This window comes from Schistocerca cancellata, chromosome 1 (assembly GCF_023864275.1).
Source record: "Schistocerca cancellata isolate TAMUIC-IGC-003103 chromosome 1, iqSchCanc2.1, whole genome shotgun sequence".
Lineage (NCBI taxonomy): Eukaryota > Metazoa > Arthropoda > Insecta > Orthoptera > Acrididae > Schistocerca > Schistocerca cancellata.
In genome coordinates this window covers 59708978-59781066 of record NC_064626.1, presented here as the reverse complement: position 1 = coordinate 59781066, position 72089 = coordinate 59708978, and positions in this window count along the sequence as shown.

Below are 72089 nucleotides of genomic sequence, written 5' to 3'. Positions count from 1 at the left end.
AGCGAATGTACCTCTGCCACACGCTGCCCGTAATTCATACAACAAATATTATACTGAATGCAGCCAACGCATACTACACCACTGACCATTAAAATAGCTACACCACGAATATGACGTGCTACAAACGCGAAATTTAACGAACAGGAAGAAGATGCTGTGATATGCAAATGATTAGCTTCTCAGAGCATTCACACAACGTTGGGGCCGGTGGCGACACCTACAACGTGCTGACATGAGGAAAGTTTCCAACCGATTTCTCATTCACAAGCAGCAGTTTACCGGCATTGCCTGGTGAAACGTTGTTGTGATGCCTCGTGTAAGGAGGAGAAATGCGTACCATCACGTTTCCGACTTTGATAAAGGTCGGATTGTAGCTGCTCGCGTTGGTCGAGATCCTATGACTGTTAGCAGAATATGGAATCGGTGGGTCCAGCAGGGTAATACGGGACGCCGTGCTGGAACCCAAATGGCCTCGTATCACTAGCAGTCGAGATGACAGGATTCTTATCCGCATGGCTGTAACGGATCGTGCAGCCACGTCTCGTTCCCTGAGTCAACAGATGGGGACGTTTGCAAGACAACAACCATCTGCACCAACAGTTTTACGACGTTTGCAGCAGCATGGACTATCAGCTCGGAGACCATGGCTGCGGTTACCCTTGACGCTGCATCACAGACAGGAGCACCTGCGGTGGAGCCGGCCGCGGTGGTCTAGCGGTTCTGGCGCTGCAGTCCGGAACCGCGGGACTGCTACGGTCGCAGGTTCGAATCCTGCTTCGGGCATGGGTGTGTGTGATGTCCTAAGGTTAGTTAGGTTTAGGTAGTTCTAAGTTCTAGGGGACTTATGACCTAAGATGTTGAGTCCCATAGTGCTCAGAGCCATTTGAACCATTTTTGAACCTGCGGTGGTGTACTCAACGACGAACCTGGGAGCACGAATGGAAAAACGTCATTTTTTCGGATGAATCCAGGTTCTGTTTACAGCTTCATGATGGTCACATCCGTGTTTGGCGACATCCCGGTGAACGCACATTGGAAGCGTGTATTCGTCATCGCCATACTGGCGTATCACACGGTGTGATATAATGGGGTGCCATTAGTTACACTAGATTAGCTCTCGTTCGCATTGACGGCAATTTGAACAGTGGAGGTTAGATTTTAGATGTGTAACGACCCGTGGGTCTACCCGTCGTTCGAACCCTGCGAAACCCTACATTTCAGCAGGATACTGCACGACCCCATGTTGTAGGTACTGGACGAGCCTTTCTGGACACAGAAAATGTTAGACCGCTGCCCTGGCCATCACATTCTCCAGATCTCTCTCCAATTGAAAACGTCTGGTTAATGGTGGCCGAGCAACTGGCTCGTGGCAATACGCCAGCCACTACTCTTGATGAACTGTGGTATCGCGTTGAATCTGCATGGGCAGCTGTACCTTTGCACGCCACCCATGCTATGTTTGACTCAATGCCCAGACGTATCAAGACCCTTACTACTGCCAGAGATGGTTGTTCTGGGTACGGATTTCTCAGGATCTATGTACCCACACTGCGTGAAAATGTAATCACATATCAGTTTCAGTATAATATATTTGTCCAATGAATACCCGTTTATCATCTGCATTTGTTCTCGGTGTAGCAATTTTAATGGCAAGTGGTGTATGTACGTATACATATACAGCGTGATACCGTCATAATTTGACGAATTTTTAGAGAACATGGAGAAGGATAAATACATTTATTTGAATAGCGCCGGACTGTGTAGCCGTGCGGTTCTAGGCGCTTCAGTCTGGAACCGCGCGACCGCTACGGTCGCAGGTTCGATTCCTGCCTTGGGCATGGATGTGTGTGGTGTCCTTAGGTTGGTTAGGTTTAAGTAGTTCTAAGTTCTAGGGGACTGATGACCACAGATGTTAAGTCCCATAGTGCTCAGAGCAATTTGAACCATTTAATTAGCTATGAGCACTTGTTCAGCTTCCACACTGTAAAACACATGTTCCGTAACGAACAAGTGCCCATAGCTCTTAAGACATGCATGTCAGAGCCTATGTTTAAGAGATATTTTTATCTTGTTTTGGTCCATACTATCATCTCTCAATATTGCCTATCCTACAGTCTTAGCAACGACAGTACCGCCGCACGTACTCCACTGCCGGAACTATAACAACGCTTTTACTTTATAGCTTTCGACTCCTTGGTTTCTGGAACAGTGTCTCGCACCTCAAACTGATGCATTTATCTTCGTTCATTATCTCTGAACGTCCGCAACGTCATTACCGAATCAACCTATATATATATATATATATATATATATATATATATATATATATATATATATATATATATATATACCTCCTCTGACGTCATAGTAAACGGAAGCACCGAGGAATCGAATGAAATGTGGTATATATATATATATATGCCCCGGCGCCTGTTATTACGACGGTCCGTTGCGGCGTTGGATGTCATAATTCCGTATCCTCATTTTGTTTTTCAAGACACCTTCTAACGCCCCTCGAAGTTTGTCGGTGTAATTGTGAAACAACCAGTGTGTCAGGTGATAGCGCAATAGCTGTCAACTCTTGAGCCTACGACAGGCTACTGCACCGCAAGAACAAAAACAACACGGGTCTAGCAGCATCTCCCACCATGTCGTCTGACCAATCAAGAGACCAATGAAAAGTCACAATTGGAAGGAAAATCGAAAAGCGCTATGTTTCACCCACGTGTCGCTTTACATTTCAATCTACGCTGCACGGCCTTTGTACTCTCGCTTTCTTTTTGCCTGTGTGAAGCGTAGCAGAAAAAAAACAGCTAAACATTTGAGACAACGAAAAGTTTAAACATCATTTAAGCTGTACCGGTACTCTTAGGTTCCTGCCTAATCGCAGCGCATTTGGAAATAAACATCAAATGTCTGTGACAGGCGAAGAATAGAGGAAAGTGTTCTAAACTTCAGTCCCCACCATGAAGCAGCCTCCCTGATATCTTGGTTCGACATACTCGTGGCACGTAGTGAGACCAAGTGCAGATAGAAGTTCTGGCTTCTACCACTTTCGAGCGAGGTACCAAAGTCGCCTGCTGGACTTGTTACATATTAGTTCGCTAGTACACGTTTTGTTTCTATGAAACAGTTTATATTGTCCTCCATTTTTCGCAATTTCACCTAGATGTTAGCTGGTAAACATTTCAACATATACGTACTCTCCAACAGTAAGATTGAAGTTTAATGATTATGACTATAGCGTCTGATTTGGATGTTTGGTTCAAACTTCATTCTGTTATAAAATATAGAATTACTTTTGAATGGATTAATAGTAATTATAAAATATAGGCTTCAGTGACGTAAACTGAGCCCGCTGAAGGTGCTCAAACCGGACACCTTACTTTTTAATGTTTCAAATCACCCTGATTTAGAACCGTACACACTCTAATTCTCTTGGGATACTCTTGATCATAGGGAGGATTGATCAAAGAAAGTTGAGTCTGTCTAAAATGACTAAAGTTACTGATGCTTCAAAACCAGGTAAGTTGCAAGAACGGCAGTAAAAGGTTTAATGTTCCAAGAACTCTAAAAAAGGTGTCCAACATGATGTAAATTAGACCCCAAGAAGCAGTAAAAACAAAAATAGGCAGACCTACAATTTTGTGCTAAGATCTTGAAGAAGAACTGGTTTAGTACTGTTTTGCTATTGACACTTCTTTGCTCATGTATACTCGCAATGACTAGTGAAGAACGGCTGAACAATTGACAGAAGGGAATAACATTGAAAGCCCTTTCAAAGACGAAATTTTGTGGAGAACTCTCGGTTAGTCCTTCTCTTAAACGCCACAAAACCAAACCGCAAGAAAGAAAGTCCGTAGGAATATAATAGGCCTATATCCGTGCTCTTGGGCTCAGCAAATAAAACGCAGGGAAGCTCTGATACCTCCATGAAGAGGTAAAATCGTACCTACGTTGAAACTAGATTACGTTTTCTCTGATTTAATATGTTTTTCTAATCTTGTTTAGTGACACTTCCATTATTTTTACAATGGGTCCAATTTTGGCAGCTATTTTTGAAACTCGCTCAGTGCAAAATTGGTTTTGAAAATTTGCTTTTCATTAATAAATTTCGTTACATTTACTGTTACTAAATGTAAATCGTGCATTAATTTAAAAAGTTAATATCACGCGCTTTTAAAACATATTTTTTCACTGTTTTCTATTTTTTTAAAGACTAAAAAAACCATAATGAGTGTTCGCTTTTAGGCACTTCCCTCTTTGAATGTCACGGTTGCTCGTTCACTCACAGGATCGTGGCTAATCACACCCATGGAGATTGTGACATAGTCGGAAAAACGGTCAAATATTTACGACGAATAAGAATTTCATTGTTGTTCCCAGAATCCGTCACAAACGCGAAGATGGAGAAAAATAATGTTTACACATTACAAGCGGCACCCTGTTACCCCTTGACACGGTAAACCGATACGTCTAAGCAGACGGCCACACTGAACAGTGTACGTTCGTCGTAAAGCTGTTGCCTATGTTAGGATTTGCTGAAGACTTTTAACGTCACTGTGTCACTTACTGATATATAGTTATAAGAAATCCAACGAAGCGTGACTTGTTTTTGATAGTCCTTAAATGAGCCAAAAACAACTTCAGTAAAAAAAAAAAACGAATATAAACCTCCACGCGGGTGAAAGATAGCGCTTTTCGATTGCCCTTGCAGTTCTGACTTTTGATTGGTGGCTTTGTTATAGTTCAGACGTCGTTGTGGTGATACTGCTAGCCCCGAGTTTTTTCCGTTGTTGCTGTGGTCATGTGCCTGGCGCTAGCGATGAATGCATCCAATTGAGATGCATGGCGAGTAGCCTATACCACCTGCGCCTGTCTGCGGCCGAGCGATTGGGAGAGCTGGAGTGACCGCTTCCACAGGAGCAGCATTCAAACAAACTGACTGAGAAAACCGTGTAGAAATTTAGCTTCTGACATAAGATTAGTGTATCTTGACATTTATCCTTCATAAATCTAAAGGAATATTTTTGCTCATCAGTTGCCAATACGTGTTTGTTATGATCGGTTTACACAATTTTTTTTTTTACCACCTAAGTAATAAGTTGCTTCTCGCACTATGTGTACGGCAAACGGCAAGAAACAGATGTGAATAATTTTATTTTACGAACATAGCAGCCTGAATCACGTACTTTCCTTCTTTCATTTTGGCCAACTAGCTATCACATGATACATTTTTATTTATTCTCATTTTCTGCTTTCTTGTCTTCCAACATTTATTTCATCTCATCGCCACGTCTACGTTTCCTTCTTCGGACTACTAAGCACCTGTTATCTTACTGTTTCCGCCTTGAAATCTTTCCAACTTTCATACTTTTATTTTGAAAATGCCTCTTACTGCCCCTTCTTCTGCTTATGGTTATGTGTGTCTATTTTGTGAACTTCTCAGACCCAGCGTGTTCTTAATCATTTTGCTCAGAGATATTTGAAGATCTACTTTGTCAGCCTATTGTCATTAATCTCGTATAAATGTCCTAAGTGCTTCTATATTCAGATACTACCTGAGAAAGGCAATCTTTGCCTGGTCATTATTTCCATTCAACCAGCCAAAGGGCTGTGGTAACCACATGCAACCCTGTATATGGCGTTTACTTCTCTGTAACAGTCAGATGGAAATGTGAGAACAGATTCTCATAACTCAACATGTATTGACTTCCAGATATATTCTTATTCGATATTTTCTTTAAGTGTTGACCATTACTGCCTCCTTCATAGTGGCATGCTTGAATAAAATCTTCTCGGTTTCAAGCCGTGTCATTTCAAATAAAACATTCGAGCTTTCGATAGCTGTCTCCTCCATCATTATCAGGGGTTAAACTCTCTGACTTCCGGGGACGGCAAGGTACCCTACTTATAAAGAAGCAAGGCACCATCGGGAAGCTTCCGGAGTGAGCCAGAGTTGTGCGTGTGGGGGAGGCAAGTTGGGCTGCTCCTAGCGGCTCCTTCCCGCCACGGGGCTGAGTGACGTCACATGGTGTGGGGGGAGGGCGCCGCCACGTGTGAAACTGCCGCTTCTGCGTCCCTATAAGCGATAAGCCTACGTCTTTGTCTTCATTCACTGAGCGAAAGAAAGTCGTAGGCTTGAGGTTTGACACTTGTAGGGATGCAGAAGCGGTAGTTTCAAACGTGGCGCCGGCTCCTCCCACCATGTGGCGTCACTCGGTCCCGTGAGGGGACGGAGCCGTTAGGAGCTGACGAACTTGCCTCCCGTGCATGCGCCACTCTGGCCCTCTCTGGAAGCTGCCGGACCTTCCCCAAGATATTGATAGTATCTGACTCGCAAAGCGTTCTTAAAAACATTCAGTACAGTCGATGGAACAAAACGACCAACTGTTATATCTTAGATGTGATATCTGAATATATTCGCAGCACACGCACGGGCCGGACGATCCATTTGTTGTGGGTACCTTCGCACTCTGGTATCGTCTATAATGATGAAGTCGATGCATTAGCCAAACAAGCGGCAACGTCAGGCACCGTAATGGATCTGCAGCTTCCTTATACAGACTACTTACGTGCAGTCAAGGATCACGCAAGACAACAATGGCAGGAAATGTGGAACGTTTCTCAACAGACAAAAGGCGGTTATTACGCAGTGCTACAACCTCGGATTCCTTCACAGCCGTGGTTCATGAGGACACATCTGGACCGATCCACGATTTCTACCATCATAAGACTCCGCTTCAATCATGCCTCTTTCCCACAGCATCTACATCGGATCAACGTTTACAGTTCACCAGCATGTGAGTGTGATCCTGAGTCGGAAGCTGATGTCAACCACATCTTATTTATGTGCCCCAAATTTGACCGTGAACGGTTGGTCTTTTTGAAGATATTGCTGAGTATGGGCTACCATCTCTCTCAATCAGCCTCCTCTCTTTTGTGTACTAAAGACGTTCGTCTATATAAAGTGATCGTTAACTTCATCAAGAGTACTGGTCACAATCCGTAGGTTTTAATGGTGTACGTCAATTATAAATATGTCTTGCTGATGAAGATATTTCAGAATTGGTGTGAATTGTACGCCAAGACACTTTTAATTATTTTTCAATTCAATTCAATTTTTAAAACATTAAGTACAAAACTATAATAGTTAAGCTTTTTATTCTTGTAAATATGCATTTCTGTATTTGTTTATTCAATTATGTGTACATTGTCATTGTGTTGCCGATGGCTAAATTGAGTACACACTCAAAGGCCAAATAAAAAAAAAAAATAAAAAAAAAAGCTGCCGGACGCTGTCATTGCTTCTGTATAAGCAGATCACCGTGCCAACCCCGGCAGTCAGTGATTTTAAATACTGATGACGATGGATGAGACAGCTGTCAAAAGTTCGACTTTTTGTATTGGAATTGACGCGGGTTTTATTGAATACTACCTCCTGTAGGAATATGTGTCATACATTTTTTAAACACCCTATTTACACGCTTCTGATGTGGAACGAATCCCTATCACAACAGAGTAACTGAACATTCGAGAGCGTTCTCAAACATTTGGAAGCATTTCAGAACATTCTCTCACGTTTTGGATAATTTCGTAAAATTCAGGAACATTCTACATTCTCCAACATTCTCAAACATTCTGGGAGGAATATTCTAGCCAGTCTCAGACACTTCAACAGTAGACTCGCAGCTGCTTCGACGTCCTATAAGCAGTCCATTTCACAATCCCCTCTTTTGACGTCCGTACCTTAGGACCCAGCACCTGTAGCTCCCAACTATGACCTTGCGGAATAGAGGGCAACCATGTCATATAACTTCCATGGGACAGCAGCCTTGGATTGGAGAGTCATAGCGGCATGCATGGACAGACAACACTTATATTTTTATTACATATTCCTTCTTAATCACTAACCCTCTTTGCCTATTTTTGGACTTAACCTTATCCTCATGATTCCCCTCTCTAATGTTTCATGTTTCTAATTCGTGTAACGTATGATAAGGGCTAGACATTCACTTGTGTGGAGGAATTCTTGTTTCACAAGTCTGCTGTAATTTATATTCTTGTACTTCTGGATATATTCTTTTAATTGTGTTGGTCGTTGTTGTTATTCCACATGCCGTTTCAAGTTTGTGTCTCCTTTCATTTATTGCAGGTATTTTAAACTTCTTTTCTTTAATTAAATTTTAGTAGTTACTTCAGCTTTTGAGAGTTCCGTTTCACCGATATCTGTCAATTAAACTTTGGTGCAGTATTTATACTTGAGATGAACTTAGTTTTCATGTACAGAGACTTTAACCTGCACTGTTGACCTCCTGTCCCCTGTGATGGACTTCTATTCTAGGCATGTGTTATATTTTCAGATAAGAGTGTAAAAGCATCTGCAAATGGCAGGCAGTTTGGCTCAATAAACTGTTTCTTTGTTCCCTGTGTTATAGGTGGTCTAAGATATTCTTTTGATACGTCATTCAAAATTCTTACTATTTTCTGTAACACTCATTTGAAGAGGACAGATGAGCCATCACCTTGTCTTATACCTATATTTCTTTACAAGGCCCATGAGCGTTACTTTCTAGGTTGCCGGTTAGTGTTTGACAGACTATATTTACGAATTTAATATTACAGTACTGCTGCTCCCACAAATGTGTATCGTTACTGTGACAGCTTGCATCAGTTGACGCTGCTGGTGGAGCAGCATTTCATTAAGTCTAAAAATGAGCTGGTTGGACCATAACCGGCCACAACAGTTAAACAGAAACACGATCTTCAATATTTTGTCGATAAGAAAGGTAAACAAGTCCACTGACTTTCCTTCCTGTACAGTGGTGGATCTCTATAATTGTGAATATTACGGACAGGTTCACTTGATTTGTCTCCAGTGTCTCGATAAATCTACTGCTGTTTAGAATTTATTTCATCACTCTAAACAGGTCACACCAGCTGTTATGACCTGTCGTCCATTCACGTTTTCTCGTTTCTGGTCTCCGTTGGACGACAAGTGCAAACACGCAGACCGCTGGCGGCGCAGCCAGCAGAATAGCTGAGACTTGCCGGGGGTTAGTAGTGATTCGGCTGTTTGGCGCCCTACCAGCGGTGGGTGTCTCGGGAGCTGAGGCCTGCAGGACAGACCGGAATTTAATCTCGCGGCCAATGCGGAGTGAGGAGCCGGAAGGCGCGGCGCTGCGGTCGGAGACAGCCACATCTGAGACAGGCGCGCGGCCAGACACCCGTCTACCCCCCCCCCCCCCCCCACCCATTGCCCCCCTTCCTTAACCCTGTTGCTGCATTTCTTTTGCCGCAACACTGTGCAGGCGATAGATTCTGCGTCCTCTTTGCTCCTTCCTTGATGTAGTAATTGTTTTTTTTTCTTCTTGGCTCAAATGGTTCAAATGGCTCTGAGCACTATGGGACTTAACATCTGTGGTCATCAGTCCCCTAGAACTTAGAACTAATTAAACCTAACTAACTTAAGGTCATCACACACATCCATGCCCGAGGCAGGATTCGAACCTGCGACCGGAAAACATGGCGGCCAATCGAGGCCCATGTCAGCGGCCTCTGGATACACTAAATCCAGAATTCCGCCCCTCCCCCCTCCTCCGAAGTGCTCCTCCTGCTTCTATGGGGTTGAGCTTTGTCTTGTATGAACCACATCTTGTCGAAATCTGGGTCGTAAAATAACGTATTACATAAAATTTTTAATGTTAGGAAACTTTTAATGTCTAGATCGCCATTTTCATTATACAGTTAAAGTGTAATAGCTAATTTCGGTTGCCGTCCACATCCATCTTCAGGTCTGTAAAGAAGTAGAGGTATACTGGACTAGGAAAATAAATTTTTAATATTAGGAAACTTTTAATGTCTAGATCGCCATTTTCATTATACAGTTAAAGTGTAATACCTAATTTCGGTTGCCTTCCACGTACATCTTCAGATCTGTAAAGAAGTAGAGGGATACTAGACTAGGAAAATGTCGCACAACAAAGTAAGATGTAAAACAATGTATAACGAGAGCCGACCCCAATGCTAAAATGCAACGTTTAACAAATGCACTTGATGGCGCTGCGCAAGAATTACCATGCTGCTTTTAGGATGACCCACCGTTCAAATCGTAAAAACAAGTTGAATATGTATTAAAAACATCAACAATATCTACACTGATGCATGACATGTACTGGTATTATTGGTCAGGAAGACGATGACAGTATGTAGGTAAAAGCTTCGTCAAGAACGAGCCAGGTTTTAAGACTGCTGGAAAAAGCTCCAGACCAAAAATCTCAATCAAGATTGGACCTAAATCCAAGTTTTAAAACTGAAAGAGGACTTTTTAAATGGGTTTTACCTTGTTTTGGTAAAGTATGTTGTCGGATTGTTGACACATAAATATATATGTTAGCGTTAAAAGGACGTCATTCCTACCAATCTTTGACCAAACACCAAGGCATCATGTAGTGTCAGTATGAGTTAAGTACAGAACTAAGTCCTTTTAATTCTGAACTCTGTGTGAACAGAATGAAAGTAATTACACACGGAAACAATACACTAATTTCTGACTATAAAGATAATACAGAAGAAGCTGCAATTGCCTTGTTTTTTATTGTTCGTAGTTATTTGAGAGTTTTGAGATAGCTGCCTTAGGTGAAATTGTTAATAAAACAACTACGAAAAAGATGAAAACAGGAAGGGTATGAGGAATGACAGCTCATTCTTAAGGAACACAATAAAACAAATTCGTGTCAGAGGAGGAAAATACGTAAACAGTCTGAAGAAACTGTGGAAATGATCCAATAATGTGATATACTGAATATTAATATGTTGTGGGCACAGTACTATAAGAAAATAACAATGAAAATGGAAACAATGAAACGTTCTGTGCCCTGATCTAAACAAGTTAAAATTAAGCCTTGTGCCTGTATGGAATTTAAGTTCTCATCACATGTGAAAGGAAGTGTAGTAACTTGAGAATAACACTATCAACAACAAACAATACTATGTTTTGAATATTTTTACAAATGAACCGTTAAATGGACTATAAACACCATGCGCTAGAAACAACTTGAAAATACCTCTTAATTGCTGCCTAAATGAAAAGTATTGTAATAAACATGATCAAAAATAACTGTACCAGCATTTACAGCCGTCTGAATTGAAGTCACAGAACTGAAGAACATGTCAGTCTTTATATTTTCCTCAAGAGTAGAGGCAATGGACTTAAGCCCTTTTACCAAATCATGACGGAATGACAAAAATAACAAAACAATGAAGTTAAAATTACAGAACGTAGAAGCTGGCTTATATGCTTAACCGGCAATATGACATATGTGAAAGATAAATCCTACGTAACTATCAAATGACAAAAAAAAATTTAGTTACAGTTTAGAGCTAAAAATATGAACATGCCATAACCTCGCTAGATGATGGTAATAAAGAAGGAAAATGGCCAGTTGTATTAGTAAATTGCATCAAATGTCCATCATTTGCAGTTGTACAGTAGATTTTGTAGTGACAAAAGTAACAAGAATTGTCAACTGTTCTATAGTTGTGAATATACAAACGACACAGTATATACACTCCTGGAAATTGAAATAAGAACACCGTGAATTCATTGTCCCAGGAAGGGGAAACTTTATTGACTCATTCCTGGGGTCAGATACATCACATGATCACACTGACAGAACCACAGGCACATAGACACAGGCAACAGAGCATGCACAATGTCGGCACTAGTACAGTGTATATCCACCTTTCGCAGCAATGCAGGCTGCTATTCTCCCATGGAGACGATCGTAGAGATGCTGGATGTAGTCCTGTGGAACGGCTTGCCATGCCATTTCCTCCTGGCGCCTCAGTTGGACCAGCGTTCGTGCTGGACGTGCAGACCGCGTGAGACGACGCTTCATCCAGTCCCAAACATGCTCAATGGGGGACAGATCCGGAGATCTTGCTGGCCAGGGTAGTTGACTTACACCTTCTAGAGCACGTTGGGTGGCACGGGATACATGCGGACGTGCATTGTCCTGTTGGAACAGCAAGTTCCCTTGCCGGTCTAGGAATGGTAGAACGACGGGTTCGATGACGGTTTGGATGTACCGTGCACTATTCAGTGTCCCCTCGACGATCACCAGTGGTGTACGGCCAGTGTAGGAGATCGCTCCCCACACCATGATGCCGGGTGTTGGCCCTGTGTGCCTCGGTCGTATGCAGTCCTGATTGTGGCGCTCACCTGCACGGCGCCAAACACGCATACGACCATCATTGGCACCAAGGCAGAAGCGACTCTCATCGCTGAAGACGACACGTCTCCATTCGTCCCTCCATTCACGCCTATCGCGACACCACTGGAGGCGGGCTGCACGATGTTGGGGCGTGAGCGGAAGACGGCCTAACGGTGTGCGGGACCGTAGCCCAGCTTCATGGAGACGGTTGCGAATGGTCCTCGCCGATACCCCAGGAGCAACAGTGTCCCTAATTTGCTGGGAAGTGGCGGTGCGGTCCCCTACGGCACTGCGTAGGATCCTACGGTCTTGGCGTGCATCCGTGCGTCGCTGCGGTCCGGTCCCAGGTCGACGGGCACGTGCACCTTCCGCCGACCACTGGCGACAACATCGATGTACTGTGGAGACCTCAAGCCCCACGTGTTGAGCAATTCGGCGGTACGTCCACCCGGCCTCCCGCATGCCCACTATACGCCCTCGCTCAAAGTCCGTCAACTGCACATACGGTTCACGTCCACGCTGTCGCGGCATGCTACCAGTGTTAAAGACTGCGATGGAGCTCCGTATGCCACGGCAAACTGGCTGACACTGACGGCGGCGGTGCACAAATGCTGCGCAGCTAGCGCCATTCGACGGCCAACACCGCGGTTCCTGGTGTGTCCGCTGTGCCGTGCGTGTGATCATTGCTTGTACAGCCCTCTCGCAGTGTCCGGAGCAAGTATGGTGGGTCTGACACACCGGTGTCAATGTGTTCTTTTTTCAATTTCCAGGAGTGTAGATTGCTCCACTGCTGCCCGAAACATTTCAAGTAGGATGCTCATCTTCAGCCTCCAACGTGTGTTAATGTAGCGTCGATAAATCCTGACCTATAATTAAACCTACTTGCAGAAATCAAGTGCGTACAATAGTAGTAATTTTGGCGGCCATGTTGTTTGGAATGAACGACCAATGCTTCGGTTTTCTCCAAACGTGTTACGGAGTAAGCGAGCGACGTCACGAGCATTGGAAAGTGGAGCTCCATGTGGCATCAAAACTGTTTAGCCCGAAGCACGTGTCTCCCGGAAAGCAGCAATCACTTCTTGGCGAAGCAGATCAGAGTAACGTGTATCTTTCACGCTGCATGTCCACGCTGCGTGTCCTTGGTTGTTGTAGCCCGAGTTCCTCCTACGTCATCGTACCAATACCGGCGCTTAATGGCAGGTCATGATACTAACATTACTTACAAAGAAAATCCTGCAGCACTTAGGCTGCACATCATTCCTGTAAAGTTAAGTACCCATACGGTAAATAGTTTCCCGTCTGCACTGGCTCAACTAGTGAAAGTTTAAATACAGTCAACCTGCATAACGCGTAACAGAATTGCATTCAGTGCAACAAATATTAGCAGTCAATTCTGATCTTATCGTTGCAGATTTTTCAGGCAAGACCAAGTATTTCTCTTACAATACGGTACATTTGTTAAAAGTGCAAAGATTTCGTTAGTTTTCCGAAAAGATAGCTTTTTCAGATGGAATATCTAATGGTGAGTGTACGGGCACTTGTTCCAGGAAGTGGGAGCGCCACTGCACCTGCTCTACGTAAGACTCGGAGTGAAATACACTACTGGCCACTAAAATTGCTACAGCACGAAAATGACGAGCTACAGACGCGAAATTTAACCGACAGGAAGAAGATGCTGTGATATGCAAATGATTAGCTTTTCAGAGCATTCACACAAGGCTGGCGCCGGTGGCGACACCTACAACGTGCTGACATGAGGAAAGTTTCCAACCGATTTCTCATACACAAACAGCAGTTGACCGGCGTTGCCTGGTGAAACGTTGTTGTGATGCCTCGTGTAAGGAGGAGAAATGCGTACCATCCCGTTTCCGACTTTGATAAAGGTCGGATTGTAGCCTATCCCGATTGCGGTTTATCGTATCGCGACACTCCTGCTCGCGAGATCTAGTGACTGTTAGCAGAATATGGAATCGGTGGGTTCAGGAGGGTAATACGGAACGCCGTGCTAGATCCCCACGGCTTCGTAATATTAGCAGTCTAGATGACAGGCATCTTATCGGCATGGCTGTAACGGATTGTGCGGCCACATCTCGATCCCTGAGTCAACACATGGGGACGTTCGCAAGACAACAACTATCTGCACCAACAGTTCGACGACGTTTGCAGCATCATGGTCTATAAGCTCGTAGACCATGGCTGCGGTTACCCTTGACGCTGCATCACAGACAGGAGCGCCTGCGATGGTGTACTCAACGACGAACCTAGGTGCACGAATGGCAAAACATTTTTCGGATGAATCCAGGTTCTGAGTACACCATCATGATGGTCGCATCCGTGTCTGGCCACATCGCGGTGAACGCACATTGGAATCGTGAATTCGTCGTCGCCGTACTGGCGTATCACCCGGCGTGATGGTATGGGGCGCCAGTGGTTACACGTCTCGGTCACCTCTTGTTTGTATTGACGGCACTTTGAATAGGCGACGTTATATTTCAGATGTGCTACGACCCGTGGCTCTACCCTTCATTCGATCCCTGTGAAACCCTACATTTAAGCAGGATAATGCACGACCGCATGTTACAGGTCCTGTACGGGCCTTTTTGGATACAGAAAATGTTCAACTGCTGTCCTGGCCAGCACATTCTCCAGATCTCTCACCAATTGAAAACTTCTGGTCAATGGTGGCCGAGCAATGGCTCGTCACAATACACCAGTCACTACTCTTGATGAACTGTGGTATCGTGTTGAAACTGCCTGGGCGGCTGTACCTGTACACGCCATCCAAGCTCTGTTTGACTCAATGCCCAGGCGTATCAAGGCCGTTATTACTAGCAGAGGTGGTTGTTCTGGGTACTGATTTCCCAGTATTATGCACCCAAATGCGTGAAAATGAAATCACATGTCAGTTCTAGTATAATATATTTGTCCAATGAATACCCGTTTATCATCTGCATTTCTTCTTGGTGTAGCAATTTTAATCGCCAGTAGTGTAGTTTGCAGGTACGAAAGGAAGAGCTTCGATAAACGGCCATGACGTTCAGTGCGTTGGAAGCCTTCGTTGTGTAACAGCCTTTCCATGAGTAATATAGACCGCGATTAGTTCGCACAAAAAATTTCTAATAAACGGCAATTTGCATGTAGTTAATATATTAATGGTTGACTACAAACCAGTTCTTCACTGATCCTTTAATCAACGCACAGAAACTGAGCATCGTGTAAATATTATTTTTAATGGAATGAGGGGTCAAGTACAGTTTTTATACGTCACTTTACAAGTTGCACAGCGTACGTATATATGCACTGTTATCATATTTCTGTAGTAGCCACCAACTGGAACAGTATATGATGCAACTCTCCGTACTAGCGAATGCTGCTATGCAAGCCTCTTCGTCTCCGACTAACTTCTGCAACTTTACTGCATTGTTGCCACAGTCTCCCTTCAATAGTTTTTACCCACCTTCCCCCATTCTTCACTCCATTTCCAAAATGACAGTAACTTAGCTCTCAGGATGTATTCTATCGATCTATCCCCCTTTAAGTCAACTTGTGCCATAAATTTGTTATGCATGAGACAGCATGCTTACCTAATTTGTTCCAAAACGCCGCGCACGAACACGCGATTTTCCGGTGTCAATACCTCGGATTCTACTGGCGATAAAAACGTAGGATCAAGTGTTTTGGATAGCGTTTCCGTTACGGACTTTTTGTATACTCAGCAGAATGATCGTCTTCGTGTCACTAACCTACTGTACAGGGTCAAATTATGCATATTGTACACTTCCTCCTGCTTGGGCAAATAGAGCAAATCGGTTGGTTTCTTTTTGTATTTGATATGGACTACGGTGGGCTTGATGGGACTTACGGAGGCACCATTGACTCATGGGTGGTTCCTCGGAAAACCCAAAAAAGAGGGTTTTTACTATATTTTCGACGTCACCAGCGGATCAAACCCCAGCCAAGGATTCCAAGATGACTATGCACAGAAATTGGCTAAAATTTTGACGATGTATTCCAAAGATCCGTATTTTTAACGATATTGATGGCAAATGAGAGAAAGAGAGGGACACTGTGGCAATGCAACGTTGTTGACCATTAAGGAACAGTGCTAGGATAATAGTGAAGGAGACAGTGTCAGGAGGGGGGAGGGAGGAATAAAGAGAAAGTGGAAGTGAGTGCCAGAGATAACGAGAGACAGAGTATATGACAGTGATAACGAGGAAGAGATAAACAGTGACAGTGGGAAAAGACAGCAGCAGAAGGAAGGGAGGAATGATATATTAACTGCAAGAGAGAGCAAGAGCAAGGCAGTGACACGGAGAGAAGGCCGTAATAATGGAACACAACGAACGGGACTGTGGCTGTGACGCAGGAGACAATGACAGGGAGACACAAAGAGATAATGACAGTGAGTTGGGCTGAATGAGAGTGAGAAATGGCAACTGGGAGTGGATTGATCAGAGCGATTTACGGCGACGGACTAGTTGGTGTGAGTGAGTTACAGTTAGAGGAGCCTGTTTGAGTCTAAGGTGAGTTACATATTAAAAACGCACTAATATATTCACAAGACGAAATTTTTGGGAAAATTTGTAAAGTTACTGAGGAATGTAGAATGAAGCAGCTGGTACCCCACTTGTCGGTCAGAATCTTTTAAATAAACAGCAACATACTCGCATTTTTTGTGCCCCAATAGGCGAATTTTTCCGCTGTTTTCTTTCTTCCCCAAATCGATTCAGAAGCTACTCATTAGTTATTTCACCTCTCTAACTAACTTTCAGTGTTCTTCAGTAGCACCACATTTCAAAATCTTCTGATCTCTTCTTGTCTGAGCTATTTATCGTCCACATTTCATTTCCATACAGACTACGCTCCAGAAAAATACTTTCGGTAAGAAATAAATAAGACTTGAAGTTATATTAGACGTTAAAAAAATTCCTCTTTTTTGTAAATTTTTCTCTTAAAATAGCCAGTCTGCACTTTATATCTTACTGTTTCCAATATCATCACTTGCTGCTCAAATAACAAACTCGACTACTACTTGTTATGTCTGATTTCCTAATCTACTTCTTTCGGCGACTGATTGAACTCAGCTGCATTTCATTACCGTTGTTCCACTATTATTGACGTTCATCTTATGAGTTCTTTTCAAGGCACTGCCCAGCCATTCACTAGAACTGCTCTTCCAAGGCCTTTGTTCTCTCTGACCGAACTGCAATGCCTTCGACAAACCCCTTTTCAAATATCTACTTACTTTAATCTCTTGTTTATCTTGCAGATTGACTAACAATGAGGATATACTACAATCATGTCGCACTCTCTTCTCAAATATTGCTATGCGTTATACCATGGAAAAGTTAACTTTGTTCTACTAACGTAAAAGTAAGGTACTGAAACACATATAGCAGGGTCGTTACTAATGGGTTTTTCTTCAGTGAAACTGAAGAGAATATCGACATTTTGTTACCACAATAAATTTTGTAGCACAGAAAGCTAATAAGTGTAATTATCAAAGATTTTTTCTTAATGTAGTGCATTCATGTTTTCTTTCAATAAGTTCCAGTTTTTATAACGCAAACTTCCGTGAAGTGAGCAGATCGGGATATTTATTAGTCCTCTGAACCATGTTACAAATCTGTTCAGTTACAGATTCATCTCTGCTTAGATGGAAATGTATAACGCAGAGTATGAAAAGGTGTAACTTTTTATTACGTACAGAGTTGGAAACGGCTGGTGCCATATTATAACCACTACGTCATCAAGGATACGTATCGGGAAAAAGTTGTAAGATCTTTTGAGAGTTTTTCAATACACTCAAAATGTATTGTGAAGACAATACGTATGAGTACATGTAATGATTAGCTTTACGGATCAACTATTCAAGCGGTTGAAGGTTGCATGCATGGATCTGTTCTGTCAGGGTCATACTAGTTAGTACACGGCGCGGCTTCCACGGACAGCAATGAAGACACCAGCTAAGAAGAGATTACGCACCAATTCTGTAATATTGATTTCGACTGTCGCACAACACGAAGACAGTTCTTCCAACCCGTGGCTGCCATTGGCAGCAGTCAGTTTCTTCCAGCAAGGGAGCTCTGTTACGTTCCCTGTGGTACGATTCCTCAACTCGAGAACATCGTGAATTTTTTAATATTTCTCTCTACATGATGGAGGCAGAAGAAATGAATTTTTCATGACAGATATTCGCGGCGCTAGTACTCATTCCTCGCAGACACTAAGGTTGCGCGTCACAAATCCCGGCGTATGAGAACACACGAGGGCGGGTAACTGAGGGCGCATCAAATATTGAAGAAGGTCGTCTAGAGGCGTAGAGCCGCTCGGTTACCCCTGGCAGGCTTTGATCTTCGTCTCCACCGACAGCTGCAATCGCTGGCCTGCCTTCGCGCTATTTTGCATTTACGCCGTCTCAGCTGGATGAAATAACTCTACTAATAATCGGGGTCTTTCAAGTGTAACAGTGAATAATTCTGAAATTCAAAGTCGACTTGAAATATTCGGGGAGTTTTCCACTACACAGATGTCCTGTTCCAGCAAGCTTTGTTTACGAACTTGCCTACTGAGTAAATGACAGTCTGATTTTTATTTTTGCGTTTCATTGATGCCTGTTTACTAACAGGATCGTCAAAATTGACGTGCCGAGTTTGGATCCTCAAACTATTTGTCTGTTAGTTGAAACAAGATAGGTTCACTGCGCTTGGAATAATCAGGAGTTAACAACAAACGTAACTTAGATGCTTCATTTCTGTTCATGTCTTCTAACTGTGAAGGTTCGAGATAATTTTGATGGGAGATTATAGTACATAGATTTGCTAGAACATCTAGGACCTGGACGAGTAAATTCTAAGCGTAATGACCCTTTCTACACATCGAGCGAGGTAGCGCAGTGGTTAGACACTGGACTCGCGTTCGGGAGGACGACGGTTCAATCCCGCGTCCGGCCATCCTGATTTAGGTTTTCCGTGATTTCCCTAAATCACTCCAGGCAAATGCCGGGATGGTTCCTCTGAAAGGGCACGGCCGACTTCCTTCCCCATCCTTCCCTAATCCGATGAGACTGATGACCTCGCTGTCTGGTCTCTTTCCCCAAAACAACCCAACCCAACCCTTTCTACACAATGAATGACATGAAATTCATTACAACTAGAAGTTGTCTAAGAACACAGTACCGGTACTAAAACATTTGGAACAAACTGAAAATACACAATTATATCCTACTAATAGAAACAGACCATTAACTCCAATACAACAGCTGCTTTTAACTCTGCGTTTCAATGTTACTGGGACTTTTCATATGTTAAGGGGCTCCGGAAAGGCTCAAAATCATAAAAAGTTCAATTTTTACTTTTTTGCGTTTTCTGAATCTGCAGACTATTACCTTTTAATAGATATATAATTTATTCAATTCCGAAGACTACAACTATTTTTAAATTTTTTTTAAAATGTGTTCTACATTGGCATGACCCACTGTGGCGCTGTTAAACTGCTGTCAAATGGTGTTATTATTAACGTCCGTGTTCATCAGGTACATTTTAGTGATGTGAGATAAAGTATGTGTTGTGGCTAACCTGTGATAGTTCAACATATATCGCTGGTGTGATTGTCGAGTGTTTCATGTTTATTTACTCTGTCGTTATCTCGAAAATATTCGTAATTAATTCTGTTTCTTGAGTCTCTGTTTTGTTGAAGTATAATAATGAGTAAAAGTAAAGTTGCTGTTGCGACTTTCAATTATGGCAACATTGTAAGGTGCAAGGTATTTAGAAATATGGGAATGAAGATAGGTTCTAACATGGTACGAGCGATGCTTGCTTTAGACAAGGAACGCCTTCGTGCTGCAGACAGGGCTGTAAAGAGTCTAGAAATACAAGCAAGAGTAAACAGGAGGAGGAACAAGATGAAGCTGGAGGAGGAGTTTGCAGAGGATGAAGATAATCCATCCTATGGACCTGGAATGTACTAAAAAGTTAATCCAATCTTTGTCGCTCGATTCCCAAAACTTTTATTTTCTCATACTAATTACATGTTTTCTAAGGATCTTCCAAACATATTTGTTTCAAACTTTCAGTAAATGTTACACAGTACCTTCGGCATAATTTAACACAGCCTTTTTCCAAAAAACTGTGTATATTTGAATATATAAATAAAAAATTGCAAAAAAATGTTGTGAATTTTCATTACAATTGAAAAATAATCATCTTTAATAACTGAACTAAAATTTTGTAAAATCCCTGTGTTAAGTTGTAGCCCATATTCCAATAAATAATCTGTAACAAGTTCAACTTCCTACCTCAAATACTTTGTGAGGAAAGATGTAATTTATAAGCGTTATTTTAACATTGCAAGTATAGGGCGTTCCGGAGCCCCTTAATAGCAGTCCTAAATCGTATTTATAAATGAACTGCAGTCACCGCGGAAAAACGGTTTAGGAACGTAGGGGTGGCGGTTATCTCTTGCAAAATTTCAGCGATTCCTCTGCGGCCATTTGGACATCCGCGGCATGACCTGCTGTCCGCATTGTGTCGGCTCGCGATTTGCGTTCCCTCATCCTGTGTAGTAAACACGACAGCCTTCGGCGAACCGTATTGTGTCTGGTGTCACCTTTTACAACCTGCATTTAAGTTAATGGCGCCTTTCGTAACGCTTTCATTTGCTGCCTGTCTGCAAAATTGCCAACCCTGCCACATGTAATTCTCAAGCAATAAAACTACAAATCTACAACCACTGTTTGATAATATTGAATAAAAGTAAAGGAATATGCTATTTTCCAATGAAGTTAATTCGAGCTACATATAAAACTGCGTACATTGCATAACAAATATCGATAACTTGAAACTCGAGAAAACCCTCATTTTCGCCTTCCTTTCACTTTGCCCGTAGCTCGGTTGTCTTCAACTTTTCTTTTTCGTAGTTCATTATTTCGTATCGCCTCACATTCTTAAATTCTTCTTTCTGGTTTTAAGACGTAAATGTAATTCTTGGATACATAGATTTACTCTCGCTCCTGACATTTCCAATTTTTTCTCAAAGGGCTCATGCCGCCTCTTTTTTTTTATTTTTTATTTAAGTACTCAGACATTTCTCTCTTTACTTACTCTGATCAACACTAAACTGACACACAATATTTTTAGAGCAACGCAATCTGACTTTCAATAATCCCTACGAAAGAATGGCCCTGACTAACAATAACCTATACCTTTCATGAGTCGCTCACCTCACAAAAATACTGCCAACTAAATAAAAGATTCTTACTACTGAAGGCACTAAATACTGATAGGCATAGTTAGCAAATGAAAGATTTTGATAGAAACAAACAATGTATTTACCTTAATAATATTCAAAAGTCTTCATATATATATACAGGGTGTCCCAGCTATCTTCTCCACCCAAAATATCCCTGGAACAATAACAGCTATTGGAAAACGACTTTCACCGGTATCAATGTAGGGCTGGGGCCCATGAATGTACATATTTGGAAACATTCTAAAACGAAAGCATATGTGTTTTTTTTAACACAAACTTATGTTTTTTTAAATGGACCTCCTACATTTTTTCTTCAGCAATCCATAGCATGACAAAGCACATACACAATGGCGTTGATTGCATCGCAATATTTCCATTACATCTCGAGATATTGAGACGCGAAGTTGACGCTTGAAACACCCGACATGCGCTGCTAGCGCACGTCCTGAGGCTCAGGCGTGAACCCCATGCTGCCCGTAATCGCGATGTGATTGATATGTGTAATCACACCTCCATACTTATCAAGAGGTCCGAAACGAATAATACGGTCTGCTGCCATCCTGCATTAACATCGTATATTCCAGCAGGTATTTATCCCATAGGCTAGGGGTGATGCGGTCGCGCGGTTCCAGACTGTAGCGCCTAGAACCGCTTGGCCACCCCGGCGGGCCATATTACAAATATCTGGACTCGTTTTCAGGAGGCTGACGGTTCAAGTCCCCATCCAGCCACCCACATTTAGATTTTCTGACACTTCCATGAGTCACTCACTCGAAAGCTGGGCGCTGCCGAATTCTCTACTCTCGTTTCGTAATTCGAGCTTGTGCTACGTCTCTAATAACCTCGCTGTTGATGCTAACTATAATTTTCTTTCCCTGCTTTGCATGTAACGGTCTCATACTGAAAAAATCATGTTGTGACTGTGTGCCCATATGCTTTTACCAGTTGTTCCATTTCGTGTACGAGGAACCTTAGTAGAGGTATTTAATCGATAGCCTCCACCTTTTTAAACTGATCGCCTCTGTCAGCGATTCGGCACCGAAAGCAGTCATTTCCTCCTTTCGCTGTCGACATGGTAGGCGCCTCGTGAGCAACAACAACGACTGGGAGTATTACGAACAGCAACTTTTGTCTATGTAGGTACGGCAAATACAAACCGCTTCTCTCGATTGTCCTCGCACGGCTACCCTCTGGCCAACAGAGCGAAGTGCAGATTTTCCACTGAATGACATGTGATGAGATAGTTTCTGACGTTATTCGGTGTCACCCAACACACAACAAATATTAGCAGTTACCAATAAAATACTAACCCTGCAATTGTAAGAAATGAAAATAAATAAAATCTTTGTGTCCAACGATGTATCTCACAAAACAGAAAGCAGCCTGCAAATCGAAGTGCTTTGGTGATGAATCTAACCAGAGTACTTGCTTCGCAGCTGTCTATCCTAAAGTAATTTTGAACAGACTATAAAGACTGTCTCCTACTGGCATCTGAACTCAGAATCGATAAGTAATGTTGTAACGTGAAGCTTCTTTGTGAACCTATTTGAAATGATAATATTGTTTCTATTCCTACTTTTGCTTTAGGAGATAAATCTTAGCGTTTTGTTTAATTTTGATCTACCATTCAACCAGACTGTGATGCTTCAATAAAATGTAAACAAAAATTAATTACATCCATTGTAAACCCGTGTTAACTTATGTTGGCAACTCATTACATAACAGTCAGTTAAAGACATTGTGCTCCAAAACTGCTAACAGGCAGAACCTTAAGTCTCAATCCACCTACTTTTCATCACACCTGCAAGACCTCCATCTATTCCACCCTTAGGCATGCAAATGTTGTGTGCGCTTCCACTAATCTTAAATGTTATGAATACCAAGAAACTCCATAGCACCATGCACTCTGCTTTGCATTCCGCAACATTCTACACTTCCTCAGCCATTTCCCTTGCCAGTTACCCGAATTTCCAAGCCTCCTCCAACAGAACAACTATATCTCCCCTGCTGCTCCTGTAAGCTAGTTTTCCAACACCTCATGTTCTCCCCTGTCCTTGAGAACCTTTCCCTGCTACCACGGCTCCCTTAATATGTCCTAACGTCCCTCCATCTCCCTACCCTCTACATAAATTCCCGAAAGAGTCTCAGTCACCTTCCGTTCCAGGCCGTGATCCTATCCTCACAATTTACTCCTCCTTCGAATCACAATCCCATCCCAAATGATGACTATAACGCATCCTTTCCTCGTCTGGCTGGCACCACACTCCTATCCAAACACCTCCAGCCCAACTATCAGCTCCATCCCACAAATCCATTAACCTCCTCAACCCAACATCTAGTCCAATACCTCCCGCATCCCAGTCCAAATTATTAGTTACCAGCAACCCCCATCACATGATCCTCAATATGGTGTTGAATGTTTATCAAATCACCACTTTTTCCTAAATACTATTATCTAATTTTGCCTGAAGAGAACGAGTTGAAAATTAGCTGAAACTTTGCAACAATACAACGCCACGGCTATACTGGTAAACCGAGAAGAATTAATCAATGATGTTCACGGAGAAAGCCTGCATTCATTCATAACAAACCTCTAAGCAGGAATATCCAGCACAACTTCAAGATGCTCCAAAACCACTCATCAAGAAGGTGATTCTGCTCAGCAGAGTGTATTTCTTACAGCGGCGTCGGGAAAAGGCAGTGATATGGCAGGTCGCTTGTTTGAGACAACCCATCAACACGGCTAGGAAAGATGTCCTCTGAAGATGAGTACTAGGGTACTCGTTGAAACACTGCGAAAACAAAACGCAACTATTGGACTCGTAATCCAAATAGTTTTCATCAGCGAGACTCGCTGATTATGCCTGCATTTTCATGTAATATTCTACATTTTAATTTCAACAATATTTGCTCTTTAATCTACAATACTGGCCATTAAAACTGCTACACAACGAAGATGACGTGCTACAGACGCGAAATTTAACCGACAGGAAGAAGATGCTGTGATATGCAAATGATTAGCTTTTCAGAGCATTCACATAAGGCAGGAGCCAGTGGCGACACCTACAACGTGCTGACATGAGGAAAGTTTCCGACCGATTTCTCATACACAAGCAGCAGTTGACCGGCGCTGCCTGGTGAAACGTTGTTGTGATGCCTCGTGTAAGGAGAAGAAATGCTTACCATCACGTTTCCGACTTTGATGAAGGTCGGATGGTAGCCTATCGCGATTGTTGTTTATCGTATCGCGACACTGTTCTTCGCGTTGGTCGAGATCCAATGACTGTTAGCAGAATATGGAAACGGTGGGTTCAAGAGGGTAATATGGAACGCCACGCTGGATCCCAACGGCCTCGTATCACTAGCAGTCGAGATGACAAGTATCTTATCCGCATAGCTGTAACGGATCGTGGAGCCACGTCTCGATCCCTGAGTTAACAGAAGGGGATGTTTACAAGACAACAACCATCTGCACGAACAGTTCGACGATGTTTGCAGCAGCATGGACTACCAGCTCGGAGACCATGGCTGCGGTTACCCTTGGCACTGCATCACAGACAGGAGTACCTGCGATGGTGTACTCAACTACGAACCTGGGTGCACGAATGGCAAAACGTCATGTTTTCGGATGAATCTAGGTTCTGCTTACAGCATCATGATGGTCGCACCCGTGTTTGGCGACATCCCGGTGAACGTACATTGGAAGCGTGTATTCGTCATCGCCATACTGGCCTATCACCCGGCGTGATAGTATGGGGTGCAATTGGTTACACGTCTCGGTCACCTCTTGTCCGCATTGACGGCACTTTGAACAGTGGACGCTACATTTCAGATGTGTTACGACCCGTGGCTCTACCGTTCATTCGATCCCTGCGAAACCTTACATTTCAGCAGGATAATGCACGACCGCATGTTGCAGGTCCTGTACGAGCTTTTCTGGATACAGAGAATGTTCGACTGCTGCCCTTTGCCAGCACATTCTCCAGATCTCTCACCAATTGAAAACATCTGGTCAATGGTGGACGAGCAACTGGCTCGTCAGAATACGCCAGTCACTACTCTTGATGAACTGTGGTATCGTGTTGAAGCTGCAGGGGCAGCTGTACCTGTACACGCCATCCAAGCTCTGTTTGACTCAATGCCCAGGCGTATCAAGGCCGTTATTACTACCAGAGGTGGTTGTTCTGGGTACTGATTTCTCAGGATGTATGCACCCAAATTGTGTGAATATGTAATCACATGTCAGTTATAGTATAAAATATTAGTCCAATGAATACCCGTTTATCATCTATATTTCTTCTTGGTGTAGCAATTTTAATGGCCAGCAGTGTATAAAGTTAATGAAAGAAAGTCAATGGTCGTTTCCACTCCAATTCTCCCAATTCTCCACCGCGGCGGGGGAAGTGTAAAAAACTTTTAAATATTTTTTAAAAAAATCAGTGGTCTGCAATTGATGAATATACCGGAGATACGAAGGAGAATCTTGGCGCAGGAGTGCTTTCTTGCTTATTGAAGTTCGGACCACTAAGATGAAAATCCATAACTGGAAGACGGTCATGCGGAAATGGCAGTGAGACAAGCAGTGGTTTGACGAGGTCGTTTTTATAACCGACTGCAGCTCTGTATTGTACATGGTATCGGGCAAAAATGATAAAAAAGAATTATTGTATCGTAGCTCCATCATTTTGACTTAGCTTCAGGCAGGGCATGAGCTGTTATACTAACTACTCCGCAGTACTTGGGGCTGGCTCTCTTGCTATTACGCTGAGTTGGGGACGCCACAACGGTATTGCTGAATGAGGTACGCCAACTTTCCGCCAAAGGCCCGAGGGCGAAATGCCCTTTCCGTACCACGTGCGGTTCACTCCGCAACCACAGCCAGCTTTCATGAATACTGTACCAATTAGTGAGTATTTCTTGGAAATAAAATCCCATTTTCCCCTGAATCCTGGCATTACTCAATTTATGTATCGGACAAATATTCCGGGATGCCCGCCTGGACACCTGACACCAACCTGACATGTACAGTATTTTGAGCCGGTAGTAAGTCAGTTCTGGAAAATCTGTTTAACGTGAAGCAGGAAGAAGATGCTGTAATTAGCTACCTAACAATTCCCAGCTGTAAGACGTATATCATGACGTAAAGTTTGCGTTGCATTGTGATGTAATTTGTAGTGCCACCAATGTACACAAGCAGAATATGAGATAGGTCATGACTGCGTACAAAGCCAGCTGTCTGCAAGTTACATAAGACTTCCTGTTACTAAAACCAGTATGTAATAATCGCCGCCGGCCGAGGTGGCCAAGCGGTTATAGGCACTTCAGTCTGGAACCGCGTGACAGGTACGGTCGCAGGTTCGGATCCTGCCTCGGGTATGGATGTGTGTGATGCCCTTAGGTTTAAGTAGTTCTTAGTTCTAGGGGACTGATGACCTCAGATGTTAACTCCAAATGGTTCAAATGGCTCTGAGCACTATGGGACTCAACTGCTGTGGTCATAAGTCCCCTAGAACTTAGAACTACTTAAACCTAACTAACCTAAGCACAGCACACAACACCCAGCCATCACGAGGCAGAGAAAAATCCCTGACCCCGCCGGGAATCGAACCCGGGAACCCGGGCGTGGGAAGCGAGAACGCTACCGCACGACCACGAGATGCGGGCAGATGTTAACTCCCATAGTGCTCAGAGTCATTTGAACCATTTCAATAGTCGCCTTTCTTACTAGGTCATTAACTTCCAGCATCTATTCCACAGACGTCTAGTGACATATCCGCGAACCCACAGTGGTGACCTACGGACGAACAATTTGCATTATTTAGGCCTACAAAAGTTTCTTCATCACAAAACTGTAACTCCATTATAAGCTTCCAGCGGGTGCGAATTTAAACCGTGAAATCAGTTCCGGGAACTGTTTCTGTTTCAACGGAGGTACAACCGGTCATTTAATTTATTTATATAATTACGAAGCTCATGTATTTCGTTTACATTTTAACACTGACAAACGAAGTATATTGGAGGGAGTCATTATAAAATTTTAGGTGAATAATTAATTGCTAACAGAAAAAAAACAGGAAACCACCACAATCATTATACTGCATTATAGTGAAAGCAAATTGTACTTATATTTAAATGCACTGTTTCGTGTTTAACTTCATATGTATACGCAAACCCGCGGTAAAGGGTAATTATACGTAAATGTGATTTTGAGGCACTGACTCGTTTCCCCACTGCGCCTACTGTGTGTAACTGGCTGAAGAGAATGATGTGCATCTACGTCTACGTCAACACTATAAGACAAATAAAAAAAAAAACTATGCGAGGGGTTGGGGCTAGCAGTGTATTTAACACTAAATTCTTCTAGAATATTCATATGGAAATGATGCTCTAAGCCCCCCCCCCCTCCCTTATATCTAACTCCAACTTTTGCTATTGCGCATGGATCAAGAAGAAACGCGAACTGACTGTAATCAACCCTGCAAGTGGAGTAGAAAAGAGTTTAGCACCTGCAATAGTGTAATTTGATAGAAATTAATTTGATAAAGGAAAGTTTCATTAACGTAGTGAGAAATGAAAGGGTTGCTCTACCTATCTACAGAATGAAAGTTCTGTCCAAAATAAAATTTGATTTATTATGACTAAACTCAAAATAATAAACAAAACACGTGAAACATTTACAATACGTCAAATTGGATACTCAAATAAATGCTGTGAAGGTGAAGTTGTCCATAAACTAGCTTATGACATTTATGACCAAGTGGTATGTGGAGTCAATTCCTTGCAACTCAGATCTTAAGAGAAACACCCAGCCAACCCAACATTAATTGCTGCTACAATAGTGAGAACTCGGACAATGAACACCCAACATAGAACCACGTTAGGAAAGACGGGAAAAGGCGCGTTCTGCTGAGCTCTGATTATCACACAGAAATTTCCCTAATCTGCCGGTGCTGCGGACATACATTACCAAGCTGTCTTCTAACACCATCTGGCATACCGGAGGCGATTGCTGGTTGCTTCGACGTCCCGTCGTGGTGATGATAGTGTCGCGAGTATAGCCCGAAACAAATTATCCTGGTGTGGTTGTTCCAGACTAAGGACTTCCTAGTGACACAAATGCGTCTCTGAGGGAAACGAAGAAGGTTCGAAACATAATCACTGACGATTGATTGATTCTAACAACCGAAGACAGACAGTAAATCCTCTACAGTCAACTTTAGGCAAAACTGCTCAAGATGGACAACATAGGCCGCATGTACGCAGAACGCTCAATTGCCAACTGTAATCGGAAAGTTACATTGAAGTCGAAACTTCAGCAACTTCGTCAAAAAGTTACAATTAAATGAAAGTATATTAGACAGCCAACAGAAGGCAGGCTGTCCAGAGCAGCGAGAGCTCAGTCTTGTAACCTACTCCGACCGAAAGTCGAAAACTGACTCTACCAAGAGCACCCGTACAAGCCAAACACAGAACATTACCGCCCCCACCACAGTGGTCATGGTTAAACGTGCCAATCAGCAACTCGAAAACCGGCAGTAAATTCCTCTCCATTACCGAAGCGCTACTATTACACCAATGGATACACTTGGTGCCAATTTCTGCGCCGATTTTGCTACGTCATGGAGCTATCCCCTGAGCGAGCCAATCACAGTTATGATTTTGCAGAAAACGCGGGAATTTTCCTGCCAAGACTGCCTGGGAACGCAAGTCATTCCCACGCCTCGCTAGTAGCCCATCAGAAAGTGTTTTCACTCTGTTTCTGCGAAGTAACGGAATCTCTAACCCCAGCCACTCGTTCAGGCTCCTGTGGACGTGTCAACCCCGCTCTTATGACAATGTGGGCGTCTGGACAGCATCCACTCGACTCCCTCACGCCTGTCGGCATAACCCTTTCAAGATCAGGAAGACCCGCCTGTCACCGGACCACCCGGGCGACGAAAGACGCTGCGTGGGAAGTCCGCGTGTGAAGGAATAGCAACTTTTCACCGCATGTGATTAGAAAGGAAAATATTCATATCTTCTGAGTACTCAATACTAGCCTTGTAATGACAACACTCAGCTATACTTTCCCAAATCGAATTACTCAGAGTAAGATATATACTGGGTGATCAAAAAGTCAGTATAAATTTGAAAACTTAATAAACCACGGAATAATGTAGATAGAGAGGTAAAAATTGACACAATGCTTGGAATGACATGGGGTTTTATTAGAATAAAAAAAAGGGTTCAAAAATGTCCGACAGATGGCGTAGTTTGGTGATAATCGTGTGCTCAGCCGCCACATACGTCATGGGCCTCCCAGGTCCCCAGACCTCATTCCGTTCGATTATTGGCTTTGGGGTTACCTGAAGTCGCAAGTGTATCGTGATCGACCGACATCTCTAGGGATGCTGAAAGACAACATCCGACGCCATTGCCTCACCATTACTCCAGACATGCTTTACAGTGCTATTCACAACGTTATTCCTCGACTACATGGTGGACATATTGAGCACTTCCTGTAAAGAACATCATTTTTGCTGTGTCTTACTTTATTATGCTAATTATTGCTATTCTGGTCAGATGAAGCGCCATTCTGTCGGACATTTCTTGAACTTTTGTATTTTTTTGTTTCTAATAAAACCCCATGTCATTCCAAGCATGTCTGTCAATTTGTACCTCTATATCTACATTATTCCGTGATTTATACAGTTTTCAAATTTATACTGACTTTTGAGTTGGGTTGGGTTGTTTGGGTAAGGAGACCAGACAGCGAGGTCATCGGTCTCATTGGATTAGGCAAGGAAGGGGAAGGAAGTCGGCTATGCCCTTTGAAAGGAACCATCCCGGCATTTGCTTGGAGTGATTTAGGGAAATCACGGAAAACCTAAATCAGGATGGCCAGACGCGGGATTGAACCGTCGTCCTCCAGAATGTGAGTCCAGTGTATTAACCACTGCGCCACCTCGCTCGGTGCTGACTTTTGATCGCCCGGTATATGAGCGGGGGCAAGTCACTGTGTGCATCGTAAAGGCATGCCACCTCTCAACTACTCTCCACGAAGGAACTATCCGAACAAGACCGAAATCGGCAGTGGTGGTTTGCATGTACAGGCAAAAAAATGATACATATTTCAGAATAACTGAATGCTTTATTCAGTAGTAAGAGCTTTACAAATCGAGCAAGTCAATAATGTGTTTGTCAGGCCCTGGCCCTTATACAAGTAGTTATTCCACTTGGAATTTATTTGTGGAGTTGCTGGATATTCTCTGGAGGAGCATCTGGCAAAATTTTGTCCAACCGTCCCTAGCTGGTTCTCATCTGGGAACAGATCTGGTGACCTTGCTGGCAGGATTTTACAAGCACGAGAACCGTCATTAGAAACTCTTACCTTGTGCGGACGGGCATTATGTTGCTTAAATGGAAGCTGAGGTTGGCTAACCACGAAGGGCAACAACACGCGGCTAGAACATCATCGAGGTAACGCTGTGCTGTACCTGTATCGCGGATAACAACCACAAGTTTCCTGCTATGGAATGACATGGAGTCCAACACTCTCACTCCCCGTTGTCGGACTGTAAGGCAGGTGACGGTCAGGTTGGTATCCCCCTGCTGTTCGGGACGTCTCCACACAAGTTTTCACTCGTCATTGGACCTAAGTTCGCAGTGGGTGCCATCACTGAAGAGTCCAGTGAATGAGATTCAAGGCCGAAGACACGTCTGGAGAGCCCTGGACAGCGGCGGAGTATCAAACTGAATGTCGACAACCAGGAGTGATGGTCTGGGGTGCTGTATATTTCATTTGAGGACCCCTTCCGTTGTCATTCGCGGTATCCTTGCAGCACAGCGATATGTCGACGTTATTCTGCTCCCAGTTTCGTTACTCTTCACAGCAAGCCACCCTGGGCTTACATTTCAGCAAGATAATGTCTGCCCACAAACAGCTAAAATTTCTACTGATTGCCAAACCCTACCTTGGCCAGCTTGGTCACCGAATCTACTGGACAGAATTTACCACCATACCTCCCACGAAGACTTCCTACAGCACTGTCAATCAGTGCCAAGACCAATGTCTGCTTGCTTAATGATCAGAGGTGGACCAGTGCGATTCTGACTTGTTCAGTACGTGGAGCTTTTCCTCTTAAGTAAATCACCCTATTTTTCTGAAATCCTTATCATTTGTTTGTCTGTACAGACACATCTCATCTACCAATTTGCGTCCAGTCTAGATAATTCCTTTGCGTTGCGTCGCTTTTTTCTCTTAGAGTTTATATCTTTACTCCCTCAACCGAAGGGAGGTGCATGGCAGTGGGTTCTTCTCAGTGTACCATTCATTACGGCTTTTTCTCATTCATCCACGCGTGTCTCACGGGAAGAGTAATTGGTTTGTCAGAATCGTGGCTGTTGTTAAATTTTGAGTTCATTTAAGAACGTCTGCAGAAAAGTACTCTGTTTAAATGCCCATTTGTAAATTGTGAATACTGACCCATAGAAGTTTTATTTTAATACTACCTGACATTACATTAGGAACAAGTTAGCACATGGATCACTTACTTCGCGCAAAGGTTAATTTATGAGCTTCAGTAAGTATTTAAATGAATGATAATAGTGGGGTGTCAGTACTGGTAGGTAGGAAACCAGGACACAGGGGCTGATGAAGTAGAAATATTGAGTGCAATAGGGGATACACATTTTAATTTATAATGTATTTCCAAAGGATCACTTTGTTATTTACATAAACAGTGACTGACTAACGTCCAATATGATGAAATTACTGCAGTTAAATCTGCATTAAATAAAGCGGCTAGGCAACAAACCGACAGGAGAGCGCACTCTTAAAAAAATTCTTCACCTTCCTTTGTTTCTTAAAAAGCCCTTAACAGCAGTTAATCAACAGTTTTATTGTTTCTCCCTTTTCTTTGTTCCACTTAACTTTAGATAGATTCAGTTATTGCTGCGTTTTATAAAAAAATTATTTCAGACGACTATTAGCACATTATTATCAGGTAACAGCAACAGAGATGACTACTGAACATTCAATTTAACGTGCCACTCGTTATGAATCAATTGTGCATGACAACTAATAGTAAAGGAAAGTCCTTACACAAATATTACCTTGTCCTGACGTCAATCTCAATACGGTCAAACTGAGAACTAGGGGAAGCGAGCATTTTCCAACTAGGCACAGACATGATTCTAAAAACTTTTCTGGTTGCCATACATTAAACAAACCGTTGTAAAACAAATTACAGCTGAACAGCCAGTCCTAACTACCACCACTCGCTGTTAATTAAGAAGAATAAGCCCCTTTCCCTTTTGCAAATCTTATCTTATGGACAATCTACAATAACTAATGCTTCTAGGAAGTGCAAAAAATGTAAATCATCCAGTAGGCAGTTTACTGTACACCTGTCGACTTTGTGATGTTGGTACATGTCTTTCTCTAACTTGGCATCCCATGTGAACCCTGACATGGTATAACAGAAGCCGGAATACTGCGTGTATATGTCCATACATACACTCCGGCGTTCACCAGAAATATTCACAAGCGTGTGTGTGTGTGTGTCTGTTATTCCATGTACAGTCTTGCATAATACCCTGAGCCACGAATGTTGGACTCCTGACAAACATTCACTGCAAGACGATGCTATGCTCCAGCTTTTGCCTGTAAGTTTACTGGTGAATGGGGCTACGTTGGGCAGCGAGGTTTTTTTGAATCCCTCCATCTAATCGAGGAATTCGTTTTGAAAGACCACTTCTTCATCACAAGCTGAATATTCGCGTCATCAGTTTGTGCACGTCGAGTGATCTGGGTGTCCTTCTGACAGAAGTTTACGAATCGGTTCATGCATAAATCTAATCGCATCTGGGAAGAGTTATTCTTGGTGTGATTCACTTGGAAAAGCTGTATTTTTGGAAATTTCGTGATGGATACTCATCGTTTCTTAAGCCGAAATCACTCAAATGTCAATAATGAAGTAAGCATCAGGCCTGCTGAGACTGTGGAAGAAAACAGATATGCATCATACGAATTGCCATTTCAAGTCGCTACGGTCGCAGATTCGAATCCTGCCTCGGGCGTGGATGTGTGTGATGTCTTTAGATTAGTTAGGCTTAAGTAGTTCTAAGTTCTAGGGGACTGATGACCTCAGAGGTTAAGTCCTATAGTGCTCAGAGCCATTTGAACCATTTTTGATATTTCAAGTTGCAAGCTTTGTGTGCAGCGCCACAGAATTTCGTCGTTAAATGTTGTCATGATGGATACTCCGTTTTTCTATCCAACTGCAGCCCTCAAATATGACTGTCAACTGCCTTCTTGTATAACACATCACTCTAATACGATTTGGTCATGATAATGTTGGTCCTATAAATCGCATCAACATGAATTACAATGTCTTGAAGGTCAGAGAGCAACCAATTGACAGTCTTATCCCCAACGTATGAAATGAAGTGGTTAAGAACAGAGTCATAGGAGCATTCAACTCGATGTTTGGTACATATGATTCTGTGAGGGTACTATTGTTTGCTTGAGTCGACACACACAGTGCGCTACAAAATCTAGGAGGCACTCGAAATCTGCATATACTACAAGGGGGCAACGAATTTGGGAAGGTCCCACTCCAAACTGGATAGACACGCATTTAGGAGAGTGGCAGTGTCTCGAATGCCGACAGTAAAGGTATCCATGTGGGCAAGTGAGATACAGTTTGCAAATGGTCTTGCAACGACAGAATAATCTAAGGCTGGCATGCAAATAACCTGGGCCTCGCTAACACGATGGGGTATGGACGGCGTCTTGGTCCAGGTCATAGCGAATGCATCGCTGATGGGCACAGTTGAGGCGTGCAGGATATTAACGGGTGCTGCAAACACACCACCAACGGATGGTGCTTCAGTTGATTCCAATACTCCTGGACAGGCACGGCTCGTAATTAAAGGCTCTGAGGCGGAGCCGCCCCAAAATATATGTTAAAGTAAATTTCGCAAGAACGTATACATAATTTAAATTATCAGGACGAATTTCGCGTAATTCCCATTCCGATTAAAATAACGACGGTCAACTGTTTTGGAATTGTTTGTATCGACAGATGTTTTCCGAACGGTTAGTAGTGTTTAGGCTGCGCCTTGGAACGACCGTAAGCTGCATGTAGTAGCGGTTTGGGGGCGTGGCTTCTACATAGTACCGCTCTTTATGGGCGACCCGAAGGCTCAGAGCTTGCAGCCTAAGGGTGTCTTACCAACCACCACACGTTTTTCACGTTCCACTATCTATGTAATAAAGGAATGTAGAGTGGCCGAATCTTTGCTATCCAATCTCTGTCTCTGCACATCTCGACTACGCATCGATGCGTCATTAATCGACGTTTAGTATTATTGTTTTGATAATGTTTTACATAGTTGTTTTGTTTCTGCCATTGGCTATTTTATCCACATTTAGAATAAGTTTGCGAATATCCCGCCAGAGTGCACTACACTACAGTAACATAACAGTACTGCCATCTAGCGAGAGTTTCATAAGTGATTAGAGGACAAAGCGCGCGAAATTTGTCTCATTACTTTACTTTCCTTGCTTGCTGATGCAGACTGCTTTTGTTGATATCGTGTGATATTAGCAAGTTTCTTTTTCGGAGTGTATTTTGCAAGATTTTAGTGAGTTTTACTTGCACAAGACCTGTAACGTCACCAAAACATCACAGTATCGTCATGCGAACTCGTAAACTTCGAGCTTTGGAGGTAAACCACAATACACGCCTTAAGTTTAGAACTGAAAACACTTAAAATATTAAGCAGCCGCAAAGTTAACATTCATCGCATTAAAGATCTCTCCGAAACGCGTCTTTTCATATGATTTGCTGCAAAGTGTCAGAAAATGTAATGATGACGTTTAAAAGCACTAACCAAAGATTTTAACTCGAAGTTAGCTTCTAATGATATTTAATACCTGATTATAGAAGATACAGTACGTAAAATTAAGGGTAGAGAGTGATATGCCCACCCCTCCCCCTGAATTCTTAGTTGTTTATGTCAGACTAATCTGTAGCGTAACCTTAGGTCAATGTTGGCTCCGATCGATAAATGCCGCAGCCTTCCCCAGTATAGAAACCACGAGCCACGCCTGCTCCTGGAGTAAACGAAATGATACTGATAAGTATTCTGCATGAAGCAATAATCATCTAGTACTCAGGAAGTAACTTGCTAGCACAAAGACACAAACATAGAGAGGAAAATATATAAATAATCTAAAAAAGAAAGAAAGAAGAAATAAACGCGATACACCTTGAAGGAGTTATACAAATTGGTGACAAACTGATATTAAAAGAGGTACTGAAGTAAAACGCCGAACTATAAACTTTGGTAGCTGATGAATGATTGTGTGACGCTGCAGTGGAATTTCACTTCATAGCTGGCACGGATAACAAACAGGGAACATGACCACGGCAGAACATAAAGTCTTTGCAATTTCACTCTGTGTACTTCGTTCGACAATAACTATGCGTTGGAGACAGCCGCATGAACAATCTACACAGATGTCAGCATTTGAGAGAGGATGTGTAGTTGTGTTCAAAGAAGCTGGTTGTAGTTATCAGTGAATCGCTCGACATTTGAATAGAATTGATGCCACTGTTCGACGACCTTAGCAGGAATGGGTGAACTATAGCTGAACACAGTGTCAAGAAGGAAGCGATCGGTCTAGAGGGATGTCAGAATGTCAGAACTGAACAATTATCAGAGAAGCACTCGGAGCCCCAGATTCATCATTATCATCGGTGCAATGTGAACAGAAGGAACACTAACAATTGTATCACAGAAAGGGGTCAGAGCTCACAGTACCCCTTGTGTTGACTACCATTTACCTCTGTATACCAACAAGTCCATTTGCAATGGAGGCGGGCACATTCAGCCTGGAATCAATTTGACTGGATTAGAATTTTCCTCAGTGGTGAGTCGAGATTCAGACTGAGTCCTGATGGCCAGCGAAGAAAGGTCCAGTGAGGACCCGGGACAGTGGTGGGTACCAATCTAAATGTCGTCTGCCATGCAACATGGCAACGATGAATGACCAGTTGATTTCAGAGCAGGATCCCTTTGGTTGACTTCTTCGGCGCCATTACTGCATACTGGCATGCCGACGATATTCTGTGCTCAATTTTATTGCCGTTCATGCAAGTAATCCTGGGATTACATTTCAGCAAGGTAGTGCCTACCTGCACAAGACAGGAATTTTTATTACTTGTCTTAGAGCTTGCACACTGGCCAGAAACGTCGCCTGGGTATTTCCCAAGTGAGAACATACGGAGAATTACGGGCAGGTGCCTCAGACCAGTTCGGGATTTTGAATGTATAATGCGCTAATCAGACAGAATTTAACATTATATCCCTCAGGAGGACATCCAAAACTCCATCACGTCTGTACAATGCATCTGTCGATTTCCGCATCATTTGTACAATTCACTTGTGGTACATCCCTTTTCACGTGCTACAGTGTATTAAAAATCCTGTAGTTTCGATAGTAAAATTCGCATTTTTTTGTGCAGTCAGCAATAAAACTGACACTGTTCATGCTGTCAGTGTTCAATATAACACTAAAGTGATTTGTGACAGCACTGCATGTTTTTTTATAGCTGGAAAACTGGATGAGTCCAAACCTACATTCTGTTAGGACCAATAGCAAATTCTTTGAATGTTATTTCTTTGGATAGGCAAAGACTGGTCGAATCCTGCTGAAATGTTATCAGTACACAACCACGCCCATCACTGCTGGAGGCAGCATTGGTAAAAAATGACAGGATCTTATTCTGTAATGCATGGGTGCAGTGTAAATTCCTCAATAATAGCAGGTAGGGCGAAGTGAGAATACCTGACTGCACCAGCGAGGGCATGTGTGGGTACTTCGTTGGCCAGTCTTAATCATAGCTGGTATTGTCTCTGATCAGCATGCCTATGGCTAGAGGGCACCAGCCATCTTTGGCATACTATGGAGACACGGTGATACAGTGATACAGAGATACACTGATATGCTGATACAGCTAAAACATGTGCTGATGGAACCAAACAGTTCGATCGCTTACCCCTGCATTACATGTAGGTAGGTGTGTAATCATACGCCATCTTATTTCTCTAATCTATACCAACTGCTCCTAACACATGAGCAGCTGATCTCATCTGCAAGTACCATATAGCGGAGCTGTACCTGCTCCTGGCGTGCAGTTCACTAATAATCACTTTATAATGTTCTTTCAACAACTTAGTGGTAAATGACATCCTCCCCACTCAGTCCTCAATCCATGAACTGCAGAAGCACTTCACATCAGTGTCTGCATAATGTCACCTCTGTTGATGCCTCCCAACAACAACGGTGAAAAACTTCAAATTATTGCCATCTGTTATTGAAAATACTGTTCATTGGTTTAATTCCTATTACCCCCTGTTAGTAATACAGTGAATGGAAACATCCTGTATCCTTATTTGTATGTAGATTTATTCAGTACACTGTGTTTAATGTCATCTGTAAACTTCGATTAAACAATGACAATATTTGATTCTTTTCCGAGAAGCTGTTTTATAGTTTTTCCTTGTAACAATTTTTCCACGTTAATTGCATTTAAAGGCGTTAATTATTTAATTAGGATCGGTTGAAAGTCTGAAACATTGTTTTATTTTTTGTTACGATATCTGAAACAATACTGTTTGTGACAATAATAGCAGTTTATAACATTTTCTCCTCATGACCTGGGGAATAACGGGATGCATACCGAACTGAAGAATGTAAGGGAAGGTAGATTAATATTTTACCAGAGCAATTATCAAATTAGCCTCGCTGCAGTACCTTTAGTTATATATTGATTAGTATAACATCAACAGACTAATTCCACCCTTCATCATTATGCTGGTGCCAGTATTATTCACGTATATGAATTAATTAGTTCGTACTTGTGATATATATATATATATATATAAATCGTGTGTATATGTCCAGCATCTCCCAAACCCATCCATCGGTTTCAGCAAAATATGACACACTTGGCAGCTATCAGCCCTTTGAGAGTTAGAGCTTCCTAGCTTCCCTAGGAGAAGGGATACAGGGAATAAATGATTCTTCAGGTCCTGACATGATGGCGGCCCTGCATGACAGCTGTGTTGTTTGGAGAAAGTATAGACCTGCTTTGCATGTTACCGTACAAGTCAGGGACAGCAAAGGATTTTCAACCCTGCAAGTTGTACCCAGCCTTGAACAATAAGCATATTGTTTTGGAATAGCACCGGCCTGCCTTACCGATCTGATTTACATAGCAACCTACACATTAGGAGAAGAAAATGATTTTCTAGCCCCTGTCATGTATGCTGTCCAAAAAAATGTTCAAATGTGTGTGAAATCTTATAGGACTTAACTACTACGGTCATCAGACCGTAAGATTACACACTACTTAACCTAAATTATCCTAAGGACAATCACACACGCCCATGCCCGAGGGAGGATATGTGCAGTTGCAGTTTACTCATACCACTATTTTCGCATTGTGACAGATGACGCTGTAATCGATAAATATCAAGTGTACCTGTTTTTTTTAATTAAAAACCGACGAATTTGATCCTACATTTCATTTATGATGCAACTGTAAACCTTGTAGATCTACGTTCGAAATTTACTTTCTTGAGGGGAATTTGATTGTACATTACAGTATGGTTAGTCGTTTCAGTGTCTAGTTAGAAACAACGTTTAGTGAGATACAGGACCAATGACGATGTGATACTCGTAGTTTTCTGTTCCCATCGGGATGCTTGAAGCCGGTCGCTGTGGCCGAGCGATTCTAGGCGCTTCAGTCTAGAACCGCGCGACTGCTACGGTCGCAGGTTCGAATCCTGCCTCGGGCACGGATGTGTGTGATGTCCTTAGGTTAGTTAGGTTTAAGTAGTTCTAAGTTCTAGTGGACTGATGACCTCAGATTTTAAGTCCCATAGTGCTCAGAGCCATTTGAACCACTTGATGCTTGAAATTGGTGAGTTACCTTGCCTCTCATCAATGGGGAGCTTCATTTTGGCGAGTTCCTTGCCTCTCACCACTGATGTGCTTGACTGTGATGAGTATCCATGGTAGGTGCGCCCGTCACTATCACTTCATCGACGCTTTATCCTATTTCAGCGTTGTGGTTGGTATTCAACAGGTGGCTCGTAGCATCCAGCACGGGGGTTACGGTGGTTGGATGGAAACAGATACCGAAGTAAATTATCGCACAACGAAGCAATATGTCACTGCATATCATAGGGTGTAGCTGGTACAATCCTTGTAGACAGCGTTTTCATCTTTCCAACAGAAGAAGTCTACAGGCACAAAATTTGGGGAATAGGTGAACGAAGTCACAGGTCCTCCATGTCCAATCCAGCGGCTTGGAAATAATTCGTGAAGACATGGTGCAGTACTTCGTGCCGTATGGGTTGGATAGCCATCATGTTGGTGCCACAGATTTCTCCTAGTCTGCAGAGGAACGTTCTCTAGCATCCATGGAAGATGACCTGTGGGGATGCTGCGCTACTAGTCCACATTCCATTTCTGCCTGTGAAAAACGTGCCTGTGAGCTGATGGTTCACTATCCAACACCACGGGTTTACAGCCATGGACGTCGATGCTCCATGTGACGAAGCCAAAGGGGATCGTCAAAAGAAGAATGGTGCATGTTTCGGCAGTTTACCTGTCCGTGATTGGTAAATTTTGCTTTGTCACCAAACAATACACATGATACATCTGGAGTGTCCTGTCTTAATGCCCACATACAGAAATTAACACGCTTCTCATAATCGTTTCCATGCAGCTCTTGATAGAGAGAGATGTGATAGGGATGGTACCTATGTCGATGAAGAATGCTTAGGACACTTACCTCACTCCTTCCACTTCATCATGCGATTTCGCGGGACCTAACGTCCGGATCTACCACAGCAGCAGCAGCAGCAGCAGCAAGAACATTCATTTCCCCCTCTTTTGTCGGCACTTGTTTCCTGCTGTTACGATGTCTAGATGCTACACTACCCCTTTCGCGTAAGTGATTGAAGAGGCTGATAAATAACTGCCGAGAGGGTTGACGTCTTCTGGGATATGTTGCCGCATATATTGTACAAGAACGGATTGCATTCTTCCTACAACTCTCCACCATGAGCATGTTGCCTTCTTGTGCGTTTGTAAGTCCAATCGTCCACTCACGCCCTACTGATGGACTGTCACACACTAACTGACTAGCGAGTCGCAATACATTCAATGAACCCACAAGTACACTGTGAGCAAACATAGCAACATCATACCTAGTAGCTAGGCAGGCTGAATGGCAACAGACATGTGTCGTCGTGGAAACTTTTCACAGTACGATATCTCGTGAACTATTCGAACTGGAAACCTGCAACAAATACCACTGGCATTCTAATTTAAGCTACGTTCAGTTTGTTAATGCCTACAGTTATTGTTCCACTGAAAAATGTGTTTTAATCTGTTGACTGGCTAACAATACGAATCTCTGATACCAGACCATTTCGTGAAAACCGCATATCAATAGTACTTTCCATATCCACAATATGTATAGATAGCTGTGTGTATGTGTGTGTGTGTGTGTCTGAAAGTACAGACGCTGTTGACAATCCACAGCTTCACGAAATACTTTGAAATTAGTTCATTGATTGTGAACTGCTTGACATCAGGGTATTAAGTATAGATTTGCTACCCGGTGATGACACATTAAAATTTTTGCAGCACCAAGACTCGAATTTTAAGTTCTGCTTATTGCGAGCTGTCACCTTAACTTTTTCGGCTATTCGTACACACTCCCAGAACGTGTCTAAACCTCCACATCTCATACTGTCTAAATCATTACATCGTAATCCATTAGGTGATTAGTGGATCAGGTTATAAAGATGTCGACAGTGTGCCATATGGTGGTTTGTTTCGGTCCGGGGACCGTGCTTGGGTAACTGAAGCCGTTAAGGTGACCACTCGTGATATGCGGATAATCCGAGTTCCGATCCAGCAAAAAGTTTCATTGGGTAACAGATCTATACTTAATACAGCTGTTGTCAAGGAATTCGCCAACAAGGAATTAGTATTGGTACATACTGTCTTTCACAATAATCGTCAGGCGTCTTTTCTCTGGTGTTTCGGCAAGCATTTGGTGTTTATTTCTCTCTTCTCAGAGAGGGGTGAAAGAGGAGATGGACAGAGAGAGGTGAAAGAAGAAGGTGGACGAATAGAAAATTGGAATATAAACATTCTTGGACATTCTCAGGCAACGACAGTGCCTGAACTGTTAATGGAGATAAGTTTTGTAGCATGACTTACAGTAACTGTAAATCATAAACGCCGACTTATTATCAAATAATTTATACACAACACTTACAACGGAAAAATTTAGTTCTCAAAAATGTACGCCTACTCAGGTCGATATTCCCTGAAATATAAAACTCAATAGGGGAGCGACTGTTTTTGAACAATGATATCGTCGGCAAAAGTTTCTAAAAAGCAAAAATTATTTTTACAGTTAACGATAACTTGGATGTTTTTTGAAGTACTCATAAATATTGTAAAACATGGAGTATTGACACAATAAATTAAAAATCATGGTGCAATGACATGAACAGTACAATATTAAAATTTTGAATTTCGAATCATCTTATCTGGCACACATGGTCACACACAAAAGAAAATTCATAAGCGACTTTATACATGTACGTAAACGCGTATAGCATTGATATTTTAATTATCAGAAACTGTGATACCTTGTACACTGGTGTGCCAAAAATACAGCGTCAGTTTATCACAATGAAAATTTCAAAAGTTGTGGAGAACCAACATAACTCGTCTCGCACTTGGGGCTGCTAAGAATATTCTATATAGATCTTCTATCTTTACAATGAGGTGACGAAAGTCATGGGAGAGCAATTTGCATATATACAGATACCGACAGTATCGCGTACGCAAGGCTTAAAAGGGCAGTGTCTTGCCTGGTCTGTCATTTGTACAAAGGAGAGTCACGTGGAAAAGTTTCCGACGTGATTATGAACGCACGACAGGAATTAACAGACTTTTCAAGCGGAATGGTAGTTGGAGCTCGACGCATGTGACGTTCCATTTGGGAACTGTTAGCGAATTGCATATTCCCGGATTCAAAGTGTGAAAAATGTATTGAGAATACCGAACTTTAGGCATTACCTCTTCAATGGACATCGCACTGTCAGTGCTAATTATCAAGCAATACTAAATGAAAAAACGGCAGAAATCAATGTCAGACGTATGACGAGCATATCCGTTAGCAGACCGTGGCGGAATTCAACGTTAATGGACTATGAGAGCATACGGCCGCCGCTAGTGCCTTTGGTAACAGCACGACACCGCCTACAGCGCCTCTCCTCCGTCGGAGGTTCGAGTCCACCCTCGGGCATGGGTGTGTGTGTTGTCCATAGCGTAAGTTAGTTTAAGTTAGATTAAGTAGTGTGTGGGCTTAGGGACCGATGACCTTCACAGTTTGGTCCCATAAGACATTACCACAAATTTCCAAATTTCCGTATTGGTTGGACCCCACACGATTGGAAAACCGTGGCTTGGTCAGATGAGTTCCTGTTTCACGAAGTCGTGGACCCTAATTGTCGCACAAGGCACTGTACAAGCAGATGGTGGCTCCATGGTAACAGATGGTGTTAACTGTGTTTACATGGAATAGACCGGGTCCTCTGGTGGAATTTAACCGATCATTGACTGGAAATGATTATGTTCGGCTACTTTGTGATCATTTGCAGACATTCGTGGACTTCATGTTCCCAAACAACAATGGAATGTTTATGAATGACAATGCGCCATGCCAGAATACTCTGGGCACTTCGAGCGAGTAATTTGGCCATCCATATCACCTGACATGAATCGCATCGAACATTTATGGGACATAATCTGGCGGTCAGTCATGCACAAAACCCATTACTGACAACAGTTTTGCACTTTTGGATGGCTATGGAGCAGAGAACTTCCTGCGACTTGCTCAGTCCATGCCACCTCGAGTTGCTGCACCACTCAGTGGGAAATTGTTGGTTGTTGGTTGTTTGGGGAAGGAGACCAGACAGCGTGGTCATCGGTCTCATCGAATTAGGGAAGGATGGGGAAGGAAGTCGGCCGTGCCCTTTCAGAGGAACCATCCCGGCATTTGCCTGGAGTGATTTAGGGAAATCACGGAAAACCTAAATGAGGATGGCCGGACGCGGGAATGAACCGTCGTCCTCCCGAATGCGAGTCCAGTGTCTAACCACTGCGCCACCTCGCTCGGTCACTCAGTGGAAAAGGAGGTCTGTCACTACATTAGGAGGTGTCCAATGACTTTCGTCGCTTCAGTGTATAGATTGACTTCTGGCTTGGTATTTCAAATGGATAACCATGGTGGTATTTAGTGTGTACTTGTATGGGCGTTTTTGTCGTGTTGCTACTTACTGAATACCACAGCGACATGCGGAATTTTCGGCACCCAAATTAATTTTACAGATTCCTCATTAGGAATATGTGCAAAAATGATGCAATTGAGTCCCGCTTGACACGCGTACCACAAAGACTTTTTTTTTACGAAATTGCAGGTATATTGCTCTGAGTAGTCATTAACGATGATCTACGTACGCGTGTGTGTCGCTTCCATCATTATCATTAACTCTCGATTGACACAGGGAGAATGTAAGTTTCACTAGCTGCGAGAAGAAATATGCCGCTGCGCATGGAGGCTACGACAGTGAATCAAATATGTTCATTTTATGTACCAGTACACTTTGAGATTTAAAGCGCTTGTAAGGTACAGTGATGGGCATACGTCACATGAGAGCATATAAAAACGAAAGACATCGGCTAAGGGCAAGAAAAGACCACACACACACACACACACACACACACACACACACACACACACACACACACACACATTCACTCATAGAACAAAAGGTATGTCCAAAATTTGAGGATTTTCATGAACCGACCAAGCGCAGCTGGAATTCTGGTTCCTGATTCGTCTCAAGCTTCTCGTCGGATGCAGATTACGATTTACAAAGATAAACTCCTTAACTCCTTCTAGACAGTTGCTTCTAAGCTCAGCGGTACCACTGCACTGTTTCACTGGAAAGGAATCATATGATTTGTGGTGTCACCGCCAGACACCACACTTGCTAGGTGGTAGCTTTTAAATCGGCCGCGGTCCGCTAGTATACGACGGACCCGCGTGTCGCCACTGTCAGTAATTGCAGACCGAGCGCCACCACATGGCAGGTCTAGAGAGACGTACTAGCACTCGCCCCAGTTGTACAGCCGACGTTGCTAGCCATGGTTCACTGAGAATTACGCTCTCATTTGCCGAGACGATAGTTAGCATAGCCTTCAGCTGCATTTGCTACGACCTAGCAAGGCGCCATTACCAGTATAGATATTGAGATTCTATTAATGTATCATCCAGAGCGATGTTCTACAAATGTGGATTAAAGTTAAGTATTCCAGAAGCTACGTACTTTTCTTTATAGCATTCATTACGTATCCTGTTTCAGACCTCACGCCAGCCTGCGTGAGTTTGAGCGCGTGTCTTTCGGCTTCCTCTCATTGTGTCTAGGCTGTCTTGTCTAGACACAACATGATTATTTACCGATTTTGGTCAAAACCTGAGAATTTCGTCTGAAATGGACAGAATCTATTAAAAGGCATTTATCTCCTTATCATTGGTCGTGTGGGAGAAGGTATCGTACATGCAAACGGAGATACGATCTCTCTGCAATACCGCAATCGTCGTATCTTGCATCATCAAATTACAGTTACGAAAATTGCACATGCTTTATCGCTGCATGTGGAACTCAGTTTGCCTACTTCTCTCACAAAGTTTTTATGATTGTAAAGTTGAAATTGGCAAGTTAGAACACAGTTCAGCTCTGAACATTTAATTCCGTTTTCCTTTCTAAAAAATGCAAGTGTTAATTTCTCCTAATTTTCGTGAAAGTAATAAGACGATAAGTGCAAGATATTTAGGTTTGTTGGTTTATAATCTGATTATGGGATCCTACGATTGTGAGACAATGTTGTCCTATTTGTCATCGAAACATTGACTTGTGCCGATCATGATCTTTTCTCAATTAATTATTCTCCCCAACACCCATTTCCAGAGAAGAGTTCCATAGTCACGTGCTTTTCTAGTATAAGGGGTGAATCACCTAACACTTGCCAATATTTCGGACATGAAAGGTACTACAGATATTCGGCTTCCACAGGACGGAATTGTAGGTAAGGACACACTATTTGTAGACCATACACAGACGGTGAGACGTTTCTAAAAGTGCAGTTAATTACACCATCTACACTTCTTTGTGTGGGAAATGAATATTGGCAGTAAAATTCTAAGAGAAGCGTAAACGAGAATCTAAGGGCTGTTTGTTGTAGGAAGCTAGTACAAGTGGTCCACAAGTTATCGTATTGTGAACACTGCAAACACCGACAGCTGTTAATTTCATCCTGTTGGTTAAAAGTTAGGCAACGACGCTATATTCATTTACATTGTGTTGTGTACACAATGAGATTGCGCTGCGACGCTCTTGTCATTTATTGTGTGATACTGGATGTAGTAGGACGTTCTTCGGAGATGGTATTTCCCCATGGGGAAAAAGAGGACACGATCATGGCTTACAGTGAATGCAGGAAGTATGCCGTCCTTTCGTATACTGTGTACGCCGAAAGATATCCTATTAGACGTCTAGCTCTTCTAACAATTACTGATGATATGAAATGCTGTATTACCGCAACCTGCACTGTTATTTCCGCTGAAATGCTAGAACGTGTGTAGCAATCTTTGCATAGTCGACTGCAAGCTTTTATAGACGCTAATGATGGTCTTTTTGAGCACAGGCTTTGAGTGGACATTGGTTCTTTACATGTCAGTCCGCATAGAAGTATTACATTCACCTTTGTGTGTTTTTCCTAGGCGACGTCCCCGTCAACAGGACGACACCTCTGGAGACTTATTAACATTTGTGTAAGTCTCCACATGCGTACCCAGTTGAAATTCACATTCTTTTGTGCTACACCATCGAACACATAACTGTCGGCGTTTACAATGTTCAGACTACGGTGTCTGGTAAACTACTTGCACTAGACTCCTGCAACAAACACCATTGACGTCATAATTTAGTCTACTTTCATTACGGTACTGTCAATATGCATTCGTTCAATCAAATATTTGTACCTTTTTTTAAAAATTGATTCACATTTGAAATTCATAACTCTCTGTGTATTTATGGGCTGTATTGGCGGGCCCCTAACTCCAATCTGGGAAATCCGCATATCAATGGTGCCTTCTATTATAGAAATACTTGCGGTACAAGTTTTAGGTGATTCAACCTATATTATAAGGATTAAACTGGATTTTCTTGCGTATATGAACTGCAGCACCTATATTGTTTGCAATGTTAAAATATCTTCAGGAAATCCCACAAATCCACTTCATGACTTCCGTTTAACTGGCGGAAACATTTTACATTTTCCTGTATTTTTACAAAGGGTTGTTGTACATTGTGTACGTGGGTGACCTTTGCTGAACTTCGGTGTTTCGTGTGTGTAAAAACAACTGCGTATTTCTTAAAAGCGACGTAGAAATGACAACCAGAAACACACAACTGCTGGCACATGAAACGAAAACGCTCTTGTAAATATTGAATTAAATATCAGAGTGTTCCTCCAGATAAAAAAGGCCTCCAAATGAGTCGACTGTACACCTGCCATGACAAAAACCGTGAAGACGAAACGCTGCCTGAAAAATCCGAGAGAATATCAATAAGATTCTTCAGGAACTCGATGGTATTCTCAGAACCTGTTTGAAAGGTGGTCAGTTGGGACTGATGATATATCGAAATAACTGAAGGTTAGAAAATTTAATCGAAATTTTTGTCACGACCCTGCACATCTTTGTGGTCCACAGCCACAGACCATTGTTTTATTTCCGGAATGTTTCATTCTTTATTAATGAAGTCAAGCCACTACAGCATGTGTACTTGTGTTGCAGTTCAATGAACATAATGGTACTAATAGTTTCTTAAATGCATTTAAACATTGATTCATTATTTATCTAACATGCCTTGCTGCCTATCAGTCTAGCTGCCCAATCCAGAGATAAAACAGGTTACGCGTTGATGTTGTTTGTAACATCCATTTTCAGTTCCACAAGGAAGTGTACGCCGTTCTCTGTATGAAATAAATGACACTATTATAAATACATATTTACATGAAAATACATGTTATTACTAATTGCAAAATTACCTAATAGTTAATCCAATGTCCGCCATTATCGATTATACCTTGGCATCTTAGGCCTCTCTCCGGTAAATCATCCACATTTAAAAACCTCTAAATATCGTTTCACCCACTTCGCAACGAATGTCTTTGACTTTCAAAGAATTTTAGCAGCAGCTCCATACGGAAGTTTTGGTCCCTTTGGATGATTAACAAGGAACACTGTCTCGTGACGATTCAGATATTTTGCTCACATTTTAAACTGCAACCGACAAAACAAAATATTCAACTCTTACACTGTTTATCTATACACTATGCAAAAGCGCATTGAGTACAGGTTCGAAACCACTGCCAGAGATGTCACTGCGGACGCTACATTTAAAATTATTGGGTACAGTTTCTTGTGGAACTGACTGTATGTTTTCTTTGGCCCTACTATGAAGCTATTGTATGTGCTCTTCGTAACCACTTGTTAGTGGTTATTGACGCGTCATTTCGACGAGATACAATTCTGTTATGGTTAGACTTTCTGAATACTTCGTTCCGTTATCCAAAGGAAGTACATACACACCGCGCAAAAAAGTGTCACTTTTTCGAAAGCCCAAAATTGTCTCCTGCTACGATGCAAAAGTTTGAAATTTCATTGAAAGGTGCCTACACCCTTCCTCCGTAACGGTGCAAAAGCGTGGCGTAATGCGACGTCACCTTGGATGTCGGCGGCGCTTCAGACAGCGAGGTGCCGACAAATGCGAAAATGAGGACACCGCTCGGAAGTTCACATAACGGATAATTTGGGTTAGTGATGTCAGATTGGCACCACATTTCATCACAGTTCTGCCCAACGTCATGTGGACTAGTCACGCAATGGCGAGGTCGTCACATTTAGCCACTTCGTATAGCAGCTCCACTATGGAGGCCATTACCGCGCGACACCCAGCATCGAAATCACATGGAGTCCTTATGAGTGGCTAAAGGAAACGTTTCAGACGCACCGCAGTTCAGAAGCGACACGAAAAGCCCTCAGGAAGTGGCATAAAGGACGTCACTGGAACCATTCCTTTTCTAGGGGCATTCTGGCCCAAGCGTTTCGCGGTTGGAAACAACAGTTCGCAGTAGGATGAGCAAAGGACGACGTTCTTGACAACGTTCCTCATTGTTCATACCCTCCATACGAGTCAACCCTACACTGAACGTGGTGTGACCCCTTTAGAGTATGTTGTGACGGCAATTTTTGGTTCGGTATAAAGGATGGAACAACTAGGGACCCTTAAAACCACTTCACAAAATTTGAACGTGATCCAAAGCAGCAAATGGTACTTTTCTTTTTTTCAGCCAACCTGTTACACTCCCTAATGGTAGAGGAGTGCAACATGGACACTCGCGTGATTAAAACGGCAACGGGCCCCACTGAGACCCACAATTTCGGCAACACCTTCGGTGCCATCCACGCACCTTCGTTGAGCACTTTAAAGAGGTGGAGGTGCATCATGGAGGGATGCAACGCAACTAAGGGTTGCGTTGCAATGGAAGAATATTACTGAATTTCGAAAAACTGATACCTTTTTTGCACACCGTAAAACAAGAGAAGCAATTCGAAATAGAGGTACACATTGTCATCACAGCATTATTACCCTTTCCTAAACACGTGAAGATTTGCATGGTGTATAAAAAGTTGCGATCGAAACAAAACTGTATGTTATCAACTACTCTTTAATTTGTACTACGGTTCCGTAAAGAAGGTGGCGGAATGCTGTAAGGTATTTTACTGACTATTGTGGTATATTTTAAAAGGAAAGATACTGTCCACTCCTGATTCAGAATAAATACATGTAGCAATGATTTCTGGATGTCATTTTGATTCGAGCTCTAGCTAATGTGAATCAGAAGATGCAATAGCCGATACCTTTTGTCTAAAGCACGAATTATACGATCTAAAACTGCCATTAAGCGTTAATTTCATGGCCAGAATATACCACCGTGAAATATAGTATGATGTTTTCTACATAAACAGTTTACTGTTCTAAACAAAACACTAGCAAGTCCATTTGTAGGCCCAGAATGTGTTGCGTTATACCATCAGATATGCAGGTGCGGGTTAGTCTTACATACAGCGTTTACACCAATGGCTGCAGCTTTCCCTACACGACGGAAATTGGCAGCCTGTAATAATTACATTGTTTGCAAACTTAGCAAGTACTGAAGAAGTGTCTCATAACAGCTGGCCTGGGTGGCCGAGCGGTTTTAGGCGCTACAGTCTGGAACCGCGCGACCGATACGGTCGCAGGTTCGAATCCTGTCTCGGGCATGGATGTGTGTGATGTCCTTAGGTTAGTTAGGTTTAACTAGTTCTAAGTTCTAGGGCACTGATGACTTCAGAAGTTAAGTCCCATAGTGCTCAGAGACTTTTCAACCATTTTTTTGTCTCATAACTCCTCATACTGAGTTTTCAAAAGCCAACGCACTCAATCCAACTGTGCCTCATCTGCTTCTTACAATGAAATGAATACTCCTAGCTGCATACAGGCGCAGATATACGTCAACGGTGACAGTTGAAAATGTGTGCCCCGACCTCGACTAGAACCCGGGATCTCCTCCTTATACGGCAGATGCTATACCCTTCCGAGCCACCGAGGACACAGAGGATATTGCGACTGCAGGGACTTATCTCTGGCACGCCTTCCCTGAGATCCACATTCCCAACTTAATGTCCCGCACTATATTCATAGTGCCCCTGCCCATTATACTCATTACTCGCGGCTTTTTGCCGATTCCCGTTCGGGCACTGTGCATCCGCACAGAAGAAGAAGATGGTCAAATGGCCGGTGAGCCTTAACTATATTTATACACGAAAATGATATCTGTTCTTTCGGACATGTCCGAAAGAAAGACTCCATCTTCATATATAAATCATCTGTTTCTTCCCTACTTTTGCATTTTCAGGTCTATGCGGGCAGTGTTCTGATGTTTCATGAACACCTCTCTCTCTTCCCGTGTCATTGTCACCACCACATCACTATTGGTATCATGAGATCTAGATCTCACATTTGTATCATCCATACTAAATCATTCTTTATTAAACATATATTCAATCAACATTCTGCGTCTTTAACAAAGAGATAAACACCGACACAGATGTCGCATACGAATCAGATGCAGATCCAGAAACTTTCACTCACACTCATATGCGAACACGCGCAGGCATTCAAAATTTCGCAAAAAGGCTCATTATAAATGTGATCCCATGGCATTTCAACTCATGCACATTGCAATCAGCATGCAATCGTCTTCAGCGTCCCGTGAACATTGACACTGTTATCTCGATTGCAATCTTCACATCATCACGTCAGTAGGCGAAATGAAACTAAGAATAGCTGCTCCAGCCACACTGATGTAGACAACTGCGTCAGCATCGCAATCTATTCACAAGCAAATACATAACACGTCATCATACTGCCCACAATCGTATACCAAATGTCAGATTACACTACCAAGGTCAGAGTTACAGTGACGATATTTTAGAAGTTTATAAATACGATGTGTATTTGCAGTCATGAGATAAAGTGCTGCTATTACTCCAGAAATGACCGACTGTTATACAAATTCAAGTAATTTGTCGCTTCATAAACCATAGAATTTATAGAGACGAATAGGTATTATCACCTTGCAGGCATACAGTATTGTATACATACGATACTGAATTGTCTGCGTTATTTAGAAGTAGGCACTGTGGCGACTACAGACGTTATGAAATACATTAAACGTATTCGTAGTTGCGAATGCTGACAACCATCACATGTATAATGGAATGAGGGCCATTAAAATTTGTGCCTGACCGGGAATCGAACTCGGATTTCCGTCTTATCGCAGCGGTCCATACCATTAGTCTATCCGATCACGATTCAGACCCACACCAAAACATCATATGTTCTCAACCATGCACCTACAACCTGCCTCGTATGTATATTCCCGTACAAGAGAGAAATTTTAACTGAAAGTCGCTTGCACGCTGTCGGCAGATAAATATGATATTGCAGTTCCTTGTTATTGAGAAATACGATGTAATGTTCCTCTGGACATGCATGCATTAAAAGCAACACAATATCGTCCTAGAAGTTGATGTTTATGGGGAACGAACCCATATGAATGGCACCCCTTTCCCGATTCACTTCGCCAACAAATTACACCTCAAAACACGCGTGTTCTTAGAGTACGTTCATTTTATGTTCACACCATTGCTACATTCTGCAACGCCATTAGTGAAGAAAGAACGTTCCTTTCAATGGCTGTAATGCAAATAATTCTTTCGTTTAGTTGAACTCCACACATAAACCACGAACAAAAATTATTAACTGAGCTGTGTCCGACAAATCAGTGCTTTCCTCCTAAGAATTCGCATATGTTTGGAATGTGACAGTATTACCACAAAAATATTATCGATATCTTCATTAACCAGACAAATTCCGCGAACAACTGTTCCTCTCGATAAAGCTATTTACTTAAAATTATTTTTCTATTGGAACATAGTACCTCTACAATGTCCAAGATACACGCCTTTACGTGTTTACTTTCATCAGAAGGCTTTAACGATACGACAGTTTTCCTACTCACTATCAAAGTAGCTTTAATCTAATTGTTGCCCTGTGCCCTCAGTTTGGCAAACATACCTTGTTGCTTGTCCAAATTGGATTTTAGTATTTTAGTTTTGTCTTTTTGCAGTTGCTTTGTAAGCTGCTGTTGAACAATGTGTTTCGTAGGAAAGTGCCTCCCTCACAACAAATAGTGATTCACTACACAACAGCAAGCAAACAGGGTTGTCTTTTATATGGTAAGAAAAATAATTTCATTTCTCCTGCAATTGGCTGTATTCGGCACTTACTTTCTGTTCTTAATGCCAGATTTTCTGCGAATAAAATCAGTAAAGAGGCACGCAAACACTTGCACGCAAGTAACAAACAACTAGCACAGAATCGCCGACCGCGGTGGTCTAGTGGTTCTAGGCGGGCAGTCCGGAACCGCGGGACTGCTACGGTCGCAGGTTCGAATCCTGCCTAGGGCATGGATGTGTGTGACGTCCTTAGGTTAGTTAGGTTTAACTATTTAAGTAGTTCTAAGTTCTAGGGGACAGATGACCACAGAAGTTAAGTCCCATAGTGCTCAGAGCCATTTGACCCATTTTGAACTAGCACAGAATCTTATTTATTGATTCTTCCGTTATATCTCGGTAGAACAATTTCATTTTCAATGTGGAATAACAAGTACACTGTTTTCTTTCTACTGATTTTTGTTTAGTAGAGATTAGTTTTCGGCTTATCAGGCGATCATCGGAAACAAGTGTCTAGCGTCTAAATGGGACACTAATTCTTATATTATAAACAAAGACAGAATCATTTGCATCACAGCGCGATCACTATGGTCCCAGGTTCGAATCCTGCCTCGGGCATGGATGTTTGTGCTGTCCTTAGGTTAGTTAAGTTTAAATATCTCTAAGTTCTAGGGGACTGATGACCTCAGAAGTTAAGTCCCATAGTGCTCAGAGCCATTTGAACCATTTGTTTGATAATGTTAAGCTGAATAAATAAGTAAACTACACAACAATACAGATTTGGTTATAATGCTAAATTTTGTGAGTTCCTAACATTGGTTGAGACAGTAATGACTGCAACAAACTATACTGTGGTCAGAAAAGCGGAGCCATAACAAGTAGGCAGATTGAACACGAACGCAGCTGGAGGTTACGTAAGTCAGATCCCACCTTTGCCAAACACGTAGTGAAAGAAGGACACACATACGAAGTCTAGACAGAAGTAGGATATACGGCCAACAAAGGAAGCCTCTTAGTAGCACTTGAGGTGAAAAGGCATTTAGCTCAAAGTCCCTAGTTGATTGCAAATGATCAATTATAGCTGATGCAATCAACAAGCCACATACACACTGTCGGGTCGGCTACAGTGGGAGTCACCTCCGGCACAAACAAAGACGATGAGGCACTCGCTGCCGGCTGCGCTCGCTGCAAATCCCAGTAGGATGCGAATCTGGGGACAGGAAATCTGTGGAAGAATGTCGAGATCGATAAGCGCGAATCTGGCTCTGACGCCGGAGATTCGACGCAGCTGGACCTTGAGTGAAATATATGCAAGCGCCCAAATTTCGAGGTTTCGTTCCTCTGTCCCAGCGCCTGATGCGACCGAAGGCTCTGAAAAGAATACAAACATTAGGCGCAAAGCTGGATGATAGGGGAACATTTCAGGTAGATTACATCATGGTCAGACAGAGATTCCAAAATGAGCTACTGGATTGTAAGCCTTACTTACAAGCAGATACAGAGTCAGATCACAATTTAATAGTGATGAAGAGTAGGTTGAAGTTTAAGAGTTTAGTGCAAAGAAGTTAAGAGGAAATGGCAGCGCGAAAAATGTGAAGAAAAATAAACGATTGTCAGAAGGACTGACTCAGCATACAGGAAAGTCAAAATGACATTCAGTGAAATTAAAACCATGAGTGTTAACATTAAGAGTGAAACAGAAAATCCACTGTTAAATTCAGAGGAGAGAGCGGATAGGTGGAAAGAGTACATTGAAGGCCTCTGTGAGGGGGATAGATTTGTCTGATGTGATAGGAGAAGAAACAGGAGTGGATTTAAAAGAGATACTTGATCCAGTATTAGTATCAGAGAGCTTTGGAGTACTTAAGATCAAATAAGGTAGGAGAGATAGGAAACATTCAATCCGTATTTCTAAAATCATGAGCGGAAGTGGCAAAAAATGACTATTCACGTTGGTGTGTAGAATTTATGAGTCTGGCGACATACCATCTGACTTTCTGAAAAATCCCCAGACTCCAAGAGCCGGCAAGTGCGAGAATTATCGCACAATTGGTTTAACAGCTCAAGCATCCAAGTTGATGACAAGAATAGTATACAGAAGAATGGATGTGTTACTTGAGGATCGATTTGGCTTTAGGAAAGGCAATCTTAGGTTCCTGTTGATAATGGAAGCAAGACTAAATAAATATAAAACACGTTACTCGGCTCCGTCGACGCGGAAAGAGCGTTAGACAAAGTAAAATGGTGCAAGATATTCGAAATACTGAGAAAAATAGAGGGAAACTGTATGGAGAGACGTGTAATATACAATATGCACGAGGCCTAAGAGGGAATAATAAGAGTGGACGACTAAGAATGAGGACCCCTGATTAAAAAGTGTTTAAGACCGGGATGTAGTGTTTGGTCGCTGCTGTTCAGTCTGTACATCGAAGAAGCAATGATGTAAGTAAAAGGAAGGTTCAGGAGTGGAATTAAAATTCAAGGTGAAAGAATGTCAATGATAAGATTCGATGATGATATTGCTATCCTGACTGAACGTGAAGAAGAATTACATGATCTGCTGAAGGAAATGAACATCTAATGAGTACAGATTAAGGTTTGAGAGTAAGTAAATCGAAGAAAGATGAAAACAATGAGAAGTAGCAGAAATGAGAACAACGAGAAACTTAACACCAGGATTGATGCTCACGAAGTAGAAGTTAAGTAAGTCTACTCCCAAGGAGCAAAATAACCAATTGTCGATGAAGCAAAGAGGACATCAAAAAGCAGACTAATGCTGACAAAAGGCATTCCTGGCCAAGAGAAGTCTACTAGTATCGAACATAGGCCCTAATTTGAGGAAGAAATTTCTGAGAATGTACGTTTGGAGCACAGCATTGTATGGTAATGAAACATGGACTGTGGGAAAACCAGAAAAGAAGAGAATCGAAGCATTTGAGATGTGGTGTTACAGACGAATGTTGAAAATTAGATGGACTGATAAGGAATGAGGAGATTCTGCGCAGAATCGGAGAGTAAAGGAATATGTGGAAAACACTGACGGAAGGGACAGTATGATAGGACATCTGTTAAGACATAAGGGAAAAGACTTCCATGGTACTAGAGGTAGCTGTCGAGGATAAAAACTGTAGAGGAAGGCAGAGATTGGAATACGTCCAGCAGATAATTAAGTACGTAGATTGCAAGTGCTACTCTGAGATGAAGAGGTTGGTACACGAGGGAATTCGTGGTGGGTGGCATCAAACGCGTCAGAGGACTGATGATTGAAAAAAAAAAAGAAAAAAAGGGGCAAAGTGGTACTTGGTGAGCGTGGGAGACGCCGTGCGGTGAGGTGTGTGCAGGAACTGGTGGCGCCGGCCTTGTAGAATCTCCGCCAGCGGCGAGATGTCGCGGAGCTGGGAGCTGTTGGTTGCTCCAGTGTGTGGGACGTACGTAATTTGTAAATCTGTTGCTTGAATATGCGCACATGTCGTTCAGCTTTTCGGTTCTACTGTGGATGAAACGGAGTACTGGCTAGGTGAGTGATACCATTGGCTGTACGAAACTGTTCAAAGTCCTGAGCCGCAAACTGTTGTCCGTAACCAACATGTCAAGCCAAAACAGTCTAGCAAGAAATAGATGAGAATGCGTGAATGGTACCATGCGATGTAGTCGAGTGCATGGGTTCTGCAAACGGATATTTGATAAAAAGATTCCACAACAATAAGTCAACTAGGGTTCGAAGACTTTGGCCAAGCTGAAGACGTTCGCGGCAGGGCGGATAGAGTTTCAGTACAAGCACGACACTGTGACGTCATCTGTTCAGTGTGGACGTCCTTGCCCGGCCTTGTACAGAGCCGAGGCGCAAACTGGTCAGTGCGTACAATTCCCCAATGTCCTTGATGGAGCAATCACAACACAACTTTCTGGAAAGCTTTAGGAATAAGCACACACGACTGTCCAGAATCATTTTGTAATAAAATCACACCATGCTACGAGGGCAGTTCAATAAGTAATGCAACACATTTTTTTTTCTCAGCCAATTTTGGTTGAAAAAACCGGAAATTTCTTGTGGAATATTTTCAAACATTCCCGCTTCGTCTCGTATAGTTTCCTTGACTTCCGACAGGTGGCAGCGCTGTACGGAGCTGTTAAAGTGGCGTCTGTAACGGATGTGCGTTGCAAACAACGAGCAGTGATCGAGTTTCTTTTGGCGGAAAACCAGGGCATCTCAGATATTCATAGGCGCTTGCAGAATGCCTACGGTGATCTGGCAGTGGACAAAAGCACGGTGAGTCGTTGGGCAAAGCGTGTGTCATCATCGCCGCAAGGTCAAGCAAGACTGTCTGATCTCCCGCGTGCGGGCCGGCCGTGCACAGCTGTGACTCCTGCAATGGCGGAGCGTGCGAACACACTCCTTCGAGATGATCGACGGATCACCATCAAAAACTCAGTGCTCAACTTGACATCTCAGTTGGTAGTGCTGTCACAATTGTTCACCAGTTGGGATATTCAAAGGTTTGTTCCCGCTGGGTCCCTCGTTGTCTAACCGAACACCATACAGAGCAAAGGAGAACCATCTGTGCGGAATTGCTTGCTCGTCACGTGGCTGAGGGTGACAATTTCTTGTCAAAGATTGTTACAGGCGATGAAACATGAGTTCATCACTTCGAACCTGAAACAAAACGGCAATCAATGGAGTGGCGCCACACCCACTCCCCTACCAAGAAAAAGTTTAAAGCCATACCTTCAGCCGGTAAAGTCATGGTTACAGTCTTCTGGGACGCTGAAGGGGTTATTCTGTTCGCTGTCTTTCCCCATGGTCAAACGATTAACTCTGAAGTGTATTGTGCTACTCTTCAGAAATTGAAGAAACGACTTCAGCGTGTTCGTAGGCACAAAAATCAGAACGAACTTCTCCTTCTTCATGACAACGCAAGACCTCACACAAGTCTTCGCACCCAAGAGGAGCTCACAAAACTTCAGTGGACTGTTCTTCCTCATGCACCCTACAGCCCCGATTTCGCACCGTCGGATTTCCATATTTCTGGCCCAATGAAGGACGCAATCCGTGGGAGGCACTACGCGGATGATGAAGTTATTGATGCAGTACGACGTTGGCTCCGACATCGACCAGTGGAATGGTACCGTGGAGGCATACAGGCCCTCATTTCAAGGTGGCGTAAGGCCGTAACATTGAATGGAGATTACGTTGAAAAATAGTGTTGTGTAGCTAAAAGATTGGGGAATAACCTGGTGTATTTAAATGCTGAATAAAACAACCCCTGTTTCAGAAAAAAATGTGTTGCATTACTTATTGAACTGCCCTCGTAGATGAAGAGGCTATCCCAACGAGAAAATATGTTCGCAATAAGGAATTCTGAATATTTTTCACTGAACGAGGCCAAACAGCGCGAATACAGTGCAACAAAAGGTTCAGATCAGGATCTGCTTCTGTAGTCTGCGCAATTTTATTGCAGTGAAGAGGAAAAGTACGTGGAAGTTCAGTGTCCAGTGTATCGATCTGACAAGAAGCGGTAGTAGCATCGAATTCAGAATCAGAACCAACAGGGGGGCGAGAAAGGGCGTCAGCATTTGCATGCTTCGACGTGGGCGGGTACGCTATTCCGCACTGATACTGTGACAATAACAAAGCTCAAGGTTGCAGCTTCTGAGCCGCGCGAGGCGAAACTGGTTTGGACGGATGAAACGAAGACTGATGTATCTTATGGTCCACATGGGAATAGTTACACTGCGTCTTGGTCAATAACTTGGAAGTATAAACAATCGACCTGTCCTGTGAACCAAATCTGTGCGAGAGCACAACTACGATCCCGTAGGAAGTAGCACCCACTGCCAAAACTACAGGATTAGCGAGATCGAAATGAACAAAGCATTGGTCACTCAACAAGACATGTTTAAATTGTGGAATGTATCCTGACGCACTTTGGTCAAACCAAAGGCACATCTTCCCGCGCAAATTATGCAACGGAACCGAGATCTACGCTGCGTTGGTTGTAAACCGGATATAACATGTTGACTTCACGACAACTGACTGCAATTTTGTCGTGTTCAACGGGGCTAGGAGAACCCGGATGGCCAGTATATGTGTGTGGCTATTACGAACGTAGCCTATGTGCGGAATTTCAGTCTGACACATTTGTCCAAGCGACACTTCAAACCTGCAACTGAAAGTACCTGAAAAAAACATACAAAGGTTACTGATACGTTCCTCTGGTGTAATTTGAACAGAGTGGAACTTTTGCAGTAAGCTGCTCTAAGTAGCTATCGGATATGGCAGGCTTGGAAGTGCTACCAAAGAGTAAGCGCAAAAATTCAGACAACCTTAAACGTTGTGGGCCACAAACACTTTCTCAGACTTATCATCTTGCGCAATTTGCAAATATGCGAGTAGTAAATCCATTTTAGAAAAATAGCGGCTTGCACCAAGCCTGTCCATAATTCCTTAGTGCGTAGGACCTGATAATTATCAATTATTGTTTGTAGATTCACAGTGGATTTAAAGTCAACACAAAGACGAAATCTTACAGTAGGCTTCGTTAGAATTGCTAAGGGACAAGCCCATTGACTACCCCGTAATGGAGCATTGTCGTGCTGAAATATCCCCTTACAAAAATATATAAATGACGGTGCTGGAAAACCTCTACGTTATTTGATTTTCAAATAGCTGAGCAAAACTGATCGTACCAAGACATTTTTCTCTTTACTTATTCTGATCAACACTAAACTGACACAGAATATTTTTAGCGCAACGCAATCTGACTTTCAATAATCCCTACAAAAGAATGGCCCTGACTAACAATAACCTACACCTTACATGAATCACTTACCTCACAAAAATCTTCGTTACCCTAACTACTGCAATACAGCGAGCGCCAATACTGCCAGCTAAGTAAAAGACTCTAAATACTGAAGGCACTAACTACTGATAGGCATAGTTAGCAAATGAAAGATTTTGATGGAGAACAAACAGTGCACTTACCTTGATAGTGTTCAAAAGTCATTACAGACTGCACACAGCACAGTCAGTGATTTTCATACAGAGCGCTACGTGGCGTTACCAACATAAAAACCTAACAGTCTACTTACAGTGCCATCCTTTAAATTCACTTGCCACTTTGTCTTGAGATATGGGACGCGCCCGAATAAACTTACGTTGCGCATTGTCCTTCATTGTAGCGTGCGCCAAAAAATTATTTGCTCTGCCAAGTCCTTCAGGAAATCAATCAGCAAACTCCTCAGTCAGACGGGTAACACTGTCTTTTGGGCTAAGAACAGAAACGGGAAATACGTCGTCCTGAATACGAAGACCAAGCACATTAAAAGAATCTGTCGCAAAAATATTTTCACCGTCTTGCGAACGAAAAACTGTAAATGTGACTGTTCTGTTGTGAGACTGGAATGTGGCAGGGAAACTACAGGTACCAAGCACTCAAATGTCTTGACTGTTGCATGCAATAAGTTCGTGCAAGGTTTTGTCAACTGTGGCGAGGCCTACTGTTCATAAGCTGCATGATTAAGAAAGGCAATGGAAGAGCTAGTGTGTAACTGAAGTCGTACACTGTGTCCGGTAATGACTAAGTTCACAAATACTTTGTTTGACTGTCGTTGCACAGCACTCGGGTGGGCTGTAGGCACATCCTGAATTTGGCCATTATTAGCACCGGTTTACTGAGTGAGAAGGTGCTCCATGCTTACGAGAACGAACGTGGGTAGAGTTCTTTTTCGGTTGCAAGCACACAGATTGTATGTGGCCTTTCTTTCCACAAACAAAGCAGGTCGCGTTCTGAGAAGGGGAGATTTGTCTTTCATGTGTGGGAAATCAGTGGGGGCCGGCCGAAGTGGCCGTGCGGTTAAAGGCGCTGCAGTTTGGAACCGCAAGACCGCAACGGTCGCAGGTTCGCATCCTGCCTCGGGCATGGATGTTTGTGATGTCCTTAGGTTAGTTAGGTTTAACTAGTTCTAAGTTCTAGGGGACTAATGACCTCAGCAGTTGAGTCCCATAGTGCTCAGAGCCAAATCAGTGGGGACATGATTTAACAACAGACACACATTGACACTTGTTTACTCTTTCCATGGCGCGCGGTCAGTCGAACGGCCATACCTGTTTGCCACTCTGCATTACACTGCAAATGGGAGTTACGTCGAAGTTTCCCACGACGCTATCACACGTGTCCTGCTGCTTTACAATTTGTAACACTTGTTTCAAAGAAGGATCAGAATGTTTGAGAATTTGTTTACAAACCCTATACTCTGGTACATTGTACGTATTTGCATCACATATCATTGTGTCACTCTAGTACCGTTCACAGCTGCAATGAAAACGACACTATCGTGCCAAACCCTGGAATTCAGTGATTCACTCATGGTATGTCCGTTTTGGCTTTTCCCGCTATAGAGAGAACTTGTAACGAGTTGTAGTAACCTGTACCTCATCCTTGTATTACTTAGCGAGGGCAGAAACAAACTCTTTAAAAACTAGTAACTCTGGCTTACTAGTCGGAAATAACTTCTGAGCGAGGCAGTAAACTCATGTGCTGGTCGTAGACAAGACAGAAGAAAGTTCCACAGGACTTTACACTTGAGTGTAGCACAATGAGAGTCGAAATGAATGAAGTACCCTTTCCATTCCTCTTGTTGTTCATTGAAAGCTTGGAATGGTGGAATGCACAGAGGCAGTCCCGTGTATCAGTACAGTACCGAGCATAATGTTCATTTGCGGAATGTCAATCAAATAACAATCGGCATCGAGAGAGAGGCTCTGTCGTATGGAACTGGTGGTGTATACGCTGAAATTAAATGTAAATAATACCTCTTACCTATATACCTTGTGCCCTAAAGTCCAATCTGTCCGTTTAATAACCAATACATCCAAAAAAATTTAGTTTTCCATTACTCTCTTTTCCCTCTTTGGACAGAAACTGTTTATGTGCACCAAAAAATCACTTAGTTCCTCTTCAGCATGATTCCATATCACAAAGGTGTCATCCACGTATCGACACCATTTCAAAGGGCTTTTTTTGGCCGACTGCAGCACTTGTTGTTCGAAAAATTCCATATATAGATTAGCAATAGCAGGGCTCAGAGGGCTACCTACGGCCACCCCATCAATTTGATCATAACACTCGTTGTTATATTGAAAGTAAGTCGAGGATAGACAATGTAGGAACAAAGCTATTATATCAGTAGGAAACATATCAGCTGTCTAAGAAAGAGCTTCGTCAACAGGGACCATTGTGAACAGGGATACTACATCGAAACTGACAAGGATGTCACCTGGACTAACTGTGAGCTCCCTCAGTTTTTCGATAAAATGCATGGAATTTTTAATATGAGTGTCAGTTTTACTTATATACGTTTGCAACAAAGAAGCCAGCTCCTGAGTAGGAGTCCAAATGGCACTTACTATCGGTCTCAATGGGACATTGGGCTTGTGTATCTTAGGTAACCCATACTGTCTAGGAGGGTAAGCTTCCATTTTCCAAAGGTATTTTTCATCTTCTGTAAGAATGGAAGAGCTTTTTTATTAATCGCTATGTAGCAGTTAACACTTTAGTTGTAGGGTCCTTTTTCAGTTTTTAATCCAAGAGGTCACTGATCTTTCTATGATAATCCTCACCCTTCAGCACGACAGTAGCATTACCCTTATCAGCAGTAAGTACGATAATATTCCTGTCCGCATTAATCTCCCGTAACGCCTTCCTTTCTCCTAGGGATAAATCACTGCTGGGTAGCTGGGCTTTACGTAATATTCTGGCTGTTTCCATTCTGATTTCATCGGCAGAATGCGGTGATAACGTAACATCACGGACCGTATTGGGAAAGTTTTGGGCAAGTTTCCAAGTGGAGACAATCTTTCGACCTACCAAGAAAATTAGTGAAAGATTAAGATCGGTGAAAGACGCACGACCCCCCTTAGGTACCCCAGTTGTGTATAAAATTCCGTGTAGCTGTGGCATGGTTTATATTGGAATAACTAAAAGGAGTGTTAATACCCTCCTAACGGAACACAAAAGGAACTGTAGATTGGGACAAATTGACAAATCAGCTGTAGCGGAACACGTTTTCAAAGACGGTGATCACGAAATAAAATTTAGTGAGACAAACGTGATAGCTAGGACGTCACATTATTATACCCGCATGTATAGAGGTGCTATAGAGCTCTACAAGCTCGAAAATAATTTTAATAGAATAGAAGAAGGATTATAACTAGACATGATATGGCGGTCGACTTTGTGCAAACGAAATGACAATCGATTACCTGTAATTGGGAGCGATGGCACCAGCCAGAGATAGTTTTAAAGTCGAAAGCACGTGACGAGTGGTGGCGCCATCTAAGCGCTCTATATAAGCGGGACTTCCAGTGCCTAGCAGCCAGTCTCCGACTCACCTCAGAAGATGTTGCCCGCAGTAGGCAACGAAACGTCAGGAAGGAGAAGTTTTACATATGGACCACGGCAATTCAGTACGGAAGTTTTAATTAATGAAGACGCTGGTCGTGAAGGCTTACATGTTATGATAATTTGTAATATTTAGTATTGTGTTGTAACCCTTAAATCGCGAGGTGACTTTTCTGTAACGTATAGCACGGGGTGGGGTCTTTGGAACCCCTATGTTTAAACCGAAATTTAAGGAAAAAAATCATTTGATATTTTTAATTTATGCTATACAACCATTATTTTTACAATTATGTAAGTTTTTTTATGTGTTTCCAGTTTATTTTTTTGCACTAAACAAAGCAAGCAGGATTTTACTATTTACCACACAAAAGAAATTAATTTTATGTCGTTCTTTTAAATAGTACACATAAATAGACTGTTAGAGTACTGAATTTTACGTTGTGAAAAGTTATACAGACTCTGTAGCAAATAAATTTCCAAATAAAACAAAATTACAATGTTTAAATTTGCGCATAAAATTCCACCCAATAGATACAAAAAGAAAGTCTGCCAAATTGACATTCGTTGCTGGGAACTACATTTTTATCACCACTCGGAACACATTCGATTTAAACAGACACTTTAACTACTTCATTGAAGAGACAGACAGATCTCCATCACAACTTTCCTGAAGTTCTTCCTCTGAATGTGACTCTGGTTCGATAGCAGAACTGTGAGCCCTGGCTAATGTAAAATCCTTTTTCGTTTATATTTTGATCTATATCACTGACTCCTTCTTCCATAGACGGACTAACAATTTCATCAAACATGACAAAGTTAAAAATGACACATTCGTGCCAACACATATTGAGTTATACTATACCATACTGAAGAAAACAGGTATGCACTTCACGAGGCGCGGTCTAGGAGACTCCAGCACCCATCAATAACAGTAAACACAGAATTCGATAACGCAACCGGCAACGGAACATCGTAGCCTTGGCTATATAAGGAGGGTAGGCGGAGTATAGAAGCATTCCACCACAATTGGCCTTTTAAGAGCGAGCTCAAAAATTTTCGCGTTGTCTGAGAGACCACAGTCGAGAGATAAGTGTTAACAATGTACTGTGTATTTTCCGATTGCGTAAAAATGATATTTATAATGTAAAACATGTTTGCTGCGCAACGTAAGTTACTAGCCGTCAGTTATCTAGTTCTCAGCCAATGTCGTGACTTCACAAACTATGGCATCATAATCGTATAACTTGTTACACTGTAAGAATATGTATTTTAATTATTGTGTACAGTACTGTCCATTGCCTAATGTTTCGCTTAAAATGTTAAAAAACATGTCTGTTCCACAACTTAAATCATATATGCTCAGTTTAACAGTTTCTCAGTCAGTGTCAAGGCCTCACAAAATTTACCAAAGAACTAATGTCCCTTTCAGATGCTAATCAGTTGTTACCTGAAGATGACCTAATGAGCCGAAAACTAGTTTTAAATAAATAAAAATTAGTAGAACAAAAACAGTGTACTTGTCGTTCAACTTTAAGCTAGCACAGAACTTTCCAAGTGAACCAAGAAATCACTTATTCATCGAATTATCACCCCTACTGCCGCTATTTCAAATTGGCACATTTCGAGACTACTCTGTAATTTATGATCAACATCCGTAACACGATCTCTCAGTTTGCGACCTGTGCGTTTAGCGCGGCTGTAAGCAGTGAGCGGTCAATGACATTGCTCTTACGTGCCAGCACTCATTCGGAGGCTAATATGATACTACAGCCCGCAATGACGTGAGTTGTTTCCACGACTCACCGCATACGTATGACCACAGAGTCCACAACTTCCCTCTCAGACTGGAAAGATGTTTGTTTTCGTTCTTCAAATCCAGCGACGTGCGGTATGACATTTCGTGTACGTAGATTAAGCAAAACTTTCAACGGAATGCGTCATGTGCTCGAAACCCGAGGCGAGCCGAGCGACGGCGGAAATATCCGAAAATGCGTCCCTGGCGCAGTGCAATGCGGGCGCCTCGGTCTCTCTCCCACGAATTTCTTCTGCAGAGCCGGATTGAAACAGATCGCGCGCCGCGGGTTGCCCACCCGTGATATAAAGGATGAGATTTTTACTGTGTGCGATTAAAATTCCACATTTCACATCGCACGTACTTTTTCGGGTGGAGAGTCACAGAGAATCAGTTGTGGAACAGGCATCCACTGGCCAAACGGTCTCGGTGTTAACAGTACACATGGATGAACTCTGTGTGTCACTCACACATACAAACAGTGATCAGCGAGTAGAGGTTAACGAGTCCTAGCGCACGTGAAATAATGAGTGATTACGTCGCTCAGCAGTTAAGAACACAGACGCTGAGTGTATAAACTGGAAGAGTAACGAACAGTCTGATAGAACGCAGAATTTTTGGATCCACATCACCGGTAACTCGTCATTTTATGAAAGAAATCAACGTTTGTGGGTCGCTCTTCCACATTTCAAGATCTTTTATCCGAAATAAAACTAAAGACGTGCATTATACTCTTTACACATGTATCTGCGTGTAAATATGTGCGTGCGTGTGTGTGCTACAAGTAAGCTGGTAAGGTAATTTACAGAATCATAACACTGGGCAACAACCAAAAAAACGTCATGGGTTTCTCAGCTGATTTAGACTAATTTTGGTGTTCTGAGTCCGAATATCACATTGATTTTGCTCTATCAGGTCAACTTTTTGAGATACAGCCTTAGGCCTACATGACCATTTTTCCCTGAAATGTAAGCCTTTTTATAGGCTTCAATATACTAATATTAGGGGTTTTAAGGGGATTATTCAGGACACATGAAAACAAAAGAAGCCTTTAAGATTGTAACAGTTAATCATTCCAATAGATGCCTTTTTTTCTTACTATAGTATAAAATTTATTCTAATTTTTATTGTCTGACAGTCAACTGCATATTTCTATTACTATTTCAGATTGATATGGCTTCTGCGCGACGTTCATGCATGAATAATCCAGACGTTTTCTGCTACATCTGCAGAGAATACACGCTTTCAGTGGACAGGAAGAACATCACGGGATTTGTGAAGAAGGCCTACCAGGCTTACTTTCAAGTCAAGCTGGGTGACCAAGATAAGCCCTGGGCACCGCACACGGTCTGCAAGAAGTGCGTGGAATACCTCCGGTGGTGGACGAAGGGCACGAAAACTTCACTGAAGTTTGGGATTCCGATGGTTTGGAGGGAGCCCTTGGACCATGCATCGGATTGTTACTTCTGCGCCATCAATACTACTGGCATCAACCGGAAGAATCGGCACAGCCTCCAGTACCCCGACCTTCCATCTGCCCGCCGTCCAGTTGCTCACTGCGAAGAAATTCCTGTACCAGCGTTCACAGAGCTTCCTAACATCGACGACGAGGCCACCACTGCAGACGAGGGAGGATATATAGCAGACGAGGAGTATGAAGCACAAGATGGTCGGCAGCTCTTTTCACAATGTGAGCTTAATGATCTTGTTCGGGATCTCAGCTTGTCGAAGACTTCATCCGAGCTGTTGGCCTCCAGACTCAAAGAGAAAAATCTACTTGGCGAGGACGCGCGTATCACTTTCTTTCGTAGAAGGCATGAGGACTACATGGGCTACTTCTGCCAGGAGGAAGACCTAGTGTACTGCCGAGATGTCGTCGGTCTTCTTGTTAAACTCGGGGCTCCTACATACGATCCGAGAGATTGGCGACTCTTTATTGACAGCTGCAAGCGCTCTTTGAAGTGTGTGCTCCTCCACAACGGGAACGAGTTCGCCTCAATCCCTCTTGCTCACTCCACAACTCTCGTAGAGAAATATGAAGCAGTGAAGTATGTGCTCGACAAAATCCAATATGAGCAGCACCAATGGATCATCTGCGTCGACTTCAAGATGGTGAACTTTCTACTTGGTCAGCAGTCCGGGTTCACGAAATACCCATGCTTTATATGTATGTGGGACAGTCGAGACAGAGCCCAGCACTATGTAAAGAAAGTGTGGCCGCCGCGAGAGCAGTTAGTACCTGGTGCGAGAAACATCATAAACGAACCTCTTGTTGACCGAGAGAAGATATTGATCCCACCGCTACACATGAAGGTTGGGCTAATGAAACAGTTCACGCGTGCTCTGGACAAGGATGGGAGGTGCTTCCACTACCTGTGCCGAGCCTTTCCGCGACTGACCATTGAGAAGCTGAAGGCCGGCATTTTCGATGGGCCACAGATACGGCAGCTCATAAAGGACACAGAAACTCCATGAACACGTTAGAGTGCGCCACGTGGAAATCGTTTGTGCAGGTGGTGAACAACTTCCTGGGGAACACGAAGGCAGCAAACCACGCCAGACTCATCAGCAGCATGATAGAGGCCTTTCAAAAGCTCGGGTGTTTGATGAGTATAAAGATGCACTTCCTGTACTCACACATGGAGAAGTTTCCTGAAAACCTTGGGGCGATGAGCGACGAGCAGGGAGAAAGGTTCCATCAGGACATGCGCCAAATGGAGGATAGGTCATGATGGCGGACTACTGCTGGATGCTGAAGAGAGACAACCCAGCAGCTGCTCACAAACGGGAATCGAAGAAACGCCGATTCATGCCGTGAACTCTGAACTTTTGTGTCACGTAACGCTCATTGTTATACTAATATTATGATAAATATGCTTATTTAATTTGATGGAGTAAATAAAAACTTAATGAATTTGCATACGTTGACTTTTATTTCTTGAGGAAAACGGAAAAAATCTTCCGGGGTTTCTCAGTAGATGATACAAAGAAATTTGTTTTTCTTTACGAAAAATCGATTTTTAAAAATTTCTGTAGCAAAAAATCCTGACCTGATAGAACAAAACCAAGGTCATTTTCGGACTCAGGGCATCAAAATTAGTCTAATTCAGCGGGAAAACCCTAGACTTTTTTAAAAAAATCTTTTTTTGTTGCCCAGTGTAATCATGCAGCAAATGAAGCAGGAGAAACGAACTCATGAGGTCTAAAAAATAAGATTGAGAGGATGTGCAAAATGGCTAAGTAGAAATGGCTAGAGAACAAATGTAATGATTTCGAAATATATTTCACTAGGAGAAAGATAGATACGACCTACAGGAAAATTAAAGAGGCCTTTGGAGAAAAGAAGAGCAGCTGTATGAATACCAATAGCTCACGAGGAGAACATGGCAAGTGGCGTTACGCGTATTTCCCAGAAACTACACTTAATGGAAAAAGGGGTCAAAACAAGCGAACGCGTTCCTCGAATTCTACGTAGGTACTTGATCGTTTCTAAGAAAACTACGGTCTTACTTTTCGAGGTATTTTATGTGCCTTATAACGTGTAAACAGCTAAACCGAAATGGTGGCAAAGTGGCTAGCATCCTAGGTTCATACTTTCGCGCCCCCTTTTGGAAACCCGGCTTATTACTTTTATTTTCGTTTTACGTTTATCTACCCACGCCTGTAGATCACTACTAAACGAATGCTTTCCTTCGTATATTGAAACAACGTTGTCTTCGAAGTGATTCGTTACGCGTGATTTGTCCCGAAATTGCTGCCAACGCCTGGAATCTTCAGCGTTATAACGTTTATTTCCCATGCGAAATTCTTGAGAAGAAATGTGAGTGTGTCAAACATGCCTTCAGGCGACGCTTGTGGTGTTCGGAATTTATATGATTCTCTAAGCGCGTCCGACGTTACCTGAATGGCACCATTCCAGGACGTTTGATTGGAAAAGAGGAGCAGAAGATGAACTTCATCGCTAGTGCCCTCCCAGGTCTCCAGACCTCACACCTTGTGATTTCTGTCAGTGTGGTTACATAAAATACGGCGTTCTTATCTCCCTTATGCCTGACACTCTTGCAAGTCAGCGGCATCGCATTGTTGAAGCTGTGAATTTGATAACGAGAGACCAGCTGCTTCGTGTATGGCAGGAAATGAGGTACCGCTTTGATATTTGTCGTGTAACACATGGTGCTCACATTGAATGTATAAAAATTTGAACTTTTCTCTTTCCAGGAACGTTGGAATTGTCTCTATCTTTTGTAGTTTGGAAGCAAGAAATGTTTGAAACCCGTTCCTTCTTTTTGAACAGGCCGTCAGAGATAGTAAAGGACTATGAAGAGCAGTGTCACGACATAGACAGAATCTTGAAAGGAGGATGTAAAATGTAAATGTCATGTGACTAGGACCTCCAGTCGGGTAGACCGTTCGCCGGGTGTAAGTCTTTCGATTTGATGCCACTTCGGCGACTTGCGCGTCGATGGGGATAAAATGATCATGATTAGGACGACATAACACCGAGTCACTGAGCGGAAAAAATCTCCGACCAAGCCGGGAGGCGAACCCGGGCCCTTAGGACTGATATTCTGTCGAGCTGACCCCTCAGCTACCGGGGGCGGACAAAGGAGGATGTAACACGAACATCAAGGGATTGTGCAATGTACTCGAATTAAATCAGTAGACGCTGAGGGAATTAGATTAGGAAACGAGACACAAGAAGTAGTAGATGAGCTACACTATTTGGGCGGCAAATTAACTGACGGTGGCTAAAGCAGAGAGTATATAAAATGTAGCCTGGGAACGGCCATAAAATCGTTTCTGTAACGTGGAATATATGTTTCTGTAACGTGGAATATATGTTTGAGTGTTAAGCAGACTAATCAGAGCGTATTTGTCCGCAATGTATGGAAGTGAAACATTGTTGATAAACAGAGTAGACAAAAGAGAATAGAAGCTTTTGAAATACAGCGGTACAGAAGAGCACTGAGAAAGACGTGGAAAGATCACGCAGCTAGTGAGGAGGTACTGAATAAAATTGGGGGGAAAAGAAATTCGTGGCACAGCTCGACTAAAAGGGAGGATCTGTTGACAACACACATTCTGGGACATAAAGGGATCTCCAATGTATTATTGGGGTGAAGTGAGTGGGGTAAAAATCGTAGAGGGAGACAAAGAGATAAACACAATAAGCAGATTCAGAAAGAGGTAGGTTACAGTAGTTATAAGGTTAGAGATGAAGAAGCATGCGCAGTATAGAGCAGCTTAGAGAACTGCGTCAAACAATTCTTTGGACTGAAGCTCACGACAACAGACAATACAGTTTTGCCGATCCAGGGGCAACCAATATCCAAATTATAGAAATAAGTATTGGTAAGTGATTACACTCTTCATCAACTATCTGCAAGAGTAAGTAGTAATATGCGCAAGAAACAGTTTTACACTGAATGTTTAACTTGATGAAGCGGGCTATTTACCATGTGTGTTCTATTACCCTACAATGCCTTTCATCCAGACGTCATGGTATCCGCTACGAAGAAACGGAAATAGTCGGGAATGTAGGACGCCAGTTTAGGTTACACGGTACGCTGCAAGACGTGTCTGTAATAATGCGCAGCAGCTTAGACCGTCTCCACTCGTGGAGTGTCAAACGCCAGGGTTAGTTTGTTCGGCGGAGAGCGGTTAGCTAGAGACAAAGCCAACGCGACGTCAGAGAGCGAGTGTCTCATTCAAACAGTCCGCTCGTCACGGTCTCGCCTAGTTCCGCAGCCCAGCTGGAGAAGTCGCGTTTGGCTGGGTGCCCACTCTGCGAGCGGCTATTGAATATTTACAAAGCGACGCGGAAATGCATAACAACGGGCAAGAAAAAGCAAGCATCTGGTATGAATATTTACAATGCACCAATACTTGCTTCGCTCGTTCACGTATTCAGCACTGCGTGTAATTAAGATTCGCTGGAGAAGCTGATCTGTAGCACAAAAACTAGCGCTACCGGATGAAGTAGCAGAAACAGCTATTCTTTCATTTTGAACATGTAAAACAGTTTATACTTACCTCATTTCGTCGGCCACCTGAACTATTTTACCCAAATAACATTTGTAACTCTGATACTAGGTACACGTCTTCCACTAAATATATACCTGTGGTGTCACCGCCAGACACCACACTTCCTAGGTGGTAGCTTTTAAATCGGCCGCGGTCCGCTAGTATACGACGGACCCGTGTGTCGCCACTGTCAGTAATTGCAGACCGAGCGCCACCACACGGCAGGTCTAAAGAGACATACTAGCACTCGCCCCAGTTGTACAGCCGACGTTGCTACCCATGGTTCACTGAGAATTTCGCTCTCATTTGCCGAGACGATAGTAGCATAGCCTTCAGCTACATTTGCTACGCCCTAGCAAGGCGGCATTACCAGTATAGATATTGAGATTCTATTAATGTATCATCAAGAGCGATGTTCTACAAATGTGGATTAAAGTTAAGTATTCCAGAAGCTACGTACTTTTCGTTATAGCATTCATTACGTATCCTGTTTCAGACCTCACGCCAGCCTGCGTGAGTTTAAGCGCGTGCCTTTCGGCTTCTTCATCATTGTGTCTAGGCTGTCTTGTCTAGACACAACAATACCAATGATCGTCCTTACCGTCGGTGTAGTGTGTCGCAGATATTTCTTCTCTTCTCTTTGTTAGTGAAGGTATACTGAAGAGCCAAAGAAACTGGTGCACCGAGAAGTGCAGCAACACGAAGTATCATGGACTCGACAAACGTCTGAAGTAGTGCTGGAGGGAACTGACACCATGAATGAAGCAGGGCTGTCCATAAATCTGTCGGAGTACGAGCGGGTGGAGATCTCTTCCGAACAGCATGTTGCAAGGTATCATGAATATGCTCAATAATGTTCATGTCTGGGGAGTTTGGCGGCCAGCGGAAGAGGTTAAACTCAGAAGAGTGTTCCTGGAGCCACTCTGTAGTGTTTCAGGATGTGTGGAGTGTCACATTGTCCTGCTGGAATCCACAGTGGACATGAATGGATGCAGATGATGAGACAGGATGCTTACATACGTGTCGTCTGCTAGACCCGTAGCTAGACATATCAGGGGTCCAGTATCACTCCAACTGCACACGCCCCACACCATTGCATAGCCTCCACCAGCTTGAATAGTCCCTTGCTGATAAGCATGCATGGATTCATGAGGTTGTTAATGTCCTTCCACTCGACACAATTTGAAACGAGACTCGTCCGACCTGGCAACGTATTTCCAGTCATCAACAGTCCAATGTCGGTACTGACGGGCCCAGGCGAGGCGTAAAGTTTTGTGTCGTGCAGTCATCAAGGACACACGAGTGGGCCTTCTTCTCTGAAAGCCCATATCCATGATGTTTT